Source organism: Vicia villosa, linkage group LG1, assembly GCF_029867415.1.
Source record: "Vicia villosa cultivar HV-30 ecotype Madison, WI linkage group LG1, Vvil1.0, whole genome shotgun sequence".
Classification (NCBI taxonomy): Eukaryota; Viridiplantae; Streptophyta; class Magnoliopsida; order Fabales; family Fabaceae; genus Vicia; species Vicia villosa.
This window is the reverse complement of record NC_081180.1, coordinates 243,561,304-243,633,392: the sequence shown is the minus strand read 5'-3', so window position 1 is coordinate 243,633,392 and position 72,089 is coordinate 243,561,304. Positions and strand designations below refer to the sequence as shown.

The 72,089-nt window shown below is 35.0% G+C and overlaps 5 protein-coding genes and 1 long non-coding RNA gene across 6 annotated transcripts; 2 read left to right on the top strand and 4 right to left on the bottom strand.

The window, feature by feature from the left end:
• Window positions 1-5,676: 5,676 nt before the first annotated feature.
• On the bottom strand, window positions 5,677-7,444 carry LOC131645053 (leucine-rich repeat extensin-like protein 2). The gene has a single exon (XM_058915709.1). The coding sequence runs from the start codon at window positions 7,226-7,228 to the stop codon at window positions 5,831-5,833; it is 1,398 nt and encodes a 465-aa protein (XP_058771692.1). The 5' UTR covers window positions 7,229-7,444; the 3' UTR covers window positions 5,677-5,830.
• Window positions 7,445-40,142: 32,698 nt separating this feature from the next.
• Window positions 40,143-50,517, top strand: LOC131645052 (fatty acid amide hydrolase). Its single transcript, XM_058915708.1, has 20 exons — window positions 40,143-40,510; window positions 40,616-40,725; window positions 41,086-41,146; window positions 41,379-41,566; window positions 41,662-41,791; window positions 41,919-41,996; window positions 42,071-42,218; window positions 43,112-43,224; window positions 43,307-43,382; window positions 43,687-43,758; window positions 45,625-45,676; window positions 46,326-46,406; window positions 46,497-46,580; window positions 46,685-46,788; window positions 46,978-47,070; window positions 47,185-47,253; window positions 47,744-47,808; window positions 48,768-48,829; window positions 49,605-49,700; window positions 49,963-50,517. The coding sequence occupies exons 1-20, from the start codon at window positions 40,432-40,434 to the stop codon at window positions 50,023-50,025; spliced, it is 1,824 nt and encodes a 607-aa protein (XP_058771691.1). The 5' UTR covers window positions 40,143-40,431; the 3' UTR covers window positions 50,026-50,517.
• Window positions 50,518-52,684: 2,167 nt separating this feature from the next.
• Window positions 52,685-53,419, top strand: LOC131645051 (uncharacterized). Its single transcript, XM_058915707.1, has one exon. The coding sequence runs from the start codon at window positions 52,807-52,809 to the stop codon at window positions 53,269-53,271; it is 465 nt and encodes a 154-aa protein (XP_058771690.1). The 5' UTR covers window positions 52,685-52,806; the 3' UTR covers window positions 53,272-53,419.
• Window positions 53,420-53,541: 122 nt separating this feature from the next.
• Window positions 53,542-56,769, bottom strand: LOC131645050 (protein RMD5 homolog). Its single transcript, XM_058915706.1, has 2 exons — window positions 56,638-56,769; window positions 53,542-54,873 (listed from the first exon to the last, which is right to left on the bottom strand). The coding sequence occupies exon 2, from the start codon at window positions 54,848-54,850 to the stop codon at window positions 53,693-53,695; it is 1,158 nt and encodes a 385-aa protein (XP_058771689.1). The 5' UTR covers window positions 54,851-54,873; window positions 56,638-56,769; the 3' UTR covers window positions 53,542-53,692.
• A 5,548-nt stretch (window positions 56,770-62,317) lies between these two features.
• LOC131598131 (DNA polymerase I A, chloroplastic/mitochondrial-like) lies at window positions 62,318-63,559 on the bottom strand. The gene is made up of 5 exons (XM_058870763.1): window positions 63,552-63,559; window positions 63,277-63,460; window positions 63,092-63,184; window positions 62,769-62,981; window positions 62,318-62,512 (listed from the first exon to the last, which is right to left on the bottom strand). Exons 1-5 carry the CDS (start codon window positions 63,557-63,559, stop codon window positions 62,318-62,320), a joined length of 693 nt encoding a protein of 230 aa, XP_058726746.1.
• Window positions 63,560-64,414: 855 nt separating this feature from the next.
• On the bottom strand, window positions 64,415-65,049 carry LOC131624833 (uncharacterized). The gene is made up of 3 exons (XR_009290669.1): window positions 64,995-65,049; window positions 64,763-64,856; window positions 64,415-64,565 (listed from the first exon to the last, which is right to left on the bottom strand). It is a non-coding gene; the product is annotated as an uncharacterized LOC131624833 (long non-coding RNA).
• Window positions 65,050-72,089: the final 7,040 nt, after the last annotated feature.

Sequence of the window (72,089 nt, the reverse complement as noted above, 5' to 3'; positions counted from 1 at the left end):
TGAGTCCAACAAGAGTCTCCTAGGAAAGCAGTATTGGAGGTTGTTGGAGTGCGAGGACTCTCTAGTGGGCAGGGTGATGAAAGGAAGATACTTTCCCAAGGCATCAGTGGACAAAAGTAGCAGTGGTTATGCTCCAAGTTATGCTTGGAGGAGTATCTTAAGCGCACAGGATCTAATTCACAATGGAGCGAGGTGGAGAATAGGTGATGGGCATCAGGTAAAAGTATATGAGGACAAATGGCTTCCATCCAATTCGGGCTTCAAATTTAAATCACAAAGAAGAATTCTTGCAGGGGACTGCAGGGTATCAGATCTAATTGATGAAGATTTGAAGTCTTGGAAAAGGGAATTAATTTTTCAGGCCTTTGATTTCGATGATGCTTGTCATATTGTTAGTATCCCTCTGCCTAGAGGTTCCATGCGTGACAAAATAATTTGGCATTTTGAAAAAAAATGGCGAATTCTCTGTTAGATCAGCTCACCACCTTTGTATGCAGGTTAGAGAGTCTAAGAGTCCATGCCCATCTTGTCCTCCTTGCAAAAAGCTTTGGCATCACATCTAGAAAGCTCCAGTGCACGCAAGAGTGAGAAACTTTTTGTGGAGATCTGGTAAGAATATATTGCCCACTAAGCACAACTTGATGAAGAAAGGTATCAGGTTAGACCCCGTCTGCTCTCTGTATAACAAGGATGTTGAAATTGTTAGACACCTATTTATGGACTGTTAATTTGCTAAGAGTGTCCTTTTCTCCTCTATTCTGAGCTATAGATTATCGATTGGCTGCAAAAGAGAAGATGTCTCAATAGAGGTTGCAATGGAAGAGGCTATGGCTATCCGGTGGGGTTTGTCCCTGGCTAAAGAGCTGCAGTTGGAGAAGATAATGATTAAATCTGATGCCAAGGTTGTTGTGGATTGTGTCAATGATGTGCAAAAGAATGTTGTCCAGCCTTTGATTTTTGACATTTGAACTTTGTTAAGTTGCTTTAATTTTTCTACTCTTTTGTTCTATAGTAGAGACTGTAATGCTCAAACTCACAACTTGGCTAGACTTACTTATGATGTAGGCTCAAGGACTTGGTGTGGAGTTTATCCATCTTGGGATATCTTTGCAGTTTCTTCTCTTTAATGAAATTATATTCCCATAAAAAAACATTCTGACCAAATCATTCTATGAAAATTTTAGTTATTGAAATTAGATTAATAAAGGGTAAAATGAAAGTTTTACCATAATTGAGCAATTTCATAAAGAGTAGTGTATTATCTAAATTATTTTATTAAATAATTTGGATTTTTGAAATGTTCTACTTCAATTATATTAAAATTAAAGCAAAGGGAAATATTTGGAATTTTAATAATTCAAGTGGAGATAAAATGGTCGTTTTACTATAAAGGATATTTTAATCATTTTTTAAAGATTATATAATATTTCAACTTAAATTAGATTAACGGAGGTTTATGGGAATCATTAAGTCACTAAATCATGAATTTAGAATAAATAACCCATTAAAATTTTATTATGTAATATCACATTTTGTTAATGAAGGACATAAAGATAATTTTGCAATGACATTTATAATTAAAGGGAATTGAGTTGGAAACTGAATTTTACTTCTTTTACTTCCCGTCTTTCTCATTAGAAAGAGAGAAAATGGGAGAGAGGGATTGCTTATGAGTTCCTCTTTCTTGCATGCAATCTCTTCCCCCCAATCATCATCAATGAAGAAATTGCTTATGAGTTCCTCTTTCTTGCAGCCAATAAAAAAAACAACGATTCCTCTTTGGTGAATTTTGACTAAAATAACTCTTTTAATTCTTACACGATGTGCAGGAGAAAATCTTCAAAAAAAAACACATATAAGTGAACACATAATATCACTTCTTAGAACATTGGATCAGAAGGACATCAGAACATACACAAATATTATATTAGAGATCATGCAAAGTGAAAGTAGAGATGACAACGGGTAGGGTCGGGTGCGGGTTTTACACCACCCAAACCCGCACCGAAAATCACCACCCGAATTTGAAGAACACTGAACCATTATATATCTCGGTGTACTCTATCTCTCTCTCTCTCTCTCACACACACACTTGCATTTAATTTTCGTAGGTTATTGCATGCTTAGGTTTTCAATTCTTAACGTAGTTTATCGTTTATTCAATTGGTAGCGATTTATTATGTAAGGTAGGTTTTATAAGAATCTGTGCCTAATTGAGCTTTGTTGGTGATTGAGTTCTGGAAAACTAGTGTTGTTAAAATTCAATCATAATTTAAATATCGTATAGAACACATATCGTGTATTATATAATCGTTTAATTATTCATTATTGAACAATCTGTGAGTTTTGTGAATTGTGTATTTGTAGACGTGATCAAAATCCAATAAAAGTATAATTCTCATATTTTCGGTTTAAACCTTTTATGTGCACAATTTTGAAAAACCTCTGATAATCCTTTTGTGAAAATTAGTCAAAGTTTTTTTAAAGATTCTATTCACCCCCCCTCTAGGCAGTTTTCCTACTCCATATTCTTACCCAACAATTGGTATTAGAGCCTGTTTTTTTTACTATGTCTAATCGACTGCAAATGTTTGAGAATATGGAAGACGATGACAATTCAAATGGGAGTGTATAATAGTACACCCATTTTTAAAGGAAAAAAATTTAAGGATCCAGTTATTGATCATCTCATTGGGCGACAATGATCCAACTTAAGGATCCAGCAATTTATCGCCTTATTGGGAGGCAGACGACGTGGGGATGTTGTGCCAGTGGATTACCTCGCGCCAGATTTGCTCTTAGTAAGTGTTCAAAGTGTGAAGTTCTCTATCACCTTACCTACCCTTTTGAATGTCATCTTGTCGTTTATTGGCGAGGTATATTTGCTCATCCTCTGGTGGTGTGAGCTCTCACCATTGGCAACGCTCCTTAACTTCGCGTTCCTTCTTTTTCGTGTTGCTTTCCTTGTAACACTCTTCTAAACCCACAAATATTTCGCATGCAATTTACGAAAATAATTCAAAGAAAATCACCACTCAAGGGTGTCACACTTCATAGAAAACATCACAATAACATTCCTGCTCCGTAACACAGGTTATATTATTATAAAACATCTGATAATAGTTCAACAAAGACATCACAGTGGATTCATAGTCATAACATCATAATTAACTTCTCAAAACTCATACGTTGGTCACCTCAATTATTAAAATCAATCAATCAAACCCGTCATAAATTATAACAACGTCAAGAGAACATAATCATTGGAATAGAAGGAATATACCTCATGTGATTCATATCTAGTAGAAATAATATTTGCACATGGACTCGTCACCCCTAAGGTCTACCTTCATAGCCATTTACTAAGCAGACCTAGGTTAACTAGGCTGAAATACCAAATCTCCAAACTACCTGTCCCTCTATGTTTACACACATCAGACCAACAAACCCAAGGAAACATAAATTTCCCTTTTATCCCATGTCCAAATAAATCTCCTTTAAATCCTAACAAACTTCTCCACACCTTAGTAGACATCTTAAGATCAGATGAGAAAAAATTTGAATGGCATTTAGAATTGAATTGAGCAAGATAACTCTCCATGTCGGGCTAACATACATATTTCTCAAGCATAGAAGCCACCTAGAGACAAGGTTTATTAGCGATTTTCAAGTAGCTTTAAGACAAGGGTTAGCCTCAACCGATAAACCTAGATACTTAAATAGTGGAGACTCAATTGTACAATGAAAAAACTTCTCTGCCAAATAAAAAAAAGGTCAACATTAATCCCAACCATGCCACTTTTACAAAAATTGACACGAAGACTTGATGCAAGCTCGAATCCCTGTAAAAATAGCCTTAATCAGTAAAACAAAATTAATCGAGGCATCAACCAAGAAAAAGTATCATCCACATATACTGAAAATGGGAGATCATCAGATCAAAGAAGGTCACTCTAATTCTAGAGTAAAAATTAAGCCTCGTACCTTCTTGAACAAACCACACAACCATTCTTCTGCTTCCAGAAAAACAAGAATGTGATTAAAGACTTGCCTTGTTTCAACCTTTTTAAATACTGATTTTTCTAATAGGACAATCATTAATCAACACTGCAAAATTACCCATAAACACACATTCTCATTCATGATTTCCATTTCTTAAAAAAAAAAACAAATATAATAAGTGTATATCATCTAAAAATATCATATCTAATAAGTATACCATCTAAAAAAATTCCAACTAAAAGTATAGTAAGTTTTCGCAAAATCCACTTTAACAATTAAGCTTGTATTTTATTCTTTTTATCATATCAAACATAAAGTTGTTAAAATGGGTTACTCGGCCTTAAATGGGTCGGTCCTGACGGATTTAGGGCTTTCTAGGGTTTGGTCAAAAAGGTCTTGTGTAATATGGGCTTGAGAATTACTATCTGAACTCGGACCTAGATGGACTTCGGGTTACCTGGCCCTAAATGGACTTTTTTATTTAAAAAATTAAAAAAAAAACCCATAATATTTATTATAAATAAAATTAGAAATTATATTATTTTAAACATAATACATTTTTTAGTACTATATCATCTCGTATAAATACTATAATGTGTTTCTAAATATAATATATGTCTAAATTGTATACAATAATACTTGAATATTTGACATAAAATAAAAATTAATATAATACGATGAAAGAATGTTGATTATAAATGTATAATATTTTAAAGAGAAAGATTGAATAGAATAGAGATAAATTTAGTGAAGATAGAAAAATCAATATGCCATTTTAGAATAAAACAATATAAATATTAATATATTTTTAAAAAAAAGTTATAATTATATGGACCTAATAGACTGCCCATGTGAGTTAGCCGTAATAGATAACGAGCTCTTTAGGACTGGGTTAAAAAAACTTCAAAAATATGAGCTCCAATTTTAAAACTCAAACTTTATAATTTTTTTAACCTAACATATTGATGCATATGAGTTAGCACATTTTAATAGCTCTAACCAAGTCATTGTTAGTAAGCCCATATATTGGCTTGTTAGAGCTTATAACAAAATAACAATAAAAAAAAGTATAAATAAGAGATATCATATAAAACAAAATAGTCAAAATAAAACAACAAGACCTACACTTTTCCAACGCAGAATGGAGCCACGCTACCTCAAAGTACGTCATAAAAATAACAGCATGTTTATATACTAGTGTGAAGCCATAATAAAAGCTTCAAACAAAATTGTGATGAAAGAGACTTCTACTTAAATTCAAAGCAAAATATGGTGGGGGCAATGATGGTTGTTTGATACTCCATAAATAATTGAGTAAACGCAAACTTCCTATTCGAAAATTCCACCTGTTAATCTTTGATGTCACTGTTTTTCTAACATAATCAAATCATTATGATCTTGAATGCAACAGTTAACTAAACCATGCGCACTTGTCACACGCTGGTACACTACATGGGAAACAAAAAGGTTAAACCCAAAACTATCTATTTTTAATGGCATGTCTCCGCAGTGAAAAACCAACAAATATGCGTCTGATTCAGAAACTACACTTCGGGTACGAATTGGAATTTGGACGTGTATCCAAACATATGTTAATTCTTTATTCGTCCTAAATTATAAGACGCTTCAACATGTAGAGATAAAAACAAAACATGCAAGATTAATTAAGCATAATTCTAAAAACAGAACAAACAAAACATGAATTAGTAGACATAAAGGTAAATTTAAACACAAACATAGTATAGCACAATCTACATGGTTTACAACAATGATAACATAACATGCAATAATAGTAATTAACTAATTATAATCTTAAGTTGGATTTTAATCACACTGAACCTTGAGAAATCTTGCTCATCACTTTAACGTCAGTGGTGACGGGTGCAGCAACTCCTTGATACGGCGGCGGGTGTACTACACCACCCGGCGTATTATAATAAACTTGTCTACCACTGGCACTATCATACGCCACCTGTGCGTACGAATTTGAACCTGGTGTATTATCCGGTAATCCAGTTGATCGAACCACACTAACACCTTCCGCATACGCCGGACCTTTAACCGGTTGCGCCGCTGCATATGTCGCCGACACTCCCGGTGGCGCTTTGGAGGGTGGAGCTCCGCCGTAAACCTGCGCTTCACGGTAACCCTCAGATGACATTCGTTGCACCGCGTAGTATCCTTGACTCACCGGCGGACGCATCACCGGCGCATGATAGTAATTCCCCGGCGCTGGTACCATATAAACCGGCTGAGGCTGGTCACCTCCTCCAGGAGCAACCGGTGGATAAGCCTCGCCGGAAACTGGCTTCTCCTGCCAGTAACCAGTGTGATGCTGCTGCTGCGGTGGTGGTGGTGGTGGTGTGAAGTTCGTCATCGGAAATTTCTCAGGCGTAGTTTTCTGAACGTAATAATCTCCGGGAGGATAATTTCCGACGAGGTGGTTCTCTTCACTTTTTCTCCGATACGCATTCTGTTCATTCTCCGCTATCTGCATCCGCTGTAACTGCCTCTGAATATCCAAACCCGGATCCGAACCAATAACCCGATCAGATGGATTCAAATTCAAACCGGGTCGAAGAACATACTCAGGCGGTGCAGAAACCGGTTCCGGCACCCGTGCCGGAACCGGAGCAACAACGGGTGGAGCAAGAGCGACCTTTTCAATTCCAAACAGATAATCAACATTAGAACCTTTAACCGGGTCGGGTGGGTTAGAATTAGAATTAGAACTATTTGAAACAGAATCAGAATCGTTAACAAAGAGGAATAATCGCATACGTGCGGGTCTAGCGGAAGCACGGTAGAGACGATCGTATTCATGCATCATGTGGTCGAGATCATCGTCGTTTGTAACAGAAATAAGAGCATCGAGATCCTCGCCAGGTAGTTGGTACTTGAAAGAAACATCAGGTGCTTCGATGAGAGAACAGAGTTTAGAGATCATTGATGAGAATTTGATGGTGCGATCAACGGCTAGGATTTTGGTTTCGCCACCGACGTAAGAGAGTTGGTTGTCGTGTGTTCGTGGTTGGATCTTGCCACCGTAGCTGCACATGAACTTGGCTTTGTAGTTGTTACTACTTTGTTGTTGGTGCTGTTGTTGTTGATGTTGTTGTTGTTCTTCCCATGGTATTGGTGTGGGTGGGTTTTCGAAGTCGATTTCTCTGGAACGAGGGGAAGATTCTCCTGAATCTGGGTATGATTGGTATGAATAGTTCTCCATTTGGATTTTGGAACACTTCAATTTTCCTACGTTGGTTTGTTTTTGGTTTGTCCCACTCAGGAGTATCGTGTGTGTATCTTTAAGTTGTTGTTGTTATTTGATATTTTTTTGTTCATTATGGGGTTGGGCCATAGCCATGTTCATGTATATGTGTGATCATGAATGTATGACTCGTGACTTAATGGAAAGATATGTATAAACAGGTATGTATATAAGGAAAACTATGACTTTTGCAAGGTGTCCTTTTATTATTGTTGTGGTATGTTATCTACTTATCTTCTAGAAGTTTGGATATGTGTAGTATGAACACAGATACGATACAATACAATAATATAAGTGATGAGTTATTATTTTTGATGTTTTAAATATGACAAGGTTTAGTTATGTTTATTGATTGAACTTTGGTAAGTGTATCATTGAGGTCAGAACAATCAGCGAATTCTTATATACTCAATTTAAAAGATTAAATAAATTATTTTGTAAAATATCTTGAAAACAATAAATAATTATATTATTTTATAATTATTTTAATGTGTTAAAATTTAATTGAATCTTGTAATTGGTTAAAGATATACTGTCCAATTTTTTGTGATGGTAGAGAAGTTATTTTCTATTATAATTTTAAATTTGCATCGTGCACAGGAGCAAATCTAAATATTATATATTGGTGTGGCTACACATGGATGTTAAGCTTCCAATACTTCTAGATTAGTCGAAGAAGTAGCTTTGTCTCTAAAAAGTATAGAAAATAATTTCTTCATCCTATAAAAAGAACAATTTATGAGAAATTAAAAAAATTGATTATAAAGAAAATAATTTATGAGAAATTAAAAAAATTGATATTTTTAATAAATTGAGGTTTTAGGGTTCAACTAACAAAAAAAAAAATGAGAGAAATTTGAAATACTCACTTTATCTTTGATTTTCAATCAACCACGTATGTAACCAAGTCAAGTGAAAATATTGAAGAAAAAAAGAGGGAATATTGGATTAGCAAATATGAGAGCAAGAGACAAATATGAGAGGTGGTCGAGTTTGAGAAAAAAATTTACTTTGAGATAAAAAAGTAAGAGGAAGAAAAATTGTAAGCGGGAGAAAAGTGACATGGTGTAGGTGGTAAATTTTTTTCTTTTATTAATTAATCTAATAATAATAAAACTATATATAGTGTATCCATATAAAAGATATATTTTTTTATGTGCTATAGTATCCATATCAAATTGATACAATATGTTTGAAAAAGATAAGTTGTTTAAAACTTTTGTCGCGATGTCGTAATTGGATTTTCAGCTTATGCAAAATTATATATTACATGAACTATATGAAATTGTTTTTGTGTTGAAAACTGCACATAAATTCCAAAAGTTTGCCTTTGAGATAATACTGTTTCAATTAATTAACTTACATCACCATATAAAAATCTGGGAATAGGTCCGCCAATTCAGTGCATGGATCTCATTTCTATTTAATAATTAATATTTTATTTAAATTGTGTAACAGTTAAAGTGATAAATTTTTATTTAATTATTATTATTTTATTTAAATTGTGTAACTGTTATAAGATATAATTTGACAGAGATCAAATTAAAAATTATTTTAATTCTACAATATTGATTAAAAACGATTAGATTTTTTTAATCTTATATGTATGTTGTTTTAGTAATTTTGTTTGATGACTAAAATGAATCTCTATTATTACAATGAATTAAATTAAAATAATGTTTAATTTTTTGGCGTGCAACTCGCTTCTTCTATCACAATTTTATAATGTTTTAGGTGAATTTGTAATAGAAGAAGATTTTATCATTCCTTTAAAAAATTGTTATAAATCAAATAACGTCTTATGTGTTGGTGATTTTAGTATCATCAATGTATTTTGGTAATAATGTGATTTACTGTAGACCGATGCAATTATGCGTTAAGCTTGAAACGAATTAGGGTAGTGCGGAGTGCACGCTCGTAGAGCCAAACGTGCAATTGAATACGAATAATAGAAACGGCGTTCCAAGGGGCAGGGCCCCTGGCGGGGTGCGGGGCAACGCCCTGCCGGGGTCCAAGGGGCAGCGCCCCTGGCTGGGGTCCCGCAGCCAGGTCAGCGGGTGGGGTGCGGGGCAGCGTCCCCGAACGAAATTTTCGTTTGAATAGTTGCACCCTTTCCCAACCGACATAACCGTTTTACCGAACAGGTGCGTCGTTTCCCAACCAACATAACTGTTTTTACCGAACATGTGTGTCATTTCGGTTTCTATTGTTGATCTCCTATATAAGGAGTCATTTGGCCTCGGTTTCGAAGACGAAAAACATACTTCCTCTACATTCTGATCTGTTCTCCATTGTCAGAAACAAATTGTTCTTCGAGAATTATCCCCGCAAAGATTTCGTGAACCCAGACAAGAATAGGGTCGAAATACTTTGTTCGGAAAGTGAACGAACACGATTCTTGAAGATATCCAGGATTATCATACCAATATCTAACATTATGTCTAGAAGTGTTATATGCGAAATAATAAATTTAAATTTAAAGCATTAAGAACAAAATATATTGAATAATAATAGGTATCAATTGCATGAAATTCAAGATATTCATCTACAAAGGTCTAATCTAAGGAAACTTAACTACTCGTGGTATAAAGATTCACATCAATTAGATATGAGAAGGAATACATGAATTACAAGAACACACATACATGATTTCTCAATGATTGATATAAGGTTAGTCATTAGTTGTTAGTCATTAACATGACATTGAGATTTACTACCATCACGGCATATGCGTATCCTAGAAGCAGCTAAAACTAGGATACTCGTGAAGCTAAGTAACTAATATGTCATAATTGCCGAAGCCATGTTCATGATGTTGGAACAAAATTGCTTTGTACCATTTCCTCAAAGTTTTGATGACAACAAAGTATTTAAAGAACAATTAAGTATGCTAATGTTTGTTCGACTATGCATAACCTTATATTAGAATTTGTGATACAAGTTCTGACATCCAGATTGAACATTTGAAGAGGAGCTTAAAGATATGAATCAGAAGGATCGGAACCTAAGACCAAACTCTGAAGAGGCCAACTTCTAAAGATCAGAGTCTAAAGAAAGTCAACCTCTATAGATCCAGAATCTCAAGACTCATACTCTGAAGAAAGTTAAACTTTGAAGATCAGACTCAGAATTTAGTCAAAGCGCTAGGATTAAGAAACTCTGATAGGTCACTATCACACTCTAAGTGTAATTTGTCTTTTCCTGATCACGTGAAGATTCAAGATCAAAGGCAAAAGGAATGCAACATCTAAGTCCTCTTGAAGCAAAGGAATTTTAAATGGCCTTTCAATGACATTAACCATATCAGGAAGCGTTCCAACGCCTCTAATGATGCTTCTCTAAAAGACTCCTTATGCACAAAGTCTTCTTCAACAGCTCTTTTATGTTCCTTTATTAAGGAGCTGAAGATTTAAAGAAAACTACAACAATGCGCCTTGAGAATAAAAGAGTTGTTACTTTGTCAAAACAATATCACAAATTTAACTTAGGATTTCTTAACACTCATATATTCTAGAAATTCCTAATTCTCATAGTTTTTCTATGTTGTATTTTGTTTACACCTCTGGATGTACATCAAGTGTAGAAGTATCTTGCTTGTGTGCTTGAGCATATGAAGTATCTTGCTTGTATGCTTGAGCATATGAAGTCTCTTGCTTGTGTGCTTGAGCATTTAAAGTCTCTTACTTACAGGTTTAAGAATTAAAAGCCTCTTACTTGAGAGTTTGAGCATTGGAAGTTGAAGGATAGAAAAACACTTAGAAAGGGGGGGGGTTGAATAAGTGTACTTTAAAAACTCTTAAGATAAAAAACAATTGCACGATGATTTTTATCCTGGTTCGTTGTTAACGAAACTACTCCAGTCCACCCCCTTAGAGTGATTTACCTCACCTGAGGATTTAATCCACTAATCACACAAGATTACAATGGTTTTCCACTTAGATACCCTCTAAGTCTTCTAGAGTATTCTGATCACAACCTGATCACTCTAGGAACACAATGCTTAGATACCCTATAAGACTTTCTAGAGAATCCGATCACAACTTGATCTCCTCTAGTTCTTTACAAATGAATGTAAACAAATTCTTACAAGAGTTATACAATACTTCTTAAAAAGCTATAATCACAACTGTGATATTTCTCTTAAAGTTTAAGCTTAATCTCACTAAGATATTACAACAATAATGAAGTGAGGTTGAAGATGAAGTTTGAGAGCTTTTGAATTTGACAGCGTTTCTGTATGTTTGCGCAAAGTGTTGTATTCAGCTTCTCATCAGAACTTCTATTTATAGGCATTTGAGAAGATGACCGTTTGGAGCATTTAATGTGTTGCGTGATCCGTACAACATTGCATTTAATGTTTCACTATTTTGTCAACTACCTCAAGCCTTGCTTTTCCTGCTTTAACTGACTTTGCCTTTAATAGCTTCTAACATTCCTTTTGTCAGTTAGCGTAGCCTGCCATCTTGTACTTGCTTCTGATCTGATCTTTGTAGATACAGCGTTTGAATATATCAGAGTCATAACAGCTTGGTGCAGATCATCTTCTTGTCTTCTAACCTTGAAGTGCTTCTCGCGTGATACCATGAGAACTTCAGTGCTTCTGCTTCTGATCTCAAGTTCTTCTGATGCTTCAATAGACCATGTTTTGATTCTGCTTGACCATCTTCTGATGTCTTGCGAGAGCATGTTCTGATGTTGCATACTTGAACCTTCTGAGTTAGTGCTTCTTGCGCTGATTTTGTGCATACTCTTTATATATTTCCTGAAATGGAAATTGCATAGGATTAGAGTACCACATTGTCTCAAGCAAAATTCATATACATTGTTATCATCAAAACTAAGAATATTGATTAGAACAAATCTTGTTCTAACAGAAGTCTCTTGCTCGTATGCTTGAGCATATAAAGTCTCTTGGTTGTGTGCTTAAGCATTTGTAATCAAATTTGGTAATAGTAAAAATCCCTTGGAAGTGCATGGGGACTAGACTACTCCTGATTTGTGGGAGTAACCAGGATAACTGCTTGTGTTTCTCTTTCTTTCTTCTCTACCTCTGAACTGTTTTCACCCGCTGCTAAACCCTTAACCATGATTCAAATTCTTGACCTTGTACTCAGAATCTGATAAGAGATTTTTGAAAATAAAGAAAAGGTTAACATGATTCAACCCCTTCTTGTTTTTTCTCACCTTCACATTAGTCACTGATTTTCCACTTATATAGTTGAGGCGTACCCTAGAAGCAATTGACAACGAGGGTACATGTGAAGCTAAGGGAAAATTATGTCTTATCTATGAATATTTATGTAGTATCATGATACCAATCATTACACAATAAGTCATACGTGTCCGATCTCCATGACATTGGAACTCCATGTGCTATAGTCAGTCATCAATGAAAAAACGAGGCACCTAACTGCGTCTTATTTTGAGTTATGAAACAAAAGATACGCTATGACCAATGCTACATAAATTATGCATTGGTTGTCTCAATTAGCAAGTGCCTGCGAGCTCCAAGCGAGGCCTGGAAGAAAGAATTTTTTAAAAAACTGCAGTCTTGCCTAGCGACGAGATAGCGAGCTCAAAGCGAGACCTCACTTAGAGAATCGTTCTCTCTCTTAGCGAGAAAACCCAACATTTTAGTTTTCCCTTGCATGGAGCTTCGCTTAGCGAGACCATTATTTTGTTTAGCGAGAAAACCCTGAAAATGATTTCTTCCATGCTTGAAGACTCGCCCAACAAAAATCAGGTTGGTTTAGCGAGCGTAGCAGAACAAAACACGTTTAAAGCCTAAAACCCCATAATTCTCAACAACCAATAGCACTAGTAAGAGATTAACAACATATAGATACATAGGCAACATGAAAAATCACATAATTAAACAAAACAAGTAACATGCGAAATTAAAACACATACACAATTCCAACCCCCCCCCCCCCCCCCATGCAAATTCCTTTTCTAAAGAATTCGCTACCCCAATCTATCGAACCCCACCTTGAGTTAAGACTTTAAATGAGAGTTGATGAGGATCAAGGTTGATGATTCTAGTTTTGGAAAAAATACTCTACTTCATGATTCTTCAAAAGTTGGGCATGCATCAAGAACAAAATGGTGGGAAATGCAATGATCCTCTTCTTCTCCTCTATTCTTCTTCCCTCATGTTTCCTCTCTTCTATCCTTGATCAACTCTGAATTTGGCAAGTCAACATGTGAAGAGGGAGAGCAAGGAGTGAGAGGTTTAATTAACAAGGGGAAAATACTAACATACCCTTACTCTTACTATTTCTCCAAAATGTCACTAAATCCCAACTAAACTTAGAAGACTAATTCCATGGCTCACACTCTAATTACTTAGAATTAAGGGTTTAAACGCTTCCAAATAGATTGGGGTATTACATCACCCCCCCTTAAATTAAATTTTTTCCTCGTATTTAGGATCACATCTAAAAAGATGAGGGTAGTTCTCTCGCATATCAGATTCTAGCTCCCGAGTAGCTTCATTTGGGTGTGATTCTGCCCACAATACTTTTATTAAAGGAATTTCCTTATTTCTTAATGCATTAACTTCAGAGTCAATGATACGAATAGGTCGAGGTTGAAAGGTAAGGTCTACTACCACCACGATCTAGTTAGGAAGGAATGGTTGAAGGGGATCTAGTACAAACTTTCTCAACTAAAACACATGGGACACATCATGAAGGTCGGATAGGGATAGATGTAAAGCTAACTGATAAGCCATTTACCCCAGGCTTATTTTCTTGGTCTTGGAAAACCCCTTAAGTCCGAATCTAGGAGTAACCTTTAGAAATACATGATCTCCCTCTTTGAATTTTGAAGATCTTCTTCATTGATTAATGTAACTCTTTTGTCGATCCTGAGCTTGCTTCATATTTTCTTGAATTACTCTAATCTTTTCCATAGTTTCTTGAATTATCTCGGGTCTAAGAATTCCTCTTTCACCCACTTTCGCCTAACACAAGGGAGTTCTACATTTCCTCCCGTTCAACGCTTCATACGGAGCCATTCCAATGTTGGAGTGATAGTTGTTGTTATATACAAATTCTATCAATGACAAGTGGTCCATCTAGCTACCTCCATTTTCCAAAACACAAGCTCGTAACAAATTTTCCATGGTCTGAATGGTTCTCTCTATTTGACCATCAGATTGAGGGTGGTTGGAGGTACTAAGATTCAATCGAGTTCCCATTTTATGGTGAAAAGCTTTCAAAAATCTTGAAGTAAACTTTGGTTCTCAATCGGATACAATACTAATAGGGATACCATGAAGTCGAAAGATTTATGTGATGAAAAGTGTTGTCAAGTGGATAACCTTGTAAGCGGTCTTACTAAGTAGGAAGTGAGTCGACTTGGTTAGTCTATCAGCAATTACCTATATTTAGTCATGGCCTCCAAGAGTGCGAGGTAATTCCACTATAAAGTTCATACATATGCTTTCCAACTTCCACTTAGGTATATCTAAATGTTGCAATATTCCTCCAGGTGTCTAATGCTCAATCTTCACTTGTTGACATACCATGCACCTAGCTACAAAATCTACAATGTCTCTTTTCATTATTGGTCACCAAAAGCTCTTCTTTTGATCCTGATACATCTTGGAAGAACCGAGATGAATGGTAAAGCTACTCTCACGTGCTTCTTCCAATATTATATTCTTCAACTTAAGATCTTCAAGCATATACTTCCTCTGGTTGTACAAGAGAATTTTATCCAGGCGTTGAGTGAAACCTGGATGTTCATCCCTCAACTGCAATCATTCATCATAATGATGAGCTTGACTTATTATGCCTCTCAAGTCACAAATGATATCTAGAATGCTAAGTAACATTCTAGCAGTCCATGTGCACTTGAGGTTAAGATTCCTGAATTTCTCAAGTAAGTCATACTCAAGTACCATTAATTTTGTCGCGTGCAATTCTTTCCTGCTCAGAGCATCCGCTACCTAGTTAGCTTTACTCGGGTGATACTTCAAATCAAAAATCATAATCCTTTTGGAATTTCATCCACCTCCGTGTTAGCTAAAGATTTCATTTAGAAAGAATACCCTTTGAAGAGTTAGAATTCGAAGGAAGATGGTTACTGATGACCATTTCTAAGTTTAAAAATGGCTGCTGATGGCCATGTTTCGAGAATGATTGTTTAAGTTGAAATGAAGATAGTTAGAAATGGAGCTAGTTCGAAGAGAATCATCTTTGAGACTTAAACGTTTTTTGCGAAATACGTAAAGTACTGAAGCTTAACGTGTTTTCGTGGCATTCTCGGTTCTGATCACGTTGCCACGCGTCGAAAGAGGATTCAGGCGGGAGGATTTGAATTTCGAAGTAGTCTGTGTAACCGCACAGGGACGGATGGCATCCTAGGGATTCTTGTGGGTAACGTGGCATCAGATTAGTGTAGGATCGTTAGGGTCGAAATTAGTATAAATAAGGGTCTTAATGTTAGGATTCCGTGTGTTCATTTTGTACAAATCACTCACAAACCACTCAAGTATCAAGTGTTTAGAGAACGAGTTCGCTGAGAAATGTACGTATGACACCAACACCAGTTTAATACATTTGTATCTTTCTTTATTCAAGTATCTTTTCATTATTACTGCTTTCGTTTACTTTCTGTTATTTACATTCCTGCACTTCTTTTATTTCGTCTAACTTTTATCTCGAAGCATTTTACATTCCTGCATTTAACATTCTTGCACGTTACATTCTTGCACTTTACATTTCTGCAGTTTATACGCTTTTATTTATATTTCTTTGTTGAAAGTCATACTTACGTGTATAACAAGTGTTGTTTTTAAGTAAACATTCACACGATTATATCACAAACAAGTTTTCTCGAAGCCAGAACAAACAAGCATGAATCAAATCATATCGAAAGACAATTGTTTGACTATGTCCTAGGATCAATCTAGTCGATCCTGCGAGTAACCAAAGTATATTTTATAGTTTGGAGGACTAGCGGTTGTTTACTGGAAATCACCGTAAACACTTCGCTGCCTCATGTTCAACTCTTTATGATCAAATAAGTACTTTAAACTATTATGATTAATAAACATCTCGAAGTGGACTCCATAAAGATAATGTTTCCACATCTTGAGTGCAAATACGATTGTTGCTAACTCTATATCATGTGTTAGAAAATTCTCCTCATAGGTCTTCAACTGACGGGATGCATAAGCCACCACTTGTCTATTATGAATCAACATACAATCTAGCTGTTTCTTGGATGCATCACTAAACACTTCAAATATTAAGGATGGATATGGAATTATTAGAACTGGAGCAGTGGTCAACTTCTCCTTCAGCTTCTGAAAATCCTTTCTCACTTTTCATCCCATTTGAAAGAAAATTATTTATGGGTAAGTCTGGCCATGGGTAAGGCAATTTGAGAAAAACCTGTGATAAACCTCTTGTACTACCCTACAACTCCTGGAAAAATTCTAACTTTGGACGCATTCTTTGGTCTCTCCCGGTTGAGTACCACTTTTACTTTATACGGATCCACTACAACTTCTCTATGAGATACAAGAACAATAGATTGATAAACAAGAAACACACAATCAACTTAATGAATCCAAAAGATACATGAGTGACACACAATCATTCAATGCTTAAAAGCTTATGAATGAATGACAGAACTTACAGCACAATAGAAACATTCATACTCTTATATGAAGATGATATTAGAGAAGCTCATAATTAACCCACATAAACCCTAATAAAAACACACGTAAGTTCCACACTAAAACTAGGTTAGTGACAATCTATTTAAAGCACACATATGTGTTAGAACAAGATTTGTTCTGATCAATTATCTTAGTTTTGATGATAACAATAATATGAATTTTGCTTAAGATTATATGGTACTCTAATCCATTGCAATTTCCTTTTCAGGAAATATATAAAGAGTACGCATAATTCAGCGCTCAGAAGCTTTGTCTCAAGGGTTCAACATGCAACATCAGAACATGGTCTGGCAAGACATCAGAAGATGGTCGAAGCAGAATCAGAACATGGGTCTATGGAAGCATCAGAAGAACAAGAGAACAGAAGCACTGAAGTTCTGATGGTATCACGCTCAGAAGCACTTCAAGGTCAGAAGATCAGAAGATGCTAGGCACCAAGCTGTTTGACTCTGATGATATTCAAACGTTGTATTCACAAACATCAGATCAGAAGAAAGTACAAGTGGCAAGCTACGCTGACTGACAAAAGGAACGTTAAAAGCTATTCTAGGCTACGTCAGTAGACACAGCGTGAACAAGGCTCGAGGTAGTTGACAAAAGCGTATAACATTAAATGCGATGCTGTACGGAACACGCAAAGCATTAAATGCATTCAACGGTCATCTTCTCCAACGCCTATAAATATGAAGTTCTTATGAGAAGCAAGGTTAACGATTCTGCACCAAAACAACTCAAATCAACTTGCTTAAACTCTGTTCAAATCAAAGCTCAGAATCTTCATCTTCATCAAAGCTCACTACATTGCTGTTGTAATATTTTAGTGAGATTAAGCTTAAACGTTAAGAGAAATATCACAGTTTGTGATTATCGCTTTTAAGAAGCATTTGTAATACTCTTAGAATTGATTACATTAAGTTGTAAGGAACTAGAGTGATCGTGTGGATCAGAATACTCTAGGAAGTCTTAGAGGTTATCTAAGCAGGTTGTAACTAGAGTGATCGTGTGGATCAGTAGACTCTAGAAAAGTCTTAGAGGGTATCTAAGCAGTTGTTCCTGGAGTGATCAGTGTGTGATCAGAAGACTCTGGAAGACTTAGTTGCTGACTAAGTGGAAAACCATTGTAATCCGTGCGATTAGTGGATTAAATCCTCAGTTAAGGTAAATCATCTCTGCGGGGGTGGACTGGAGTAGTTTAGTTAACAACGAACCAGGATAAAAATAACTGTGCAATTTATTTTTATCTGTCAAGTTTTTTTAAAGCTACACTTATTCAACCCCCCCCCCCCCCTTTCTAAGTGTTTTTCTATCCTTCAATTGGTATCAGAGCGCCGGTTCTAAGGTGCAAGCACTTAACCGTGTTTAGAAAAGATTCAGGAAGAGAAAAACGCTTCAGTAAAAGATGGTTGATGAAAGTGAAAAGTCTACACCTACACCTGCATCTACATCTGGCTCTGCTGAGCAATACAACGGTAACAATGGTTATACTAGACCGCCGGTATTTGATGGTGAAAACTTTGAATACTGGAAAGATAAACTGGAAAGTTACTTTCTTGGTCTAGATGGTGATCTATGGGATCTTCTGATGGATGGTTACAAACATCCAGTAAATGCCAGTGGCGTAAAGCTGACAAGGCAAGAGATGAATGATGATCAGAAAAAGCTATTCAGGAATCATCATAAATGCAGAACTGTTTTGCTGAATGCTATCTCTCATGCTGAGTATGAGAAGATATCTAACAGGGAAACGGCCTATGACATATATGAGTCCTTGAAAATGACTCATGAAGGAAATGCTCAAGTCAAGGAGACTAAAGCTCTATCTTTAATCCAGAAGTATGAAGCCTTCAAGATGGAGGATGATGAAGACATTGAAAAGATGTTTTCAAGATTTCAAACTCTTACTGCTAGATTGAGAGTTCTTGACAAGGGATACACCAAGGCTGATCACGTAAAGAAGATCATCAGAAGCTTACCCAGAAGATGGGGTCCTATGGTGACTGCATTCAAGATTGCAAAGAATCTGAATGAAGTTTCTCTGGAAGAGCTTATCAGTGCCTTGAGAAGTCATGAAATAGAGCTGGACGCAAATGAGCCTCAAAAGAAAGGTAAGTCTATTGCATTAAAATCAAATATCAAGAAATGCACTAACGCTTTTCAGGCTAGAGAAGAAGATCCTGAAGAATCAGAATCTGAAGAAGAAGATGAACTGTCTTTGATCTCCAGAAGGCTAAATCAACTCTGGAAGACCAAGCAAAGGAAGTTCAGAGGCTTCAGAAGTTCAAAGAAATTTGAACGTGGAGAATCTTCTGATGACAGAAGATTTGATAAGAAGAAGGTCATGTGCTATGAATGCAATGAGCCTGGACACTACAAGAATGAATGTCCAAATCTTCAGAAGGAAAATCCCAAGAAGAAGTTTCATAAGAAGAAAGGTCTTATGGCAACCTGGGATGAGTCAGAAGATGATTCAGACTCTGAAGATGAGCAGGCCAACTGTGCGCTGATGGCGACAGAAGATGACGGATCAGAATCTACATCAGAATCAGATTCTGAAGAGGTATTTTCTGAACTTACTAGAGATGAGTTAGTTTCCGGTCTAACTGAACTTCTAGAACTCAAGTCTCAGATTAGTCTCAAATACAAAAAGCTGAAAAAGCTATTTGAATGTGAAACAAAGAAACTTGAGTTGGAAAATTCTGAATTAAAAGAAAAACTTTTAAAATTATCCAATAATGTTGGATCTCCTTCTGATTCAGAAAAATCCACTCCTAGTCTAAACCATATTCTGAAAGAATATGATTTAAGTTTCAGGAAGTTCTTATCTAGAAGTATTGGCAGAAGTCAGCTAGCTTCTATGATATATGCTGTGTCTGGAAACAAAAGAGTTGGCATTGGTTTTGAGGGTGAAACCCCATACAAACTTGAACCTGTTGATGAAATGAAATTCACATACAAGCCATTGTATGATCAGTTCAAGTATGGCCACTCCCATGATATTAGGCACACTTCACATGCTCAAAGTTTTCACATAACACACACCAAAAAGCATGTGACACAACCTAGGAAATATCATGAAACTCACATTAAAAATTATCATGCTGTTCCTCCTATTGCTTACAATGTTAAACCCAAGTTCAATCAGAACTTGAGAAAATCTAACAAGAAAGGACCCAAGAAAATGTGGGTACCAAAGAAAAAGACTATTTCTTTTGCAGATTCTCTTGGTGACAAAGAAGATAGAAGTCAACATGACATGTCTCCTGGACTCGAGTTGGTCTCAACACTTGAAGGGAAGAAAGACTGTCTTCCAAGTTCTGGTACTTAAATCTGTTGAAGAAACTTTGTCTGAAGGAGATCAGAAAAGATAGTTTATCAGTCTTAAAATCATCTGTTTTGTTTGTTTCTCAAGCAATGGTGTTTTGTTCTTGAGTATTCTAAATGCTCTAAATGCTACAGAATATACAAAATTGAAACATTGATTGTGGACGAATCAGTAAACATCTGGTTTGATGATAAACTTGTTTCTGATGAATCAAAGAGCTTAAGAATTTCTGCAGATACAGTTTTGTCTTATCAGAAGCTGCAGAACAAAGAAGTGAACCTCCAGAAGCTGTGTATATCAGAAGTAATGGATCAGAAGATCATTCAGATTTATATCAGCACACTTCAGAAGGAGTGTTTCCAGAAGAGAAAGTTGATCAGATTAGAAGCAGTGATCAGAATCTGAAGGTGTAAAGTCTATTCTGAAATTTACAGCTGTCATCTATTATCTGATGGTGAACACGTGTCTGTACGGTTAGTACAAAGCGTGCAGTTGAAAAGACGCCGACCTAGGTAACTGTTTTAAATCATTTCATTTACCACGTTCTCTCTCCTCACGTCACTCATCATTTAATAAAATTGATTTCTTTTGATTCTGGAACTGTTCAGTTTATATTTCTTATTTTTTTTCCTTTTCAAATCCGTCTCTATATATTCTTTTCAAATCATTTCTTACATTTTTTTTCGCTCCCTTGTCTCTCTCTCTCCTTGCATTCTCTCGTTTGAAAAGTTCTTAGCCGTTTTCTAAAAACCCTAATCGAAAACCCAGTTCGCTCTTCTTGTTCGTTTTTGTTCATTCTGCATCCATGGCTGCCTTCTCATCCCAAAATGCTGAGTCATCTGTTCCTCATCATCTCCAAGAAGAAACTTTGCAACTCACTCCTGTTGTTGCATGCTCCATTCCTAAAGATGAATTGGAAGTTCTGTGTGAACTCATGGTTGACTTTGACAACATTGAAGAAAACCAATTTCACCTTAAAGAAGACATCATCTTTCAAGGATGGACCTCGTTGTTCGCTGAGTTCGTTGGTCCAGTTTATCCGGATCTTGTCAAGGAGTTCTGGGTACATGCTGTGGTTGCTCCAAAATCTATACTTTCTTTCGTCCATGGAAAGTTTGTCGTTATTACTGAAAACATCCTAAGAATGATGTTTGATCTGAAAAACCCTGAAGGGGTTTTTGAGCTTGATCAAAGGGCAGATATGGGAGATGTCCTATCCACTCTTTATCCAAATGTCAAGAAAACAAAATACGTCAAGGAATTGAGAGATGTCTACAGAATCTGGACAAAGATCCTTCTTGGGTGTTTCTACCATAGGAAATCAACACATGCTTCGGATTTCATCAGTAATGATCAAAGGTATATTCTTTATTGCATTGCCACTCAGAAAAAGGTTGATGCGATTTACATTATCTTCAACCATATGTGGAAAGCAGTAAAGGATTCCAGAAACGCTTTCAGAAAAGAAAATGGTGGAACAATCATTCCTTTTGGTAGAATTATTACAAACCTTCTGGTGCATTCCAAGATTGTTGAGAGTCTGGAGTCTGAAGGTATTATCAAAAACCTTGCTGTCACCTCTGGAGCCTGTCTGAATGCTTTTTCTTTGAAGAAGATGAAAATTATTGACACTATCCTCAAAGTTCCTAAACCTCTAGCTGGAACAAGAATCAGAAGAAAACCAGTACTAGTTGACTTTGAAACCTTCTTCAATAGTGAGGTACCTGAAGTCAGAACTAAGTATCTGAAGTCACAAAAAGAGGATAAGAGTCTTAAAGATCAAGACAAAGGTGCTCCTATTAAAGTGAATCGTAAGAAGGAAGAAAGGACCAAAAGAAAGTTTGATCATCCTGCTGCTACCACCAATAAAGAAATGGTCCCAGAAGAAGTCATTGCAAAGGTTGCTAAGGCTGTCTCTGCTGATTTTGAGAAGAAAAAGAAGGAAGCTGAGAAAAAGAAGAAGAAGTCTAATAACAATGCTGAGATTGTTGGAGTTGTTGTGAAGAAGAAAATCGGAAAAAGAAAGATGATTCTTCAAGAATCTGATGAAGAAAATATCTCTCAAGAGGCTGAGAATCAACCAGAAGTTCTGGCATATGTCAGAAGGAAAGAAATCGCTAGTGGCAAAACAAAGATTTTTGAAGAGCCGAAGAGTAAGAAGCAGAAGAAGACTGAGGATGTGGCCAAAGCTTTTCTGAGAGGTTCCAAAGGTATATGCATTTCTGAACCTAATTCTGTTCCTGCTGTTTGTTCAGAAGCTGCACCAATAGAGGTTGTCCCTACACCTGAACCAGAAAAAGCCACATCAGAATCACCAGTCTTTATCCATGTTCTTACACCTCCATCTTCTCCTATAACCATTCCTTCCTCTCCACCTACCATAAATCCTGTTCTGGATATACCACCCCTTCAAACTCTCTTTCCATCTCAACCTTCTCTCAATGCCACTCTTGAACATACTCCCCCCCCCTCTCAAAACAATCCTTGTGATTCTCCTTTTCCAACCTCTGCATCACATGAGCAGCTGCTCCGTGATTGCAACTACACTCCCAAGCCTCGTCCTGAAGCTGAAGTGGTAGTGTTAGATTCTGATACTGAAGCAGAATCTTCTTATAGGTTGGATAGAGAACCTCATCCGTACTTCACTTCCAACCCTGCCTTTTCAAAAACCCAAATAAAATCCCGCCCTGTATATCCTATTGGTGTAGTTTTTGAAAACATAAAGAGGACTCTCAGAAGTACCTTTGATACTCTCAGAATTGCTGAAAGTTCTGGATTGAATGATGTTGCTATGCGGAACTTCTGGAGGATCTTTCGCAGAGAATCAGATGCTCTGTTTTTAGAACTTCAGGAAGCCTGTGTAGCTGCTGCCCCACGGCCTCGTGGAATTCTGAGGAATTATGAAGACTTCTGGTTTGCTAGTCTCAAAGGAAGACATCTGTTGGAAGAGAAGCCCTTCTTGGATGAGATGGAACAATTAAGACTTGCTGCTGCATTGGAAGCCAATCCTTGCAGGGAGATTGTGGTCTGGATACCTCAATATCCTGTTCTGCTAGGAGACTTCAAGACTCTCTTTGACTATCTGAGGGAAAACCCGTCTGTGAAAGACCCAAGCTTGGTCATTCCAGAAGTTGTTGACCCACCAGTAGTTGAAGGTCCTTCTGCTCCCAGGAATCTAGCTGCCATTCTTCAGGCACTTGAGAATGGAGACTCGGAAATTCCTGCTGCAGAATATGGAGATGCTTCTATGCAAGAAGCAGATGCTGAAGATCATGTTGCTAAATCTGATCCTGTTGAGGAAATCCCTGCAAATGATCTATCTATGGAAGCTGCAGATCAACATGTTATTCCTGTGGTTGAAAGCGGTGAAGCTTCTTCTGATGAATCTTCTCATCTTGCAAGGACTCTAGAAGAAATTCATAAGAGACAGGATGAGCAAAGCTCACTCAATGCTGAGTATAGCGCTTTCATGGTGAGGCAAGAAGGACACAACAATATGGTTCAAGAGATGCTGACCAAGATCTTGTCAAGACTAGGGCCATCTTAGATTGAGTCTGTGTTGTTTCTTTCTTTTTGTTGCATCTGTCTTTGTGCATCTGATCTTTCTTATCTTCATGTACTTCTGTACCTGCTGTTTGAACTTCAATGAAATCAACTTCTTCCTCTGTGTGTTTCGTTTTGTGTGTCTCTGAATCTTTTGCTTTTTGATGATATGACAAAAAGGGGGAGAAGATAAATGATAAATGATTTGATTAATCTATCAGTTGCTGGGTAAAGCTCCCACACATTTACTAACAAGAACTGCAAGTTCTATATGGTTTAAGTGTTTTGCAGGTATAAAGAAGTGAAGAGAATCTTCAAAGCAAACACAAGAAGCAAAAACCATGGAAACTGAAGCAAGCTGAGTGCTGTCAAGCTTCAGAAATCAGAAGCAAGAAAGAAAATAGAATTTGATCTATATTTGTCTATTTACTCTGACAAAATTCTATTTGCTCTGATACATTATTTTAGCCTATATGGCTCTGATACATATCATGTGTTCAAATATACATTTTATGTTCTGACTCGTTCATGCTGACTTTTGTCGTTTAGTTTTTGTTCTGTAACATTTCAGGATGTAGAGATGCTCAGATAATGCTCTGGTACATTCAACAATGTTCTGATACAAATCTAGCATGAAGTGATGTTGGTAGAAATTCAAAGCTCTGAAGCTATCCGAGGGAAGCAGAAATCAGTAGCTGCGAATGTTCTAAAGATCCAGAAAACTCAAGTTCTGAAGCTGTCCTAAATGGAAGCAGAAATCAGAAGCTGTGAATGTTCAGAAGATCAAAGAAATTCAAGTTCTGAAGCTGTCCTAGATGGAAGCAGAAGTCAGAAGCTGTGAATGTTCAGAAGATCAAAGAAATTCAAGTTCTGAAGCTGTCCTAGATGGAAGCAGGAATCAGAAGCTGTGAGTGTTCTAGGAATCTAAAGAAATTCTAGTTCTGAAGCTGTCCAATGGAAGCAGAAGTCAGAAGCTATGAATTCTCTGAAGACAGAAGCTTATATGATCGTCTCTACCGAAATAATCAGGGAAGTCTTTTATTAAAGTTCTTCGAGTATTTATTTCAGGGGGAGATTATTTATCTCAGGGGGAGATTGTTAATCTCAGGGGGAGACATATTCATATGCTTATGCTATAGCTGTGTAATTTGTCTTTTGCCGACTGTTCTTTCTGATCGCAAATTCATATCATTTATATATGTTTTTGTCATCATCAAAAAGGGGGAGATTGTTAGAACAAGATTTGTTCTGATCAATTATCTTAGTTTTGATGATAACAATAATATGAATTTTGCTTAAGATTATATGGTACTCTAATCCATTGCAATTTCCTTTTCAGGAAATATATAAAGAGTACGCATAATTCAGCGCTCAGAAGCTTTGTCTCAAGGGTTCAGCATGCAACATCAGAACATGGTCTGGCAAGACATCAGAAGATGGTCGAAGCAGAATCAGAACATGGGTCTATGGAAGCATCAGAAGAACAAGAGAACAGAAGCACTGAAGTTCTGATGGTATCACGCTCAGAAGCACTTCAAGGTCAGAAGATCAGAAGATGCTAGGCACCAAGCTGTTTGACTCTGATGATATTCAAACGTTGTATTCACAAACATCAGATCAGAAGAAAGTACAAGTGGCAAGCTACGCTGACTGACAAAAGGAACGTTAAAAGCTATTCTAGGCTACGTCAGTAGACACAGCGTGAACAAGGCTCGAGGTAGTTGACAAAAGCGTATAACATTAAATGCGATGCTGTACGGAACACGCAAAGCATTAAATGCATTCAACGGTCATCTTCTCCAACGCCTATAAATATGAAGTTCTGATGAGAAGCAAGGTTAACGATTCTGCACCAAAACAACTCAAATCAACTTGCTTAAACTCTGTTCAAATCAAAGCTCAGAATCTTCATCTTCATCAAAGCTCACTACATTGCTGTTGTAATATTTTAGTGAGATTAAGCTTAAACGTTAAGAGAAATATCACAGTTTGTGATTATCGCTTTTAAGAAGCATTTGTAATACTCTTAGAATTGATTACATTAAGTTGTAAGGAACTAGAGTGATCGTGTGGATCAGAATACTCTAGGAAGTCTTAGAGGTTATCTAAGCAGGTTGTAACTAGAGTGATCGTGTGGATCAGTAGACTCTAGAAAAGTCTTAGAGGGTATCTAAGCAGTTGTTCCTGGAGTGATCAGTGTGTGATCAGAAGACTCTGGAAGACTTAGTTGCTGACTAAGTGGAAAACCATTGTAATCCGTGCGATTAGTGGATTAAATCCTCAGTTGAGGTAAATCATCTCTGCGGGGGTGGACTGGAGTAGTTTAGTTAACAACGAACCAGGATAAAAATAACTGTGCAATTTATTTTTATCTGTCAAGTTTTTTTAAAGCTACACTTATTCAAACCCCCCCTTTCTAAGTGTTTTTCTATCCTTCAATATGGACTGGATTTGGGCTTCAAAAATGCAACAAGGAGATTGCTAAAGATCTGCAAGAACTTCTCCATAAAAATAGGTCTTCAATCAAGAGTTTCCTAAAATGTCTTCAACATTCCTAAAATGTATCAACCTTTTGAAAACTGGATGCTTTTGAGTACCAACCTAATTTGTGATTCCTCAGTCTTGGATGCCACATAGGATTACTTAATATTCTCATAATATTCAGTAATTAAATCAAACCAACAAAATCTAAACTGTAAACTGTAACAGACACGATGTTGAATGATCAGGATATGACATCTTGTTTAACATGTTTTCCCTGCAAATTATAACATCCTATTTAACATGTTGCTGCCTAATTTGTTTTACTAAAATTAATGCCAATCATAAAATAGAGAATTATCAGATCTCCTGAAAATAGAAACACTTAGAGGAACCAAAGAGACACTCTCCACTATGAGGCCTCTTGTAGATCTTGCACGAGGGTGGCTGCACTGGTCACATACCCTGAACTTGTTTCCCTTTCGAAGACGACCCCTCCGACTTTGAGTATTGAGTAATCTTTTTTGTGGTCATTATGAATCTTCCTAGCTTGCTCTTTCTCTTACAGGATTTTCTTTAAACTTTGCTCGGTGATATAACAATGTTCAAAAAGTTATGCATAAGTGTTATAACACTGCTAACCCACACAGTAGCCAATCTCTCCCTTAAACCCTATCTTGAATTGATTATTTTTCTAACGTTCAATTGGAGCATAAAGGGCTTGGCTCGATTAGGCTGCCATGTCCTTAACTTTGCAATAAGCTCTTCCACAGTCATGGAGCCTTGGCGCAAGTGCTGAAACTTTAGCTCCACCCGAGCTCTCATACTGTCTGAAAATTATTTGTCCAACATGGATGCTTTAAAATAGTCCCAAGACTTGGCAGTTCCTAAAGTAGTCATCCCGTTAGACACACTTGTCCACCATCAGGCTGCAGGTCCCTTAAGCATCTGAGTGGCACACACCGCCTTATCCTCCTCTGAGCAATGGGTGACTTCGAAGATCCTATCAATGCTGCTAAGACAATCATGAGTCTTAAGGGGATCCATATCTCCATGAAACTTTGGTGGATTCGTCCCGTAGAATTCTCGAAAACCCTTACATCCCATATTTTGTTGGGGAAGTGGTTGAGCACCCTGCATTTGTTACATCATCTGGGCCATGAACTCTTATTGCTGCTGCATATGAAGTTGATTTTATTGTTGCATCTGCATTATTATCTGCACCCTTTGTGCACCACCTATTTCTTCTCCAGAGTTCTCATTTGCATTTTGGGCACGAGTGTTTCTTGGCATTCCTGATCTTCATGCTCGATCAACCATGATACTTACATGTTCATACATAGACATGAAGTTAATTAGGCTTAATGATAAGTAATACAATATAAAATACCCTAACAACATCACACACAAAAAGAAGAGATTTAATTATTGGTGTTTCTTGGCTGGGTCAATGATCGACCTGCTCTGATACCATTTGTAACACCCTAACACTAAGTGCGTATAGAATCACATAACATTAGATGTTAATCATGGTATGAAACATAATAAAATCATGAGATTACGTACGTACATGAGTTTTTATCCATACAAACCATGCCAAAATAGTACAACAATGTAATGGAAACTGGAAATATAACTTGAAAAAAACGGTACAACAGAAGAAATAACTATGCTAAAGTAAAGCCTTCATCGTGACATTTTCAAGTTGCCTTATCCTTATCTTTAGCATCTGACTAGGTACGTGTAATCATTATAATAAGATGGGGTGAGATACAACTATCTCAGTGGGATTTTCCTATCTTAGGAGTCCACTCGGTCCAAAAGGGTCTTATCAATCAATGTGGCTCTAACAGAACCTCCACTTTTAAGTCTAAGGTTCCTTACTTTAATTTTAAAACACACATAAATGATCTCCAATGATTAGTATAGCATTATTTATTAGTTAATAGTCATTAACATGAAATCGGGATTTACTACTATCTATCGTGGTCGTGGCGTATCCTAGAAGCAGCTAAAACTAGGATGTGAGGCTAAGTAATCCGTCATGATTTTCGAAGCCATGTTCATGATGTTGGAACAAAGTTGGTCTGTACCATATCCCTAAGATTTTAATGATAAAAAATATTTAAAGAACAATTGGGTATACTAATGTTTGTTCAAGTATGCAGGACGTTAGACTAGAATTTGCGATACAAGTTCTAACATCAATTTCCAAAGCCATGATCATGAGTCACTGGTTTTCAACTTATTTATCTGAGGCGTACCCTAAAAGAAGCTGACAACGAGGGTACATTTGAAGCTAAGGGAAAAATTTGTCTTATCCATGTGAAGCTCACTGATTTTCACACACTTGTTGCTTTCACCAAATAAATAACTATTTAAATCAAGGATGGAAATGGGTCTTGTGAAGATTTGATTCAGATCAAGAAGAAACTTCTATTCAAATCAATTTAAGCAAAGCCCAAATATAGCTTCATGGAGACTGTAGATTGAAATAAGGATTTTAACTTATTTCGGATCACATGAGGTTGTGATTCAAATCATGTTCATTTTGTGATTCGAATCAACTAGTCAAGAGGAAATTCCCAATTTCCACAAGGCTTTTGATTCGAATCATGTTTTACACTTAATTCAAATCAAATATCTCAATATCTAGATTTAAGAGTTCTCACTTGTGATTCAAGCCACGCCTGATGAAACGACAAAGTAGCAACTTTCTAGGCTAAAAAAGAAACAATATTATGGATTAAAAACTCTTATTTAATTGAGAAAGGAGAGTTCTTAGTAATACAACAATAAAATAGCCGAAGCGATTATAATACAATTGAGATACAAATAAAGTGCAAGCTCGCAAATATTTAAATGAAAAGCAAATTACAAATACGCAAGTACTAAAAACACCTTTATTCAAATTGGAAAAAATATCAAAACAAATAAAACGGTACGATACAATATCGTGAATGCACTTTCAAAGATTAATGTCCATAAAATTCCCTCCCTCTAAGAATTTATCTCAGGAAAAGGTAATGAAATTTGAAAGTATGATTAACTTCCATCATACCTTTAATATTGGTAAATATCTTAGATTTCCTTTACTTTCTGGTAGGGTCACAAATGTGAATTTCTCCTTTATTGTTGATAAAATTAATTATCATTTAACTGGATGGAAAGGTAAGATTCTTAGAAGGTTTGGAAGGGTGACTCTTGCTAAGTTTGTGCTTAGTTCTATGCCTATTTATACCATGTATAATTTGTGAATTCCATAAGGCATTTGTAGTAAGATTAATTCTTGTATAAGATAGTTCGTTTGGGAAGGAAAGTCTAGTCTCTAGGTTAAATGGGATACCATAACTCAACCTTCTACTAGAAATGGTCTTGACATCAGGAGAACTATATCTGTTAATATTGCCATGTTGGGTAAACATGTTTTGGAGCTTCTTCAAAATCTTGGCAAGTTATGGGTTCATTTATTATCAGCTAGATATAATTCTATAGTTTGCATCATAGAGAAAAATAATTACCATTGAGCATTGTACACATGCATTCTATTGCTAAAGCAGTTGAGACTCTCAAGTCAGATTTTATCACTAGAGTAGGGAGAGAGGAAATTTCTATGTGTTATGATAAATGGCTCTTAAATGGAAGAATTTGTGACAAAATTCCTTCAGTGGATGAGTAGGATACACACCTACATATCATGAATCTCTGCAGTTACAGTACTTGGAATTTTTACATCATCTCCACCCATCGTCCTCCAGACATAAAAATGGATATGACTAGTGTCTTTACTAATGACGACTTAGATGGTATTTTTATTTGGGAACCATTAGTATCAAATGCTTATTATACCAAATTAGCTTATTCTTGGTTAACTTTGGAGCTCAATCCACCTCATATTCCGACAATAACTTGATATTAGATTTGCAACCTCAAGTTACCTAAAATTATTCTTCATTTTGTTTGGGATCATCATGCATGGGAAGTTACCTACCAATTATATTCTTGGTTAACTTTGGAGCTCAATCCACCTCATATTCCGACAATAACTTGATATTAGATTTGGAACCTCAAGTTACCTAAAAATATTCTTCATTTTGTTTGGATCATCATGCATGGGAAGTTACCTACCAATTATACACAGGTCACTTATCATATGTCAACATTGTTAATTTGTAATTCCTTGTGTCGAGGCAGGTTGTTACTCGAACACAAGGTGTGTCGAAGTGTGTAACAGTTTGTTACACAAATAGTGTGTCACAGTTTGTTACACATAAGTTTGTTTTAAATCTAGATAGATTTGATTTAGATTTAAAATAGATTAGATTTGATTTAGTTCCAAAATAGGTATTTTGGGCTTTTATAGTTTTGGGCTTTGACTTAGGGAGAAAGCTAACCTAAATCTATAAATAGGGAGTAACTCTCATTATTTGTAATCAAGTCAATAATTTATATTCACAGAAGTTGCAGTTGCAAGTGAATAACAGAATTTCCACAGTTTGTGGGCAGAGAGAAACTCTGCGGAAAATACTCTCTTCTTCTCTTTTAATTTCCGCAAACCCTAATCCTACTTTTGTTCTTATTTTTCTTCATTGTCATCTTTAACGATAAGGAATTACTCAAAGGTTTGAGAGTCTAATTCCAACATCTGGTATCTAGAGCTCCGGTTAATCGATTCAAGGCAAGAAGAATGGCGATGGCAATGAATCATCCGAATGGGCATTTTCCAGCAACACTACCAATTCTGAAAGGAGATAACTATAAGAATTGGTGCAAGCAGATGAAGGTTGTATTCTGTTGTCAAGATCTTTGGGATCTTGTAAAAGAAGGGATAGAACCGCTTGCAGAAGGTGCGAAGGAGGAAGAAAAGGCCGCACATAAAGAATTGAAGAAGAAAGATTATAAAGCTCTCTTTATAATCCATCAATGTCTGAGTCCAGATAATTTTGAAAAGGTTAGTGATATAGAATCTTCAAAAGAAGCTTGGGAGATTCTTGAAAAATCTTTTGGAGGTGCAGAAAAGGTGAAAGAGGTGAGGTTACAAACTCACAAGAGAACGTATGAATTGCTTCAGATGGAAGATAGCGAAAGCGTAACTGATTTCTTCACTAGGGTTACGAAACTAGTTAATCAAATCAAGACATGTGGAGAAGTATTAACAACAAGAGCTGTTGTTTCAAAGATCTTGAGGTCGTTATCCCCTAAGTTCGACCACATCGTGGTAGCCATAGAAGAGTCGAAGGACTTGTCGAAGTTGACAAAAGAAGAGCTTCAAGGGACGCTTGAATCTCATGAACAAAGAATGGCTGAAAGAGCTGAAGGCAAGTCGAAGAGCGATGTGGCTCTGCAGGCTCAGTCAGCAAACGAAAAGAAAGGCAAAGGAAGCTGGACAGGAAATAAAGGTAGATGTGGCTACAACAATTCGACTGGTCGAAGTCAGCAAGAAGGAAATTGGTCGAATCAGAGAAAGCCCTCTTACCAAGGCAACCAAAGAGGTGGTGCTGCAGGTAGAGAAAGAGGTGGTGGTCGAAAGCCTGACAAGAGTCACATTCAATGTTTCAATTGTCAGAAGTATGGTCACTATTCGACAGCTTGTCCAGAAAAGAATAAAAGTCAAGAAAGTGATGCAAAGCTTGCAAAACAAGAAGAAGAAAAGATGTTGCTGATGGTCACAACAAAAGATGAAGATAGATTCAAGGACCAATGGTACTTGGATTCAGGATGCTCATCACATATGTCTGGAAGAAAAGATTGGTTTGTCAACATAAAACCCTCAATGAAGAATATGGTGAAATTTGCAAAAGATAATACTCTAGCAGCTGAAGGTATTGGTGATGTAATGATTACGAGGAAAGATGGAAAGAGGTCAGTAATTTCCAATGTGTTGTACATACCAGGCATGAAGAGCAACTTACTCAGCATTGGACAGTTGGTCGAAAAGAACTACAAGGTTTCAATTGAAGACAAGATGATGAGAGTTGTCGACGCAAGTGGGAGGTTAATCTTGAAGGCTCCTATGTCACAGAATAGAACCTTCAAGATTGAACTCAATAAGATGGAGCACGAGTGCCTTGCAACTGCAGCTAGCAGAGATGAATGGATATGGCACTATCGACTAGGCCATCTCAACTTCAATGACATCAGAGACTTGAAAAGAAAGAATATGGTTTCAGGACTGCCAGAAATTGACATTCCAAACGAGGTATGTGAGGAATGTGTGCAGGCGAAACAGCACAAGAATAGCTTCAGCAAGGATGCAGGAAGTAAGTCGAAGGCTATTCTCGAAATCATATACTCTGATGTATGTGGTCCTATCCAGGTGGATTCGAATGGAGGTAACAAATACTTTGTTACATTCATAGATGATGTCATACCCCAAAATTTGCCCATACCATTTCTCATATGCAATCTCAAAATCAAGACATAAAGCTCCAAAACACACTCTCCTGTACAAAGGCTCTGAATTAGGGTTTGGTTCATTCAAAGAAAATCATTGAATCAATGGCTCAAGGTGGTTCCATAGGGTCACCAACATCCCAAAGAATCTCCCTGTAAAGTTTCAAGTCAAACAGAGCAAATTTAGTCCCTCAAATCCTGATTAGGTCAACAGTCGACTCTCAAGGGCAAAACAGTCATTTCAAGTCAATATACAAGATATTTGGTCAACAACATCCTCATAACCCTAAAATCATCATTTGATCAAGGGTTGATCATGATGATGCAAGGAAAGATCAGAAAAGTCAAAAGTCAAAAGTTACTATTTTGGGCATGAATTGAAAAAGTCAACCAAACTTTGAAAATTCACCAAATATTCATACTTCATCAGAAAAATTCCCACCAAAGCTCATTTTGAAGGGAATTCATTCCTCTATCCAATGGTCCAAGAATCAAAGTTCATAGGTCAATGGTTTAAGAAATAGGGCTTCATACATTATAGGTCCTTTTCAAAAGTCAACAAGAAGACACTTTTTTTCAAAAGGGAATAAAATGAGAATGGAAAATAATTTTGATATGGAACCAAAGACATTGGTTAAAGGACTCTCTAAGGTTTCCAAAATATCTTAGAACACTTCCATACCTCAAAAATTGAGGGAGATAGGCCTTGTCAAAGTTAGGTTATTTTGGAGGGAAAATGTGAAGAAACTTGAAATTTTTTGCAAATGGGCCTAAGTAACTTTGATTCAATCTTGATCTATAATTCATTTAGAGCCCAAAATCTATTTGCCACGAAAATATGATAAATATTTGATTTTATTTGAATTTTTATTCATTTAAAATCATATATTTAATCAATTAAATGAAAAATTGGAAAGATTGGTTTTCTCTTCAAATTCAATCATCATTAATCACCAAGATATTCCAACTTTCATTTAAAATTCGTGCAAGGCAATTTGTGAAGAAAAATATTGAGTTTAGGCCAAAATTGGAAACTTTAAGAAAGAAGTTTTCAATCAAATTTTCTCTAATGGCAATCTTCGATTCAATTGGATTTTCTCCACAATTGTTAACCTAAAATCAACCCATATATATACATAAACCATTCAGATGCCAAGGGCACGAATTCTGCAGCCCTAAGAGAACCCTAAATTTTCCTTAAAAATTCAAGAGAAAGTCAAATTCGGATTCCTAGTTGCAGGCTAATTCAAGGTGATCTAAGTGCTCAATCACCTTCCTCAAGCATCTCTAAAGCTCTCCAGACATTCTTCAGGTTCGTACACGCCCAAAATCGTGCCCAATTCATCGCGGTTTGCACTCACTTTCTCAAGCTCCATCCCATAAATACATGTATCTTTATTGTGTTTTAATCATATATTTGTGATTGTATGAACATAGTGAATGTTTCTGGATAGTTTGGCTGAGTTTGGTTGCAGGTTCGAGGATCCGCCATTGATGAACCCTTAAGCTTCGAATTGGGGGTTTTTGTTTTAGGCAGAATTAGGGCGCGATAATGGTACCGTTGTGTTCAGAAGGTTGATCCCAGTCGATCTATGGTCTTAGTTTTCATTTATATGTCGTATACTATGATGTTTGATGCGCAGGTTGTGTAGCTACGGTAAAAAAACCGTAGGTATTGGTTCTAGCCACGGATTCGCTGTAGGTATAGCCTAAGGCCACGGTTGCTGCGAAGAAGACGAGAGGTGTCAACACCTCATTGGTCTAATTCAAACAAAAAAAGGCGCGCTGGTCTTTCTTGATGCAGAATGATTCGATGCTTCAGCTGCCCATGCATGTACGACGCGCCCCTGTTCTCTAGCCATCAGATCAAGCTGGCCCCTGATCCAACGTCCTTCAGGCAGCGGGTGCATGATACACCTTCAGGGATGCGCAGCATAGGATAAAAGCTAAGAAAATTCCAATTTTTTTCTTTTTTATTATATAATGTTTTATTTATCCTTATATTTATATATGTTTTATTTATTTGTTTTCTATTTTTACTTATACAAAACTATATATGTACTTTCTAAAAAACCTTTTTTTTCACATAATAATACTTTATATTTTGTTTTATTTTATAATATTTATTTTATAATACTAATTTGTTTTTTTTAATATTTATTTAATCACCTTATTTATTTTAAATTTACATTTAAATCTTTAAAATCATAATTATTTTATTTAAACTCCAAAAAATTTTAAAAAAAAAATTTATTTTTGCATTCGATTTTATTTTCTTATCCTGATTTAATTAATTAGGTCGCGAGACCAATAATTAATTAAATCATTTACATTTTTTCATTTAAATCATGCCTTAATCAGGGTTTGCGTAGATCAGGCCTACACTAAAAGTATTGTCTTTTTGTGCCTTTTCAGGGTTATTGACATGGTTCACTCCGAATACGCGCCTGATTCAAAACCCAAAGTTAAGTATTTTACTTAATTTAATTTAACTTTCTGTTTGGTTTATTTTATATAAGGGTTTGTTTCGCCTTCATCTCTTTCTGCCTTGCCTTTTCAGGGTCAACCCTAAAGGCGCCCAAGCAACCCTATCAGATCAAATACAAAGCTAAGTACCCTCACTTTTTTAACTATTATTTTTATATTTATTTATTTTTTATTTTTAGGGTTAATCCCTTTGCCCTCGAATCTGATAATACACTCACGCCTTATTTGTTTCTTTGCTCATTCCTAATGGTCAGAGTCGATGCTTCTGGCAAACCCTTGCCCTCAACCCTGTCAGAGTAAATGCCAAGCTAAGTGTCCTTTCTCTATTTTACTTTTAATTTCATTAGTCTATTTTTTATGATTAATAAAGTTCGCCTTCGAACCTGATAATGCACTCACCCTCCTTTGTTTGCTATTTTTCCTTTTCAGGGTTTGTCGAATGCCAAAGCCACGTCGTTGGTAACCCTAAACCCTATTTTTATTTCATGATTTATTATTATTACTTATGTCAAACCCCATTGGGGATCCGCTGGTTTCATTGTCCCCTTCCCCTTTATTGCTTTATATTATTGCGTGGTTAGTAATCTTAGGGAGTGCAAGCCTTAAACTGAATTAGAATAACTAATTAAAAGATAAATATCTGAACATAATCACGTGATTGTTGCACACACGCACCCTTTTGGGGTAACCTCTCTGTTGCCTTGTTGCCTGCTGCCTTCGTGTTTTTTTTTGCAGAATAAGCCATGTCCCTCGAATACGAGGATACCTCAGCCTGTTGCCTCGATAATTAAAAGGTCATACGACCCTAAATGATGCTGCCTTCGATACACAAAAATGACCTCGACCCTCGGAAGTTGCCTACGGAAAAAGGCTGAGGTATCTTCTGGCTGCCTACGAAATGGCTTATTCTGATCCTTGCCTTAGACTACCTGCCCTTCTATGGCATGGGACAGTCTTATGGCAAAGGATGCTTCGACGACCCTTCAACCTCCAAACGAAAGGCTTCCTGCCCTCTTATGGCAAGGATTGACCCTTTCATTCTGAAAGGCTAAAAAGAGACCTATCATCTGAGTTTAAGGTAATTGCCCCTAATTGCCTTGCAATGCTCATCTTTAATATTCTTTCTCACAATTCTTCGAAAACTGGCTACGCTCATTTACGAGCTAAAGTCCACTTTTTTCTTTCATCTACCTTTTTAAAAAAACAAACGAGCAAGCAAAGCAATTAAGAGCCCATGGAAAACCATGGATGCAAAGGGTGCCTTACACCTTCCCTTTGCATAAATTACCCCCCGAACTTAGATTTCTTTAAAAGGTTTTTTTCTGTTTCTTTTTGCCTTTCCGAATTTGTTTGGATAAAATAAAAGTCGGTGGCGACTCTTGCTTACCGCGACATTTCGATAAAAAGTCAATTCACCGTATTACAGATGATTTCAGTCGAAAACTATGGACTTACCTGATCAAGAAGAAAAGTGAAGTGATCGAGGTATTTGTCAAGTTCAAATCTATGGTCGAAAGACAAAGTGGTCGAAAGCTCAAGGTTTTGAGAACTGATGGTGGTGGAGAATATGTGTCGAAATACTTTGACATGTTATGTGAGAAAGAAGGGATTATGCATGAGATGGTGCCACCCTACACTCCACAGTAGAATGGATCTGCAGAAAGGAAGAATCGAACCATCATGAATATGGTGAGAATTATGTTGAAAGGTAAGCATTTACCTAAAGAATTTTGGGGAGAAGCAGTGTCGACTGCAACATACATTCTAAACAGATGTCCGACGAAGAAGCTAGAAGGAATTACTCCAGAAGAATGTTGGTCTGGTGTGAAGCCTAGCTTGAGTCATCTGAAGGTATTTGGATCTATAGCACATAGACATGTGCCAGATCAGTTAAGAAGAAAACTTGTTGACAAGTCGAGTCAAATGATTCTTATAGGATATCATTCGACTGGAGGATACAAGTTGTTCGACCCAGTGAACAAGCAAGTAGTGATCAGCAGGGACGTGGTCATAGATGAGCTTAAAGAGTGGGATTGGACTGAAAATGTCAAGAAGGATTCAGTGAGAATTCTTTATGACGAACCAGCTACTGAAGTCGTAAGAGAAGAAGTTCGACAAGAAGAAGTCAGAGGTGATGCAGGCCCAAACAGACCTCAAAGAACAAGACACATGCCTGCAAGGTTACAAGAATGTGTGATTACATCAGATGATGTAGTCAATGATGAAGGTGAGCTGGTACATTACGCTTTCTACGCAGATGTCGAACCTGTCAATGCAACTGAGGCATTGAAGGACTCGAAGTGGGTAAAAGCTATGAATGAAGAATTGAAGTCCATCGAAGACAACAATACTTGGTCACTTGTCGAATTGCCTCAAGGCAAGAAGGCAATTGATGTGAAGTGGGTATACAAGGTAAAATGTAATCCCAAAGGTGAAGTGACTCGACACAAGGCAAGGCTTGTGGCAAAAGGATTTCTTCAGAAGGAAGGAAATGACTTCGATGAGGTCTTTGCACCTGTTGCTAGGATCGAAACGATCAGGTTGATTGTTGGTCTGGCAAACATGAACAATTGGCACATGTGTCAGATGGACGTTAAATGTGCATTCCTGAATGGACCCTTAGACAAAGAAGTCTATGTTGCACAACCAGTTGGGTTTGTGAAACATGGTGAAGAGAGAAAAATGTATAGAATGCATAAAGCCCTATATGGACTGAAGCAAGCTCCAAGAGCTTGGAATAAGAAGATCGACAGTTTCCTAAGGGAGAAAGAATTTGTGAAGTGCACAACTAAACATGGTGTATATGTAAGAAGAAGCAATAGTGAATTGCTTATACTCTGTCTCTATGTAGATGACTTGTTGATAACAGGTAGTTGCAAGAAAGAGATCGAAGACTTTAAAGGTGATCTTAGAAAGGAATTAGAAATGTCAGATTTGGGCGAAATTTCATACTTCCTTGGCATCGAATTCTACAAGAGTAGTAGAGGCTTGATGATGCATCAAAGAAGATATGCTAGTGAAATTCTTAAGAGATTTGAGATGGAAGAATGCAATTCGACTTCGACACCTGCTGAAACAAGATTGCAACTGTCGAAGAACCCAGATGAAGAGGATGTCGACCCAACCCAATACAAAAGACTTATTGGGTCATTGAGATACCTTTGTCACACAAGGCCTGACTTAGCATACATTGTAGGTATGATAAGTAGATTCATGCAGAAGCCAAAGGTATCACACCTACCAGCGGTGAAGAGGATACTGAGGTATCTGAAAGGAACTCTCGACTATGGCATTTTGTTTCCTGCAGCTGATAAGGGAAAAGAATGCAAATTAGTGGGTTACACCGACTCGAGTTGGTGTAATGATGCTGAGGATCGAAAATCCACAGCAGGATATGTGTTTATGCTAGGTGGTGCACCAGTTGCTTGGAGTTCGAGAAAGGAATCAGTAGTGGCACTATCATCGTGCGAAGCAGAGTACATAACTGCTTCTCTTTGTGCATGTCAAGCAACATGGATGGTGAACTTGGTCGAAGAGATAACAGGTAAAGATCATGGAGCAATTACCATGAAGATCGACAGCAGTAAGCTATTAATCTGGCGAAGAACTCGATAGCACATGGTCGAAGCAAGCACATCGAATTGAGGTTCCATTATCTTCGAGAGCAGGTAGCTAAAGGGAAGATGAATTTGGAACACTGCAGAACTGAGAATCAGATTGCAGACATCATGACGAAGGGAGTGCTGGTCGAAATATTCAGAAGACTAAGAGCTATGATGAATGTGGATAGCTTAGACACAATGAATTAGGTGGTGTGTTAATTTGTAATTCCTTGTGTCGAGGCAGGTTGTTACTCGAACACAAGGTGTGTCGAAGTGTGTAACAGTTTGTTACACAAATAGTATGTAACAATTTGTTACACATAAGATTGTTTTAAATCTAGATAGATTTTATTTAGATTTAAAATAGATTAGATTTGATTTAGTTCCGAAATAGATATTTTGGGCTTTTATAGTTTTGGGCTTTGACTTAGGGAGAAAGCTAACCTAAATCTATAAATAGGGAGTAACCCTCATTATTTGTAATCAAGTCAATAATTTGTATTCACAGAAGTTGCAGTTGCAAGTGAATAACAGAATTTCCACAGTTTATGGGCAGAGAGAAACTCTGCAGAAAATACTCTCTTCTTCTCTTTTAATTTCCGCAAACCCTAATCCTACTTTTGTTCTTATTTTTCTTCATTATCATCTTTAACGATAAGGAATTACTCAAAGGTTTGAGAGTCTAATTTCAACAAACATATGCTTCTTGTTATAGATGTGATGCAGTTAATGAAACCATCTTACACACTCTTAGAGATTGCCTTAAGGCCATGCAAGTTTGGAACAATTTGAGTTTTCCATCTCACATTCATTTTAATGACGATGATATGTATAATTGGATGAAAATTAATGCGGCCACCATTCATGACTCTTTGTTTCTCATTTGTTGTTGGATGATTTGGAAATCTGGTATCGAAGAATCCTTCAAATACAACAATCGCTCTCTATGGAATATTCTTAGTCAAATAACTACTCTTTTACACTCTGCCAAATAGACTTTTGATGGTTCTAATAAGATATTCGTCCCTAGACTTGTGTCTTGGCACCCTCCTCCAAAGAATGTGATAAAGGTCAACATAGATGGTAATTCCATTGATAATTTAGGATCATCTGACTTTGTTGAGAAACTCTTCTAAAGGTTGGATAACAAATTTTGCAGGAAGTTTTGGTTTCACATCTAATATTAATGTCAAACTTCAAGCCATTTCTCACGATCATTGTATTACTTGAAACCATAATTTCATAAATGAGATTTACGAGTTTGACTTTGAAACGATAAAAAAATGAATAAAGATGATTGATTTAATCGTAAAGAGGAGGCAAATAATGGAGAGTTAGTTAGTTTACCAACCAACAGAAGCGTCTTCGAAATGGGTACGACTTAGCAACGCGTGCATTTATAAAATACGGCCCCACCGTTTCATATATACTGACAGTACCGGACGTCACCGTATACTGTTTCCTCCGTTCACATAACTGCCCGCAACTGAAACGGTCAGCAGCATTTACTTCCATTTCCATAATCATCATCATATTAATCGCTACTGCTAGGTTTCTCTCCACTCTCTGCAATTTCATCTTCGTTTTCGTTTTCGTTTTCGCTCATTACAGAAACTCGAATCGCGCGTGTTTTTGATCGATGGGGAAAAAACGTGTTCTGGTGCCGGCGAAGGACGTTGATTTGAGTTTGGTTCAATACGTACCTGAAACTGTTCAAGGTTATTGATTCCGCTAACTAGGTTGCTTTCAATCGAGTTTGATTTTTCGGTTTTTGTATGATTATAGTTTGATGATTCGTTTTTTTGTTTGATTTTGTTTTGCAGCTCCACATTTGACTGGCTTTGGGTTTAGATTGCTTGTGAGGCTAATTGAAGCTCCGTTGATAGGTCCTATCCTCATGAATTATTTGAAGAAGGAAAATAAAATTGATGAGGTTTGTGTGAGTGAGTGAGTGAGTGAATGTGTGTGTCCTTGATTGTTTACTTGTTTTTCTGTTGATGAAATTGATATTGTTACTCAATGTTTGCGCGTTTTTATGTTGAAGTTTTATTTGTATTGTTATAATATTTGAGTTGGTTAAATACTGCACTGACATTGCCAGATTGAATTGAAAGTATGCTGGAGTATCCAACAATAGTGGTGGTTGCATACAATCGCTTTTACGTTTTCAAATTATTTTTAGGTGTTCATGTTTGTGTGTGTCTGTGTGTGTGTCAATGCACGTTGTTAACTGACTTTACGTTGTGTCTACGAGTTTTACTATTGATTTTTTTTTATTTTATGATGTGAACAGTTATTGCGGAACACTGTGATACCCGAGGAACCCATGTTTAAACCTGAATATCCGCCTCAAGGTGATTTCTCCTCATATTTTATATTTTTGTATTGGAGGTGTTTTTATCCGTGAAACTTACGTTGAAGCTTGATTAGTAATGATTATTTGGGATTGAAAAGGGAGGAAATAAATAAAGTAACCTTAGAAAAAGATAAAGAAAACTAGCAATTGTATCAAGTTATTTGCATTGAATTTGAAGAAACATGTTTGGCCATATAATAATCTAGCCTGATGTTGTAACATATATCCAGAAAAGGAACATGGTGTTGTTGAGCTTGACGAAGATGGGAGACCTGAAGACCGAGTTGAGTCTGCCTTGAACTGTCTTCCACATTATGATCCTGCTGAATTATGGGAAAGTTCATCCGCATCCTTTCGGTACTGGAAAATACGTGATTATGCTTATGCTTATAGGTCTAGAAAAGTAACCCCATCTATGGTATGTGACATTCAGTTGATAGCAACTTCAAATACAGAAATGTATTTATTCTAAATTAATTTGCTAAATGAAACAATTCCACTTTGAATTCATAGGTTGCTGAGCGCATGATCTCAATTATAGAGGAGAATGGAATTGATAAACCTCCGACGCCACTATTGATAACTTTTGATGCTGCAGAAGTCCGCAAGCAGGCAGCAGAATCTACTCTGAGGTTTGAAGCAGGTAATCCTGTATGATTCGAATCCTCATATATACGTTAAAGTGTAAATCTTTAACACAGGATTATGTTGAGATATGGTGGGACTAAGCATGGATAATGACTGTAGTCACACTCTTGGAATTTATGCAGGAAATCCATTATCAATATTGGATGGAATTTTCATAGCTATTAAAGATGATATAGACTGCCTTCCTCATTCGTCTAAGGGTAAGCAATTTTAGGATCTGACTTATCGTGAATAATTAAAGAAACACACTTAGATTATCTTTTGGTGACGTCAGGTGGATCTACATGGTTGCATGAGGTACGTGCTGTAAAGAAGGATGCTGTCTCTGTTTCAAGACTGCGTAGCTGTGGTGTCATATTTATAGGGAAGGCAAATATGCACGAGTTTGGCATGGGTACGACAGGAAATAATCCTAATTACGGGTAAGCTTATCTATATTTTACTATTTAATGATGTCGTTGGAAACATAAAAAGGCATTTGGTGTGTTAGAAAGGTGATATCTGCTTGGTTTATCTGATACATTAGGAGTTTAATGCTTCTCAATGTTCCTTCTTCCCAATCAGGGGATGTAAGTAAGATGTCAAGAAGTGTGTTCTTATTTACATTCCTTCTGTATTCGTTTCACTTTGTTTTCCATCACAAGCTTAAGAACCATTGAAAGATAAAAAAAAATTTATACTAACAGCAAACTAATGGGGGACACTTGAAGAAATAGAAAAGTAATGGAAAATTGCACACTCATATGCACAAGAAGATCATGATTTGTTGACACAAGATATCATGATTTAGGTAATCTGCCAACACGGCAGTTGGGGGAAGTGATAGGAATCTTTGAGAGTAACATGATAAAAAGGAAGGGAAGGAGTGGGGAAGGGGTGAGGAAGAAATGAGTCTTCTACTAGATGTGAGGTTACTGATCTCTCAAATTACCCGTGTCTGTGTGTAACAGGATAAGGAAATAAGTGAAAAGAGTGAGTAAGCAAGAATTGAGTGTTTGACCGGATGTAAGGTTACAGTGTTACAGGTCTCTCAAATCACCTGTGTTATCGTTTCTTGTTTGTTTTCTTTAAATTCTACTCCAGACTCTCGGTTCTCTGTAATTATTATGTGTGATTCCCAGTTTCTATAATTTGAGAAGTTTCTACCACACGTCATGCCAAAAGCTTTCAGGAAATTAAAGGAAAATTTCCCATAATTTTATTGGCCTGAATCTAATATATCCTTGAAAAATATTTTAGTTTGCTCATAATTTTCTTCTGTTCTTCATCAAAATATACATACATGACTGTTCAACTGAATTTTCTTGAGTTGCAGAACTGCAAGAAATCCTCATGCACCTGATAGGTACACTGGTGGATCTTCTTCAGGTCCAGCTGCAATTGTTGCTTCTGGACTATGTTCTGCTGCACTTGGAACTGATGGTGGAGGTTGTGCAAATCTGATATGTCAAACCATTTGTTTGCACCAATTCTATATATTGATTCTCATTTTTAAACATTGTGAAGGCAGGTTCGGTCCGTATTCCTTCTTCCCTATGTGGTGTGGTAGGATTGAAGATAAATTATGGGAGATCAAGCATGGAAGGGTAATTTCTCATTATGTGATAGATCAATCATAACCAGCTCTGTGTATACTATTTGTTTCTCAGAAAATTATTTTTACCTCGTTTTTGGCTGCAGGAGCAATTATATTGTGATATTATTCTATATCATTTGGGATCATGATCGCCCATTTTGTATTAGGAGCTCCTCAAATTTAGGAACTGTTCCCTTGATTTAGCAAAACACCTTATGAATAATATATTTAGTTGCATTAAAAACAATTAGTGTTTGACCAGCTAAATTTATTTTATTTGGAATTTACTATTCTTTTTTTTTTTTCATTTACAGGTCCTTATGTGATTCTGGGACAGTGGAAGTTATTGGACCCATTGCGTCTTCTGTAGAGGATGCGATGCTAGTGTATGCGACACATTTTTTTCCTTTTTCCTTCAGTTTTCCTTTTTTATTAATTCTTAATGCAAGTCTGATATCTACTTTGCATTCCTCAAAAGACTAATTACTTTACATCATTCCTCCATTGACATGTGGCTTTGTTCTAGTAACCCAGTTATGTTTTTTACCCTGCAATCAGCATCTATTTGGTAGTACATCATTGTTAGATAATGCTTGATTTTTGTGGGTTCTGATAACGGTGGGACTTAGGTGCCCCATAATACTCAATTTTCTATTAAGGTGCAAACTTCTCATTATGCAGTTTGATACTAATGTAGATTTAAAAATTTTATCTGGGACTTTCAGTAGAAGTAAAAAGTTTGTTTGGTAAACTGGTTTTAAAATCTAATAGACAGTTTCAACCAAAATAAATTAGTTCTCAACTTTAATTATTGTCAAATGCAATGCCTAAAATAAATGAAAACTTCTTTACTAGCATTTTTATGGTTTACAAACTAGGCTATCTTTTGCGTATTTGCTTTATTGCAACTTTTTCAAATTCTTTCGCTTTTTATGGAAAGCTTCCCTTGATGACCCTATTGAAATTTCAGAATTTATTATTATGATTTCATTGTTACTGAATACAATAGATTCAACTATATTAATAGAGTTTGTTGTTAGGCTAAACTAACTTCTAACTAACTCCCTAAAATCAAGGGGACAATTCCTGAATTCAAGGGCAGCTTTGGTGTTGTTAGGCTAAACTCGGATCATATTTACTTGCACTAAAACCATGTTGGATAAGGGCAGCTTTGAGTCTTTCAAACCAAGCTCTTGGAGCTTGTTTGAGCCCATAAAGAGCCTTATTCAGCTTGCATACTAAGGCCTTATTAGTTATTACTGCTCTCAAAGCCAGTAGGCTGCTGCATATACACTTCTTTCTCTAGATGGCCATTCAAGAAAGCATTATTGACATCAATTTGCTTAATTGTCCAGCTGTTGGTGACAGCAATAGTGAGAATAGTACCAACAGTCACAGGTTTCTCAACTAGAAAAAATGTCTATGTGTAGTCTGAACCAACTTTTTGATGGAAACCCATAGCTACAAGTCTATCTTTTATTTGTCAATACTACCATCTGGCTTCTCCTTAACCCTAAACACCCATTTGCACCAATAGGTTTCCTGCGTCTGGGAGGCTAACTAAAGTCCAAGTGCCATTATTTTCAAGAGCTGCATATTCAGCTTTCATTGCAGCAAGCTAATTCTGAACATTAAGTGCCTGGGAAACAGTGGAAGGTTCTATGTGGGTAAGTAACTGGGTGGGATGTGTAGTTTAAGTTGTCTAATGCCATTTTTGGCTCTGGTTTGCATGGGATGGAAATTATGAATAAGAGGAGGTAGGCTAAACTAACTTCTAACTATATAATAGGATCAAATTTATTTATGGAGTAGTAGTTAGGCTAAACTAACTTATAACTAACTCCCTTAAATCAAGGGAACAGTTTCTGAATTCGAGGAGCTGTTATAACAGAAACTGCATACTTTTATAACATAAACTAACAGCATGTCAGCTGGCACGGGCAGCAGCTGTCATTCCTTCACTGAAAGTATCGCTAACAATGTGATGCAATAATAATTTTCTTATAACTTTAATGACTTCTGGTTGCTAGCCAGACATTTTTCTTCATCGCTTCAGATAAAAATAAGAGCTTCCTAAACTTAAATGCTTTTTAGTTTCCCTTCAATTGAACTCATACTTGATTTCAAGACTACATGTTTGCAGTTCTAATTGTTTGAGATAACAATTAATAGTTGATGTTAAATATAAAGCCCAGATAAAAATAGCCTCTTGAGGATATATATTTTGAATATTTTGTGTGCTCATCATTTAGGTATGCGGCAATGCTGGGCTCATCGTCTGCCACTAGAATCAGTATGAAGCCGGTAATCTTTAATCCTTTAATTAATATTGTTGCAGTGATAGGAAAACCTGAGATTGGAAACTAAAATGTTGAAAATTATATGTTATGCACTAATTATGCATCGAACAAAGCAGGCAACCCTGCTGTTTACTCAAGTTAATTGTGGCGGATAGGTACTATCATTAAGAAAATATTGAGGTATAGGGGAAAAACAGATAACATTTCAAATGCCACTGTTAGATTGAGCTTATGAGAGACTTAAAAGTTATGAATCTTATGATTGATCACCTGAGATTTCTTAGAATGTTCATTTGGTAAGAATCCTGTGATTTTGGAATCTGCTTTGCTAAATATGGAAATAGTGAACCATATGTAGAGGAAATAATAGAACAGATAATCATGAATGAGGTAAAAAAAAAGGTAATTATATAATATAATTTTAACATGAGTATAATTTATGGAGAAACGTTTTGTACTCTTCAATCCTACTCTTTTGGATTTAAATCTCTTTTGAAGTTCATTAAGGCATACTTGTCATTTCTAGCTTTGTTACCTTTCTGTTAATTACCATTTTACCAGCTCTTACTCTACCATTACATACTATGTTCATTATTTAAAACATTCTATTCTTGATAATTATGATGTTTACATTTCTCTGTTTTTTTTTGTAGTCAACACCTTGTTTGCCAACTCTGTCGTTCGATGATGATACAAATGCTTTGGGATCATTAAGAATAGGGAAGTACACCCCGGTAATCACGCTTTCCTACGCTATCCTTTGAAGATGAATTTTATATGCTAATCTGAAACTTTTTCTAAACAATTTATTTATTCCCGTGAAGTGGTTTAATAATGTCCATTCAACTGAAGTCTCTGATAAATGTGAGGATGCTCTTAATCTTCTGTCAAAAGCGCATGGTTGTGAAGTAAGTTCATTGTAATATCATGTAATGCACTTTGCACTTTATTTCTAGTTTAGCATGATGGATTCAATCAAGTCTAATTATTACACAAAATCATACATTTGAAGGTGATAGAAGTTGTTATCCCAGAGATTATGGAGATGCGAACTGCCCATGTTGTTTCCATTGGCTCTGAATGCCTATGTTCATTGAATCCTGATTGTGAAGAGGGGTAGGTTCGAGTATATTTCTTTTTTGTTTGTTTGAGAATGTATGTTTGAGTAGATTGAAGCTTTAGTGTTAGTAATTTTGTTTTGTAGTCTGATTCTAACAAGGCAAATTAGTTTTATGTTAAAAGGCATCCTTCTCATCAGGAAGTTTAATGAAAATTTATGGTGGTCTCCTTACTTTTCTTTCATAGGAAAGACGCAAAATTGACATATGATACTCGCACAAGTTTGGCACTTTTCCGGTCGTTTACAGCTGCAGATTATGTTGCAGCCCAATGTATTAGGTAACTCAAGAGTTTATTATAAAGATACCAAATTTACATCTTTTTCATTCATATATAAACTGTACTTAAAATTTCTGTGAATGTAGCTTCTCAACTTCATCTTATATGTTTCAGGAGAAGGAATATGCATTACTTCATGGAGATTTTCAAGAAAGTTGATGTCATAGTGACTCCAACAACTGGGTATGCATGTATAATGAACAATTATAGTAGAAATTCACTTCATTGTAATGAACCATTGTACTCTCTTCAATTTCTGTTCAATTGATAATATGGTTGGGGTTCATGTATAATTCTTTGGTAGGATTAAAAGTTGACTTTTTAAAACTGGATAACAATACATATGACATTTGTTAAATAGTTTATTGGTATTAGGACAGTCATAGTATCATTATAATATCAAATATCTACTTTTTTCATGTGTCATTGAACCAAGAGATTGAAACTTACTTGAAAGACCTAACCGATCTTAACAGATCTGATGATTTGTCTTTGATCAGTTCTAATCGCAACACATATTGTATGTTATGTGTATAATTTTGGGGAGGGTGGGACAGAAAAATACATGTATGTTATATGTGTATAATTATAGAAACAGATGTTTACAAAATTGAACCGCAACTTATTTTGGAAAGGTTGGTTATTGTTTCTGAACTGCTTTTATTTGTAACAGTATGACCGCGCCCATCATACCTCCAAGTGCCCTTAAAAGTGGTGAAACAGATATGCAGACAACAGGTGATTATATAAACAACAGAATACAACTTACTACCTTCGTCCCTAAATATAAAACCCTTTTGAGAATCTTTTTGTCCCTTTTTATAAGGCTTTCTTTGAATTTTTCAACTGCATTAATTATTTCTTTACCTACATATCCCTATTTATTTTACATTATTTTTTATCAATCAACAATAAGTAATATCATGAAAAATCTTAATTAACTCTCTCTCTTTAAGGACAAACTTGTAAAAACAATATCAATTACCAACATATTTAATATTACTTTTAACTTTCTTAATTCCTATAATTTTGCTAAAAGGGTCATATATTTAGGGACGGAGGTAGTATAAGGTTTATAATCTTGCAATAAGATGACTTGTTTGTTGGTATAACTTGCGTAAATGGTCTTTAGAGTCATAGGTCAGCAAAAGAGCCGAACTAAAATTTTTCCCCAAAAATATAGCCGTAAGATTCTGAATCCATAATCTATATATCATGACTGAATCCCTATAAAATTTTTTCCCTGTGTGACATATATAGCTCTAGGTATTTTAGTAGCTTCTATCCTTTATCTTCTTATAGAAGCTCCCTCTCCCTTATTGACAGGCCAGCATAACTGACCAAACGTTAGTTATGAGTGAGTGTACTACGTTAAGGAAACTAAGGGTACAGGTTAGGCAAAGCTATATAAGATTCTAATTTTTCTTGTACCAGATTTTAGTTTTCACAATAACAGTAGTCACCAACCGCACTCCTTTTTCTCATCTTACACCTTGCAATTTGTTTTCCCTTGTTGTCTTGAAAATTTATGGATTGGATGTGTAGAATTGGACACCGTTATCTTGACCCATCATATATTTTGAAGTTAAAACCCAATACAGAACTTAAATTAAAATACCATGGTTGCAACAACTCACAAACTAGTACACAGCAACTTTGTTACATATATATCTTTTAATTAAAAGTGTTTTTCTCAGGTTACCTTATGCGATTCGTTGTTCCAGCAAATCTTTTGGGATTCCCTGCCATTTCTGTCCCGGTAAGTGCGAGTGATATCAATCACTCGAGAGTATTTTTTTTATATTATGTATACTTTGAATAAGAATCCATAATAATTGCTAATAGACTGATTTTGAAAGCTAGCAAATATTTTTGAACAAAAGCTAATATTTGGCACAGGAGATGCCAAACCATGTCACAGAATTACAAACCAATCTGAGAGGGAGCATCGTGCTTACTCACCAACCCTAACAAATGGCCCAGGGATACACCTAACAACCAACGAAATGGATAACATATTAAACCACAGAGCATAATTTTCAGAAACACCCAAACACGCAGCAGGATTAGTCAACCAAAATGAACCAGGGTATCTAAAACCAGATAATCTCGCAGTTAGCCAAGTCTAAGCTTTCAGCTCTGCCACTTCTACAATCTTTTCCACATGCATCCATTTTGATAGTGACAACATATTTCGATTCACCAGATTTGCTTTTGTAGACACTCTTTTCAATGCTAATCTTCAAACTAAACTTCACAGCTTCAGTGGCACAAGTTTGTTCCATATTTTAGCAAAAAATAAATCTGGATTGCGGGTTCTCCCATTTGAAATCTCCTTATATGCTGTCTTAATGTATACTTCCTACCCTAATCTCATTTCCATCGCCAACAGTTAGAGGCCCCCATGTTTTAAAAGTTCCTTTAACAATTGAAGTTCTCATGAATATAATGTTTATTCTCTTTTTATTTAAATGCATATACTATTTATATCTTTTATACTGTTTATTCTTTTAACTGAAATGTTCCATCTATAGGTGGGTTACGATAAAAAAGGACTGCCAATAGGTCTGCAAATAATTGGCCGACCATGGGCAGAAGCTACTGTTTTGCGTGTAGCATTTGCAGTCGAGGTACGTGTATTTTCATGCATAACTGTAGTAAGTATTGATACTTAAGGCCTCATTACAGTATGCGTAATTTATAAATGATTTCCTTTCTATATACAAGTATTATAGTTTAATTTATGTACGTTTTAAGTGTAAAAATATTTTTTTTAAATAAAACAGTGTTAAAACATCGTTAACATGGATCCAATGTACTGTCTAAAGCATTTATATGCCGACTATGTATATATTTATTGTTGATGTTTTTTATACTTCCTAATTTATTCAGAAACTCTGCGGTGAGTCAAAGAAACGGCCTGTGTCATTCTATGATGTTCTGAGGGCTAACTGAAGCTTAGATACTCTTGCTGGTTATTAATCTGTGGCTGAAATCTTCTTGCGTTATTTGGAGATCGCTGTCCTGCTAACACGATTTTACGGTATGGCAAAGTTCTCTACAAATAGCTTTTTCAGACAAGATTGTAACAATCCCTACAGACACAACTATTGTTTAGAAAATAAACGAAGGTAACATGCACACTATCAAGATGTAGAAATTGTAGAAAGGGAGCTTCTTCGCTAAGAATTTCAACAGAATTGTGCTTACTACGGTTCTACATTATTTGTTATCCCCTGCAATATATTTCATTTCGTATTTGATGTGTTTGCACTTACTACAGTTCTACATTACTTGTTTGTCTTCTAGTAAACAGTTGTAATAGGTAAAGAAGAAATCCTCAATAATGACCAATACTGTCTCCAAATTTTGTATAAACATTACTTGTTGGAGTGGTTCATTCGGTTCTTACTAATACCAAAATGACAATGTTCATCTTTCATGAAACATCAATTTCTATTCCATTTAGAATAAGGAATTAGACGCATCAACATTACTTTTGATTCTATCCACCAACATCTTACACCACTTAACACAAGATCCTGTTCTTTAAAGAACCGCTCCCTGCTACTCAGCAATATTGTTCAAGAATTTGTTGTTTCGTTGCTTCCAAAAACTTAAGATTGCTTCTAGATAATATTAAAGAGCATGGCATATATTAATCCAAATGTTCTTACTTCTACCACCAATTTAATGGAGCCAGATCCTCTAACTTTTTTTGCGGGAAGTGCACATGACTTTTCCTCTATCTCTCTCTAATTATACAATCTATCTCATTTGGTTTTTCCTCCCTTTATTTTTTTTTCACCTCTCTCTTAACAAAAATGCCTAAAGTTAAAGAAAGTTAGTGAATACAAAGTTAGAGGATCCGTTTTCCAATCTAAGAGAGGAAGTAAGTCGGTAAAAAAACTTAGTTTTTTGAAAGTCACTTCATAAGTTTTAAGAACGTTTTTTATGATGCCGTTTCGTGTTTAGTTGTCTTAAAAATAAGAACCAACCATATACAAATAAGAGTGAGAAATGATAGATTTATTAGGACAAATCTTGACACCATCTATGTCTCCCTTCTAGTGCAAATCTTAACATCATGCATGGTGAAAGTGGATATCTTTGTCATAAGCTTCTATAAGGTGATATGAGACCCACAGTAGTATAGTTAAAAATGACTGAATAATCAACCCATTCAACACACAATATAATTCAAAAACTCCATTGGAATAAGAAATTCATATAATTCATATAATTCCATCCATTCGGTCTCAATATTTCTAATGAATGGTTGCTTGTTAATTGCTTGTTTATGTTGCTTATTTTAATTTATCACTAGAATTTGCTTAATTGACACTCTATATTGCTTGAAAATAAGAAATATTAACCAAATAAGTAATCACATGAATACATTTTTTATCATTAAAATATTATTTCTGAAGAAAAAGTGAATTCTTTTTTACACATAAAAAATTATTTTTCTATTAATACAAATAAAATAATATAAATGAGTAGAATCAATTTAAATTACTTATTTATAATCACCATTAAAATAAAATTGAAAAAATTATTTACAAATTTCTTAAATACAACGTGACACTTTAAATTTGCAAAATATGACAAACAATATTTGTTTCATTAGAAATGCTCTAAGAATCTTGCTGATCTCTCTCCCTTTCGAGCATTGACTCTCCCTCAAACATATATACTTCAGGCATCTAGTTTTCTCCATGAAAAGATGTATTTTGAAATTGTAAAATATTTAAAATCATTAACTATTTAATTATAATAATAATGTATCTATAAAATGCAATATATATATATATATATATATATATATATATATATATATATATATATATATATATATATATATATATATATATATATATATATATATATATATATATATATATATATATATATATATATATATGTGTGTGTATGTGTGTGTGTGTGAGCCAATAAATGGCGTTAAATTTTATTTTCATTCAACATTTAACAATTTCATTTTAAATATTGCACACACAGCATTAAAATAATTTTTATAAAAAAATAATTGATAAACATTTCGTTATCTTTAAATTTAAATTGAGTATAAAACAATATTATTCAATGTTATGTTATATTTTAATATTGTTTTATTTTAAAATAAATTAAAATTTTAAATTTATTTATACTAAATTTACCGATACCAAAACTATAGTAATTTACTAAATTAAAATCTTAGCTTAAAATTTATAATCTAACAAATAAAAAAAATTGAAAACATGCAAATTTATCATCTCTCTTCCTTGTGGTTATCAACAGAACACCATTCCCAAAAAAACACCAGGAAATAACTCAACCCCATAAAGTTCATCTCACTCACTCCTTTATCAATCAAAAAATTGAAATCCAGCAAATTCATCATCCTCATTACCTTCATCATCAACCCAAAAATTTAAAACCTAACAAATTTATCACTTTCTTCATTATCAAACTAAATATTCATTCAAGTCTCACATTAATGGTAGGATAAAAAAATATATAATATTTTATAAATATAGAATTAATTTGAGTTTTTGTCAAATTAGTTAGGTTAATTAGACTCTAATAGGTTAAAAAACACACCGTTCAAAATATCAGCCGTCCAATCCTATTTCACAATTATCTAGTTTGTGATATAAACCGTTTGATGTCACATTAACATCACCAATTTTCTGTATTCACAACCACTCCTCTTTTGCTTCGATTCAAGATTCATCAATGGCTCTTCTGAGAATTCAACACATTCCCATGTTCTTCACTGTCTCACCCATCACCAACAACACCAAACTCAAAACTCAAATCTCATGCTCCAACAAAAACAACAACGAGGTATCACTGGCATCAGAGTTTGCGGAGAAAGTATCAATTATGAACGCACGTGCGGCCCAAGCAGAACAAGTCATGACAAAGAGCAGAAAGATTCTCTTCAAAGAATTCTGCCACTACCTTCACCTCAATGAACAAGAAGCTAAACAAAAATGGAACAACATAGATGAAGATGAGAAACGGGTTTTGATTCATGGCTTTGTTGGAGAATTGAGTGAATTTTTTCAACCTTTGTCTGCAAAATATACCAAAGAATTGGTTGAAGAATATTTGCTCAAAGAGAATCTTCCACTTAAATCTCCTCCTCCTCCTCCTCCTCCTTTGTTTCCCTTTGATAGCATAATTGGTTTTCCATAGTTTTATTTTCTTTCTGTAACAATTTGTTTGAGGAGACATGTTTTGTTTTGGTTAATTAGTTCTTTTTTCTTTTCTGTTGTAACAGTACTATTTAAATTTAAATGGAACTAAAGAAAATAATGTGTTACCAAACACAATTGAATTGTTATACACATTATACTACTACTACTTCTACTACACTACTACATCTATAGTGCAACCATTAATTTAAGCACATTTAGAAGTGATTCAGACAAGCCAAGGTGATGGAGATGAAATCAGAGCTCCGGGTTATCAACAAGTTCTTTCGATTTTTATTCACGCATTGGTCTTGTCGAATGCAAAAGATAATTTAGAATATCTATATATACAACCAGAAAGTTATAGGTGTTGTACTTTGCGAATGTAATAAATATGAGAGAAGTGTGCAGACATTGTATTGTCAGAAATACACTTGTCTGCAGTTTGAAACTGTAGTTTCGGATGGACAATACGGACACTTGAATGTGCGGGTGCTGTTTTTTGATAACTTCATAATTGATTGCTTGCAAAGGACGTGTAAACATGGCAGGAGCATTGGAGGATTCTCTTCGCTGCCTTGATCTCTACTCACGGGGCAAACGAAAATCGAATGGAACTGAAATTCTTTACCTAATTCTACAGGTACTGGCAACTGTTTCATTTCCAGCCATTCTTGCTTCTTTGCAGCCATTACATTTGCCAGCTTTAACAGTGTGGGTAACCCTTCAACTCCAGCTGCAAATACCATACTCAGAGGGTTCTCATAGGACAGCCCCATATGAGAGCAGAACTGTCGTGCGAGCTCTTCAGTTGTCGTCTCCCAATGAATTGGGGACAGCAGTTCAGAATAAGGGGAGTTCTGAAGCCTTTTTATATAAATGAGGCAACCCATGAGCTTTTGGAAGTCATCCTTGTGGGTCTCAGCAAAACGAGCAAGATAAGTTCGGGAATATTTTAGGGCATCAGCTTGGGTTCCGTTTTGGACAAGCTCTACATACTGCAGTGTGTGAACCTTAAGTTCAAGATTGGAACCAATCTGGGCAAGTTTTTCACTATTGGCAGAGACCCATGTGAGAGCAGGCTGAAGGTTTCTACCCCTCATGGCTTCAATAACCTGGTGCATTTCCAAAAATTGAGATCTAAGTGCAGTCACATTAGGCTCCCCAGCCTCGTTTATGATGTTATCTCCAATCTCAAATAAACCTTGACGGTAAAAGTGGCTTGCAATGATCTGATTGATGATATGAGTATCAAAGTCCACGTTTCGGTATGCCTTTGAGATGTCAGTGTTTAACGATTTTTCAAGAAGTTTTTGATACTTGGCAAGACTTGAGTTCAATTCCTTATGCGGTCCTTCTAACTGTTGAAGTGACCCAATAGCATTGAGCTTTGACTTAAGTTCTGTAAGAACGGATTTCTGGTCAGCTGGAATTGAAGGATCCTGAGGTGACTGAAGTGTTGCCAATGCCTGCTCAATTTCATTCCCTACCTGGTCAACAGTTTCTTGAGACTTGGAAGAACATAACTTTTGCTTCTTAGCCACACGGTCAAAGGCATCTTTGATGCTATTAAGCTCCATCTTTGTGTTCAGATTACAAGCTCCTGAAAAATAAAAAAGTTAGAAAGAACAACTACTTATGAATGTTCATAAAGATGTGAGATACTGTTCTTTTATAAAAACTAGGTATGTGGATAACACAAAAGGAAGCTATATAGCAACTGCTTATAGTTCACCACTACCAACAATAGTCAATAGTTACAAGCAATAAAAAATGATGAAACCATTTTCTTCTCATTTGGTTTCTCCATCTTTCAGAGAGCTTAAAATACGTTTCTACTGCCTAATAATAGTGCTTGATTTATATTTAATTTTAAAGCTACGTCAGCTCCATTTATGTGTCTGACCAAAATAGTGCTAATTTGCTCCAACTAATTTACCTATTTCCTTACTAATGATAGATAGTTTCCTCAATTTCCTATTTCACAAACTAATGAGTGGTTGCTCTTTGATGTTTATAAGAATTATAGATTATACAAAATTATCCAGAAACCCAAACTATACCAAGGTCTATTTGTAAATGATAATTAATCTATACAAAGACAACAAAACCTTTTCACACTAGATGGAATCAGCTACATGAACCAATCAACTCCAAAATATTGTGGCACAAATTAAATCCACTGGCCGACCATTTACTACACTTAATCTCTCTTAAGATCTGGTCAATAGTTATACCTCTTTTCCACTAGATGGCATCAACTATACATATTAATCAACCCTTTAATATAGTGTCATATATAAGGTCCACAAATAGAGCATTTACCACTTAACATCCCTTAAAAGTTTGGCTTAGAGTTTTCGGTTGATCCCCCACCCTCTATCTATAGTTTGGCTTAGAGTTTTCCTTTGATCCTCCACCCTCTATCTGAATATATATCTGTTAAGAATTGTGGTTGAGCCTAACCCATCCCTATAAAACCAACTTGTAAGGTTGAGGATTGCCCACAATTATAATCACATGTTCAGACCATATATTGTCTGATGTGGGACTCTTAACAATTACTATCACCTGATGGATCAATTCTCCTTGTCTTGTATGTGCTTTAGTGAATCTTCTCCCCCACATGCCCAAATTATCTAAAGATGAAACTTTACCATATTTTTCACAATGAGGGCCACTCTAACAACTGCATTCCTAATCTTGTCTATCTAGTCTTTCATAACCAACTTATCTAAGATAACATTCACATGTCTGAAATACTTGCATCAAAATTCATATATGATGAACAGCCATAGTATAAACATAAAACGAATCACAATCCTTATTAAAATTAACCAACGAATTCGAAACATCAAACAGATAATCTCAGATCTTCAATTATCTAGTAATTGAAAGAATGGTAAGTATTTGTTACAATCTTTAAAATAACTTGCTTTCCAAAGCTACACTTCACAACAACAAAAAATCATATATATTAAATAAAAAACATTAAATAAAATCAAAACCATGGATGCAGATTACAATGTCTAAAGAATTGAATCAACCGATTTCAATAGAATGCAATCAAAAGGAGTAAGTAATCAGTAATTGATGCAGAATCCCTAATTTCCAACAAATGTTCAACAAAATTAATCAGGGAAAAATTATATCAAAATTTCACTCTAAGAACTGTGAATTCAAACTAATAACGAAAAATGGAATCAAACTAAAAACAAATCAAAATTGGTATAAAAATCAATAAAATGAAAGTAAGCGTGTAATTCAGTTATGTGTGATCGATTATCTAGAGAGAGAAAATGAAATCGTGGAAATAAAGGAATGAAAAAACTAGAGAGAGAGAATGAAATTGAAACGGTGGCGATACCTGAAAGAGTGAGAGAGAACGGAGGAGAGTGCGGTTTGAGGATGAAGAGACGACGAGAACGGAGGAAGAGGCTTTGCAAGCGTGCGAGTTCGACTAAATCGGGTGGTTACCGGTCACACGTGCCAAAATTAATTAATTATAATGTCATATAATGAAAAAAGTTTGATTTTAATTATAATTATAAAATCACCTATAAATAATGCTAATTAAATTAATGATGGTAATAAATTGACAAAAAGAAACATTTTATATTGACATAAATAGTAATTAATCTCTTTTAATTTGTTAATTTTTCATAAAGTATATGACATGTTCATTTGCTTTAAATACATTCTTCTGTAGATGCATTTACGGAAGTGTCTGATATAGTTTGAACTAGCATGATCACTCCCTCCATTGTTTCATTTCTCCAAATACCACATACTCCAGACCCTAAAAACCCTACTTCATCAATACCTTATATCACTCCAAGAATCAAACTTTTTGGTGCAACAAATCAAAGGAAGTTAGAAGAGTTTGAATTTCAGGTAAATAATCACTTTCAATCACTACATTATTCACATTATCAATCATTTTCTGTGCAGAAATGTAACGTAGCTTTCGTAGATGGATTTACGGAACGTGTTGAGGAAGAACACTTCCGTAGATGGATCTACGGAATAGTCCCTGCACGTTTTTTTTTTAGCATTTTGTAATTCTGTGTGATTTTTGGCAAAATAGGTATGGTGCACCCAGATAATATTTCAAGTAAATTAGCTTCTTTAGTCGATGTTAGTACGAGTATCGATGGGGTGGTCGCAAATATGGTAGATGTCGGAGATGACTTTATTAGCAAGCACGACTTTGATGATCGTGAAAGCGTGCTAACATGGATTCGTTGGAAAGCAGTTAACCTTGGATTTGGTGTGGTAATCAGAAGATAAGATAATGGTACCGCAAGAAGAACTCCGTTTGTTACAATGTTGTGCGAAATAAGCGGGAAATATAATCCTCCTCTAAAGAAGTTTAAAAAAGACGACACGGGTACTAGAAAATGCGAGTGTCCATATAAAATCCGTTGTTATATGTTGGCTAGCAAGAAGTGGAGAAGCTCTGTTATTTGTGGTTTGCATAACCATGAATTGGCGCAAAATTACAAGGCCACCCTATAGCATGTCGGCTCAATTCGGTTGAGAAGGCATCTATTAAAGACATTGCTTTGAATTTTGTCCAACCGAAAAATATACTTGCCACATTGAAAAGGAAGAAACCCGACAACATATCAAACATAAGGCAAATGTATAATCAACGGTACCGCAATAATAAGGAGAGTAGGGGTGAAAGGAACGAGATGCAACAATTGTTGAAAATGTTGGATGATAACAAATACGTGTCGCGGTACAAAAATTGCAATGATGAGGTTACGGTCCGAGATATTTTTTGGACTCATCCGAATTCGATAAAGTTTTTCAAAACTTTCTCGACGGTGCTCCTTCTTGATTCTACATACAAGACCAACAAGTATTGACTTCCATTATTTGAGATGGTCGGTGTAACATCTACCAAGAAGACTTTTGCCATTGGGTTTGCTTTTTTGGAGTGTGAAAAAGAAGATAATTTTAGGTGGGCATTGGAGGTGTGTCGTTCACTTTTGAAGAAACAAGTCGAGATGCCTAAGGTGATTGTTACGGACCGCGACCCCACTTTGATGAATACGGTCACAACGGTATTTCCTTCTTCCAATGCATTACTTTGTCGATATCACATATCATGTAATGTGAGAGGTAAGGTTAAAGTCGCTGTGGGACGAAACAAGTAGCAACCGAAGGTGGGAGACCGGTGAAGCCCGGAGTGATTGTTGACCAAATAATGGATGCATGAGCTTGTATTGCAAATTCTTCGACAAAAGAATTGTACGCTGATACTGTATTGCAATTTCGGAAAATATGTGAAAAATATCCCAATTTATTGAAATACGTTGAAGGGTTGAAGTGAAATGGGACATCGATTGCATTTAAATGATGCATGGGTTAGATGAAATTGTTTTAACCATTGTAATTTCTTATATCTATTAGCTTTCTTAATTTTCTGTTTGAAATTTTGTTGTAATATCTATTAATCAATGAATCAATGCATGGGTCTTTTATGGTTTAAAATGCTTCTGTTGTTGTCTGCTTCCGTAGATGGGTCCACGGAATGTTTCCGTAGGTGCATCTATGAAATAAAGTAAACGTAAATAAAAAAAGGATGCTTCCGGAGATCCATCTACGAAAACTAGAAGGCAAATGAGTCAATTCGGTGGTGCGCCTAAATGCTATGGGGTGGGGTGAGAAATTTTCTTAAAGAAATTGTGTGATCGTTGTAGAAACATTTATCCTAAAAATATTTTAAAGCACAATTAAATAAAAAATTAATCATTTTAAATATAGTTCACAAACCTAAAAAATATCATATAATAAAAAAAATTTAATCATTAATTTTCCCTATACTAGATCATATATGAAAAAATTAATATAAAATATAGATTCCCCTAACCTTTTAACATTTCTTTCTCACCACCATTATCCGGCCTATTGAATAGTCTAATCTGATTAAAAGATTAGTTATGATATCAAGTGGTTTTAACACTCTCCCAATTTTAATTGCGGAGAATCAAACTCTGATTTTCCCTACCAAATTCAACGTCAATTACCATTTTTTTTTGGTTTATCACTACTAGTTTAGTCCAGTTCGGAGGTCAGTTCTGGCATCAAGTAGTTTCGGCCTCTTCCCGATCGTAGTTGCGGGAAATAGAACTGTGATCCTCCCTACCAAGTTCAGCGCCAATCACCACCGAACCAACTAACGATTGGTGTCAAACACCATATTTAGTACTATTGATTTCTCATAAAACTATAACTCATTTTTTTATGTAGCATTGAATGCAAGTTATTTTTTTCTCATTTAAATTAAATACTTGTTGTCAAATTTATTTTATATGTTATAATTTATTTTATTTCTTAATTAAATTCTAATAATATTTAATTAGTTTAAAATTAGAAAAAAAATCATTTACCAAGCATCTTCGATATAGTGCGACATTCTAATCCTATATCTTTAATTTTTCACTATTTTAGCGGGACTTTAAAACCTCGACTATCTTATTCTTTAATGTGTTTGTATTGATGTATTTGTAAAAGACTCATAAGAAATGGTGTATGAAGTTCTTTAAAGAGAGGCGATGTAGTATATCGCCCTTGCTAGCTTCATAGTTGCCCATTTTTTAAATGAGCATTTGTCATTTAGTTATGGCACTCATTTCTATATCACTTTTCTTTTAAGAAAACTAGTAACAAACCCGTGCGTTCGCACGGGTTCTGGTACGGGACGCGCATTTGTTTCAAATGTATATTTTTTATTAGAAAAATATTTTGTACATGTGAAAAATAATAATTAAATGTATAGAAAAACATTTTGTACATGTGAAAATAATAATTAAATGTATAGAAAAATATATGGTATCCGTGAAAAATAATAATTGAATGTATAGAAAAATGTCTTATATCTGTGAAAAAAATAATATTGAATGCATAGAAAAAATTTCGGTATCTGTGAAAAAATAATAATTGATTGTTTAAAAAAATGTCTGGTACCCGTAAAAAAATAATAATTGAATGTTTAAAAAAAATGTGGTACCCGTGAAAAAATAATAACTGAATGTATAAAAAAAATGTCTGGTACCCGTGAAAATAATAATAATTGAATTTTTAGAAAAATGTATGGTATTGAATTTTTAGAAAAATGTATGGTACCCGTGAAAAAATAATAATTATACACATAGAAAATGTTCGGTACCCGTGAAAAAATAATAATTGAATATTTAGAAAAATGTCGGGTACCCGTGAAAAAATAATAATCTAAATATATAGAAAAATGTTCGATACCCATAAAAAAATAATTAAATATATAGAAAACTGTCTAGTACCCGTGAAAAAAATAATAATTGAATGTATAGAAAAGAGTCTGGTACATGTGAACAAAATAATAATTGAATGCATATAAAACATTTCAGTACCTGTGAAAAAATAATAATTGATTGTTTAGAAAAATATTTGGTACCCGTAAAAAAATAATAATTGAATGTTTAAAAAAATGTCTGGTACCCATGAAAAAATAATAACTGAATGTATAGAAAAATGTCTGGTGCCCGTGAAAAAAATAATATTTGAATGTTTAGAAAAATGTCTAGTACCTATGAAAAAATAATAATTAAATATATAGAAAAATGTTCGGTACTCGTGAAAAAATAATAATTAAATGTTTAGAAAAATATCTGATACGCGTGAAAAAATAATAATCTAAATATATAGAAAAATGTACGATAACCTTACAAAAGAAATAGTTAAATGTATAAAAAAAACATCTAGTACCCATAAAACTGAAATAAATTGGATAACTGTTGAGTCCTATGTGCTAATGATTTTTATACAGATGTTTTTAAAAATCTAAAAAATAAAAAAATGAAATTTAAAAATAACTTTAGTAGGGGAAGAAAAAGTAGCCTTTTGAAATTTGGATTTTTTTTTTGAAAAGTAGCATGCATTGGAACATTGGGAAGTAGGAAGAGTTGCATGCATCTAATAGAAGTGTCAAAATTTTGAAAAGGCAAAAATTATTCTCTCTCCAACATGATTTTCGGTACACTCTCTTTCAATAAAAAAAATTATATAATAGTAAATTAATAGGATAAATGGACATTGAAAGGAGATCAAATAAGAATATGGAAAAAAATCTCTTTCCTCTCATAATAAATTAATGGGATAATAGCTCGTGTAATGATGTTATATAATATGTTAAATATGTAAAAAATATGGTGCAGAAAAGTTTTGTCTTCCCAAGAAATTTTGTGCAAAAAATCTAGTGTAAATCATGAAGTAGGTGAAGAAAATAGGAATGAACAATGGAGAAATGAAAAAAATAGTTAGTCATGATACATAATTTTTTCCATCTCTTTCTATAAAATGAACATACTTTTTGTAGTGTAATTATCTAAACACTTGGCATTGGTAAAAATATATCTATTTAAAATTTGAAAGCTAATTGTTTAAGTTTTTAAAAATAATTATTGTTAAGAAAAATATTTAAACACATACTTTGTAAAAAATAATCGTCACCATTTTTCATAAAAAATAACTATGGTTTAAAATATATAAAAAAAAAAGTCAGTAGTACAAGTGGCATAAGTTTTATTTTTATTTTCTTTAATTGTAAAAAAAATATAAAAATCTGAGAATTTTGCACGGATTTTAATATGATTATTCGTGCGTTCACATCGTACTGATGTGTTACCCGTGCGATCGAAATTCAAAATTATTTTACATCAATAATATATATTTTAACTTTCTATATATTATATCAGTGCGTTCACGCGGATTTTAATATGGTTACACGTGCATTTACACGTTACTGGTGTGTTACCCGTCCGTCCTCTCGAATGGCCACTGGTGTGATCTCATTAATATATATAAATAATAATAACTTTGTTAGAGGTAATTGAATATTTTTATATTATTTAACAGTATATATACTAATTAAATTATATTCTAGTATAATATATTAATTATAGGTAAAGTATATATTATTTTCAATTAAAAAAATATGCTTAGTATAATAGTAGTTTAGTCCCTAGTAGTTTAATCTAAGAGATGCTGCTTCACCAATATCAAAATATAGCATACACTCCAAGTCTCTTTACTTTTGAATTACACTCCAAGTGCAAAGAAATAAATATAAGAGAGAATAGGACAAAGTGTTGCATTATCAGAACAGATAAAAGTAACTTCCATCCAAGCTCCTTCAACTTTTTATTATTGGAAATTTGTATCATGGCACACATGGCAACATCAGCAGCACTACCCTGTTGCATTTTACAAATCAGAAATCCATAGAGAAAGATCTGTATGTATGAATGAATGCGATATTGTGACGTTAAATACAATTAAACCATGATATTTTATTTAAAACACTATTTTCACTATCACCTTGATAGAAACTTTAGAATATGATGATGCATTTATAAGTGAGTTTTGAAAACGTTATTTCACTATTCCTTGTTCTCTATGTTAGATTAACCTTAATGTGATTCTCAAGTGTTATCCGAAAGAATTACGAACCTGCACTGGAGTATTAATAGCAGCACGCTCAATGTGACTTTTCAGATAGGTATTAGCTTGGGCCATCAAAGAGAATTTCCGGGCTCGCCCTAGCAATGTGTAGACACAATGAAACTTACGAGCTTCTTGTTTACGTTCCTCTTGCCATTGCAAAACTTCTTTTCTGTCATTGTACCAAAGGTCAACTGTTTTCTTAGCTTCTTTCACAGAAACCTAAAAGAAAGAAAAAAAACATGTGAATTTTTCTCGACAATGAAATAATAAATCATGGACACTCGTCAGCATAATAAATCTCTCATAATACGTAATAGAACTCAGTGTACCCTCCAATCCTTAGATAGCCCCACTGGAGTTTTCCCATATGCAATTGAGAAGTTAAGCATTTTAGCTTTTCTTCTTTCAGAACCAAACGCATCCTAAAATGGAAGGGGGAAAACACAAATAGAGTCATGAACAAATTATGAAAAAGGTGTTTGCAATGCTAAACCAACAAATCATGCTTCTATACCTTTAATAGAGGAACTGGGGGCTTATCTTCACCAGGCTGAGGATCCCACTCGAGAAGCACTTCCTTTTTCCCAACTGCTACACGAATATATGGATACATATTCATAGCAGTCTTTGAATGGAAATCTCCACCGGCTTTAAAAGCATCCATCATGCTCTTACAGTTGGCAAGATGTGCGAGAATCCTAAGTTCCAGGTGCAACAATACATAACATTGTTAACCGATTAAAAGTTCTAGAGAATATTCCAAATAGATACAAAATATGAACTACTAACCTGTCCATAATCAGCAACTATAAGAGAATTCCCTGGTGCAGCGATGAATGCTTGACGGATTTTGTATCGGTATTTTTCCAAAGCAGGTTGATTTTAATTCATGCACATAGATAAAGGTCAATGATCAAATGAATAGTGCTTTAAGAAATTTCAGGTTCACAACTACCACCATTAAAAGGAAATATCCTAATAGAGAAAATTTCTTATAAATCAAACAAATTAGAATACCTGCAGATTTGGCCTTCTAGCTGACAAGCGTCATGTCTCTGTGTTGATATTTAAGGAGCAATGAACACGGTTATCCTTTCCTGATATATTATGTCCCTGACATAAAGAAACTATGAAGCTGACATAGAGCATGGTATAAAGAACTTCAAAGTTAAAAAAAAGAAGCAATGGCATGGCAAGCTTCTTTCCCTTCTTTCTCTGTTGGAAAAGCAGCAAAGGCTGTTCCATATGCAGAATTATCATCTTTTGGAACCTCAATATGATTCTGAGAAGGATTTCCATGCTTGTCGTTAAGATCCAAGTTACAAACCTCATCGGTAAAATCAAAATTAGAAAAAATGTTTCCAGCCAGTTGAAAAGAGACAAAAGGATATAGAATTTAAAATTTTAATAATCAGCCGTAGAAAACACTCCAAACCGATAGCAAAAACCAGAAAATACAAAACAGCAACAACCATACTCAAGCCACTAAACCACACTCAAGCCAAAATACCATTCAACCACTTACTATGCATATTCGTACATGAAAAAAACAAACCATATCAGAACTGCAGCCCTGCATAAAGCTCAACCGAAACGAATAACAAACTGGTTCCCATAAAAACCGAGCTAGCTCATACTTGCAAAATGCCATGACGGTTTATCATTGATATACAATATGCAGGATAAACCGATATGTTAATTAGAACTACATACACTGTACAGAGTCAACTCCCTTTGGCCTCCTTCTTCCTTTGTTTCCTTCAATATCGAACACTCTGTTTTTCTTCAAATCATTAATCAAACCTGCATGAGTGAAACCAAATTGCCATCAATGACTCACCCATAACACCTCAATATCCTACTTGAAACCCAATCCAGAATTCAATCAACCATATTTACATTCAGATCAATATTCAAAATAGTTTACATTATCATTCAAGCCATACAATAACTCTGCATTAGTTCAGAAGATAAGAGAGAAAAATTAAGAGTCTACGCACCTTCACCTTGTTATAACAGGTTACATCACCGACTCGAACCGCCACTTCCCACAAAATTCTGCTAACCATTCCGCATAACTACCACAAAAAGTTCCTGCAGAAAACAAAACCAAAAAGAAACCAAAAGCCGGTTCAGCGAAACTAAAGAGTCTTTGTACCAAGATTCATAACCCAACAATCTAACAATGAATATTATAGAACAACAAAACATTGGTTGGAACTTTAAACATACCATATTGAAAAAGAACTTGCGACCGAGATCTCTGAAACCCTAATCCCATGGAAGGTCGGATCTGGAAAAAAAGTTATGTTAATGAGAATTGACAATGGATAAGGAAGAGAGATCAAGAATCCGACCACCACCACACTCGTTGCCGGAAACCCGTTTCCACCACCACCAAACTAATCGCCGGTAACCCGTAGAAAGATGGATGAAGATGGAAGCTGGCGCAGATTTCAAATCGCCCGTGAGTTGGAGAAAGAGGAAAAAGATTGAGGTAGATAGAAAGAGAGTAACAAAACCTAATGAAAAAACTTTGAGAAAGACTTTGAGTATGGCAGAGGTTATAATTGTGTTTACCAAGAAACCTAGCAATATAAAATGATTATTATTATATTCAAAAATTTTGAAAAGGTTTTCTTTGGCTTTGGCTTGTTTTGAAATCAGACTCGGTGGTATAGAAAAGGAGAGCAAGTAAGGTGTCCATGTGGCAGCTTGGGAAAGCAAAGGGGCAGAAACGTACTTTCCAGATCAGTTAACTTTTTTATATTGTAGATGTGGAGGTGATTTATCCATATTGTTATACCCCAAAATTTGCCCGCATCTTTTTTCAAGAAAACTCCAATCTAAAAATTAAGAGTCTCATATAATCATGGATTTTTATTTCAATAAATATCCTGACATGTGAAATACTTAGTTTTTAGAATTTTTCTTATACAGTATTTTGGCTTGCAGTTGAATTTATTCTTACGCAAACGCCAAATACTGTTTATTACTTCACACATGCTATTTATTTATTTACAGATAAATAGTACTGACACAATTGGTACAGAGTTAAATCTTTTGCAGGCGCAGAATCAGGAAACTCAGACTGTACTGGTAACAAATAGATTATTATTATCTTTTGTTTCCCATTAATTTTTGTACTATATTCCATTATTTTCAAAAATCTTTTCAAAATCTCTTTTTCAAAAAATCAAATCCTAACTTTATTCTATACATCTCTCTTTTTCCCAACACTATCATACACTTTCTTTCAAATCTTACTTCCACTCAAATTTTCCTTTTGTACGGAATCACTTCATTCCCCAACGTCTCTATCCTTCTTTCCATTCTATAAATACCTCTCATTTTCCATAAAAATCTCACATCAAATTCTAACTCATCTCTCAAATTTCTACTTCATATCCATCCTTTCTTCTTCCCCGACAAAATGGCGAAGTGGTGGGAAACGTGTTTTCTTATGGTCATCACCATTGCTACGGTGATCATGTCTTTTTTCTGTCTACATAGCCCGGAACACTGTGGACCTGGGATGCTTGCACTCCCAATCATCTACATGTTATTATTTGTAGCATGGGTTATTAATCGTCATTCTTAAAATTTGTCGTATTTCTTATCTCTTAAATGTACCGTTTATTCGTCGTACTGTTCAATATAGTATGTAATATTTGTACTGTCAGTATTAAATGTTGTACTATTTGTCATAATGTTGCTTAATTATTCAGATAATATTTTGTGTGTTTTCTGCCAGTCAAATATTCATTTTTCTGTGCATTAAATGATTTTCAGGGTTATTATCGGTAATTTTGCTCGCGTACAGTAAATATTAGTTATTTATTATGTCTATGTTTTTAACAAGTCATGTAAATAAACTTTAATTTTTTACATAAAACAAAAAACAACAAAAAGAAAATTAACTTTGACTGTTGATTTTTCACTCTAACTGCTACATTAATACCGGAACAGTCAGTTGACAGTCAAACTGCTGGCAGTACAATTCTCAGTGTTTTGTACCATCAATCAAATCAATCTTTTACAATTCAAAATTCCAAGATTTTTGTCCTAGAAGTCTTCTGAATATCACATGATTAGCAGAGACTCAACACTGCACAAAAATCAAGTACGCTTAACTGTCTCCTACACAAACAGTCCCTGACTAGGGTTTTCTTGTTTTTACAGGAGAAACAAGTTTTTGAGACCTCAAATGGATTTCATGGACATCCATATATCTCAAAGTACCATCACAAAAATTTTCAGACTTCAATTCGCTCAGACGCACCGTCAGCAGCTCAAACAGTCAACAGACGACCCGTTTGACCAAAAAAGTCAACAGACAGTCAAAAATGAAATTTTTTGTCAACATCCATATTTTGTCAAAAGATTCATCATTTGATCATTGGATGATCATAATTCATCAAGGAAAGATCAAAAATCAACAAAACCCTAAGATTCAAAATTAGGGTTTTCTCCTAAAAAGTCAACTGAACTTTGACTGGCCATAACTCTCTCATCCTTCATCCAAAAAATTCAAACCAAAGTTCATTTTGAAGGAAATTCAATTATCTTTCAAATTCAATTGATCCCATGGTCATTACATTCACCATTTGAAAAATATGAACAAAGACATTACAGGTCATTTTCAAAGTCAACAAAAAGACACTTTTTTCAAAAGGACACACAAGGAGAATCAAAAATCATTTTGACATGAGACCAAAGACATTGGTTAGAGGACTCTTTGAGGTTTTCAAAAAGTGAAAGATCTCCTTCATATGACAAAAATTGAGGGATTTACACCTTGTTGAAGTTGGCTAAATTTTGGGAAAATGCATAAAACCAACATTGCTCAAAAATGTATTTTTTCCAAATGGGGCCAAGTTTTCATGGTTCAAACATGTTTGCCATGATATTATGGGCCTCCCACGACAAAGACAAAGCCCGCACCATTTTTATCCATTTTTGGCTTAATTTTATCTTATTTTAAGATTAAATGAAAAAAGAAAATGGAAGGATAATGGATAACTTAGTTTCTAAGCATGAGTCATCCAAGAATCTTCAATTTTCTGCAGAAGATTGAGGTACAAGGCAAGAGCATTGAAGAGAAGCAAGACTTGGTCAACAATTCAAAGGTTTTAATATAAAAAAAATCAAGAATTCAACAAAGGCAACTAAAGGCTTCTTGGCTTCAATTCTAAGCACAACATAGCCTATATAAAGGCTATAACACTTCACAAACAAAAAGAGCACGAAATCAGAGCCAAACTTCTGCTTGTAACACACTTGTAATCTCTTAAATTTTTCAAAGAAATTTCAAATTCGAATTTTGAATTCAAGTCAGTTTCCATACAAACTAAACATTCAAATACCTTCCTCAAGCATCACTGAACATATTCCAATCATTTCCAAGCCTTGAAACTCACTGAACTAAGCACTACAGGTCACGATTTGTTCGAACTAAAATCGACTTGTATCTCATAATCCATGCATGTTTGACAAGATGTAGACATATATTTGAACTTAGTTTGATGTCCTGATCGTTTCTGGACATTTAATTAAGGTTTGGTTGAGTAATCACGAAGTAACCATTTTAGGGTTCATAATCTCAAAATTAGGGCTTTCTGAAATAGGCAAAATTACAGGTTCTAAGTGGTACAATTGAATTCGTATGGACTAGACGAATCAAACGGGCATGTCGCGCCAAATTTATATTCATGTTTGACCCTATTCGCTATTTTGCAGGTTTAGGAGGTATCTATTACAGCGCTTTTATCACAAAAACATTATTAAAGGTGCTGGCTGGAGGTTGAAGACGATGAGGTGTCTCCACCTCATTGGATAGAACGTGCGCGCGTTTTTTTTAAAATAACCTCTGATTCTGTGCTTTGCAGTCTATGCTTTTGCCATACGCCTCACTTTAATCACCTTCTGATCCACTTGCCAGCTCATCCTACGTCCCTGACACGCCAGTCCATACCATGGACTCTCCAATCAACCACATCTGATTACTATCCTTTTATTTTCTATTTTTATTTTAATTTCTTTGTTAAATTAATTAAAAATAGTTTTAAATATCCAAAAAATACACAAAAAATATTTCTAAGTTGCTAAAATAATATATTATTTTCTGATATAAAAATATTTTATTTTTCTTCATAATTTAAATATTTTGCATAATTAATTAGTATATATTTATATATTTGCTTTTTAATTATTTCAACCAATCAAAAAATCATAAAAAAAAAATTGTTCTTTATATTAAATATTGTTTATATATTATAAACTAATTTTTTACATATTTTGAATAATTTTCTCTTCAAATTTTAATTATTTGTATAATTATGTATTAATTAACTTAATAAATTTCAAATCAATTTCAAAAATTCCAAAAAAATTATTTTTGTTTTAAAATTAATTAAAAAGCATTTTGAACATATTTTGAACTTAAATTTTAGGTTTAAATTTTGTTTCCATCTTTTTCTCATTTTTATTTAATTAATCATGCATTAATTATAATTAAAATAAATCATAAAAAATCCAAAAAAAACATGTCTTTATTTTCTTGCAATTTAAATTCCTAGATAAATGTATAGGTTGCCAAACTCATGTAAATAGGCATAGTTTACATTTCCTGCACAATCGATGTAATAGCGTAGACTTATTTTCCGCATTTTACATTTCCGCATTTTAAATTCCAGCACATATAAACTGCGTGTATGTCAAAGATAAAATTGAACCGTTAGATCACTAACTCCAAAAGATAAAATATCTGAATTCAAACACAATCACACTTGCACCTCCTAAGGTAATCCCTTCTCATTCTTTTCAAAATCAAAGTCAAAATTCTACTGTTTCGAGTACAAAGTCGAACCTTTTGTTTGTATCCGGTGAAAGGATAGATTTTTAAAGGAAATAGGATAAAGACCTTACAACTCAGGGTAGACCTCCTAATTTGCTTGCTCAAATCAAAACAAACAAAATTCTCATACACTGTTGTTTTTCAAAATAAAACTTTCCAAAAAGACAATACTTTGTATATATCCAAACAAGGATCATTACGAAGTTAACGTTCTTTTCTTTCAAAAAAACATCTTTTGAAAGATAAAAAACACTTTGTATACATCCGCACAAGGATCATTACAAATTCAATTTACAAAGGTATTTGAAACCACATATGAGCATTTTAAAGCAATTGAAAAGTGATCGAAAACAAGTGAGCTAAGCAAACTTAAGAGCCCATGGATAACCATGGATACAAAGGGTGCTAACACCTTCCCTTTGTATAACCTACCCCTTTACCCAGAATTTCTTAAAGGTCTTTTTTCTGTTTCTTTTATAAACCTTTCCTTAATTGGATAAAATAAAAGGTCGGTGGCGACTCTCTGAATTTTCAAAAATGCGAAAGCAGAAACAATAAAAAGAGTCAGTTCACGTATCTCTCCGCGAGAGGTATGGCCGAAAACGGAGGTCCACACATATCCATAATGGTACAAGAAAGTAAGTCAAAAAGGGGAAACCATATTTCCCCGAATAAGAGGGGAGTTGATCATCCACGTCTCATGCTCTTGAGAGTGGATATTACTTTCTTGTGTCCTGAGTTACAGGCCTAAGGCTTTCCTATAAATATCTCAATCCTAATATTTAGGGGACATTCAATTTCATTGGTAAACATCAATATACATAGCTTATCACCTCCTTTCGCGAGCTTGTGTTAACACTACAATCCTAAAAACCTCCAACAGACCTACAACAAACACAATGGGTTGTCACTTATTATACTTTTAGCAAGTACAATTGGCGCCCACAGTGTACCCCCTAATAAAACTGACTTGAAAGTCCTTGGGGTTTATGCTTTTATGCTTTCAATATGAGTTTGCTTGGATGAATGCCTAAGTTGATCTTAATGTTTGCATAATTGCTGGGTGTGAGTTGTTTCCCTCATTCTTTCTTTTTTCTTCCCCATTTGAAGATGTGTGATAGGTGTGATTCATGATTGAGTTTGTATTGTCTTAGAATTTTGACATATTTTTTGTATTTAGGATTTGTTTCATTTTCATGTTGTCGTTATAGTATAGTGGTAAGCGTTGCTTTGTTTGTGCTTTTTCTTTTGAACCATTTATTTGTCTTTGTTTTCAAAACTCGTTGATTCACGATTTCTTGAATGTTGTTTTTTGTTTATTTAGGTTGGATAGACTTTTGTTTGAGGAAAAACAATGTTGTAAATATGGGAGAGTTGATAAGTGTCAAAATGTTGTTATTTTGAGTAAATATTTTGTGGCACTTATTCGCTTTGTTCTTTTGGTTTTTTATGAAAAAACCCCGACTTTAATGTAAATAATAGGTAATAGTTATTCGTTCAAATATTGTATCGGTTGATTGTTGTATCTCATTTTTGTAGGATTCATTGCATTATTGAAGCATGGAACATCAAAGGGAAAATAAAGCTTCAAAATGTTATTTTTGGAAGAAAATAAAGTGTTCCAAGTCGAGCTTAGCGAGCCAAAGCGCGCTTAGAGGGGCTCAGGCAGAGGCTAGCATGCTAAGCGCCCTTTTTCTATGCTTAGCTCGATTTATGTCAATTTAATGTATAATAAGTGGATCTATGCGAAGCGAGCTTTGATTGGGCTTAGCACGGTCTGCAGTTTCTATTTTGTATAAGTACCATTCTTTCATATTTTTAGGTAAGGTTTTGGGGATTTTTTGCTCCTAGCTCCATCACAAACATTCTTTAGTAGAGAGGCTTAGAAAATAACATTGGAGGTTGTATCTTGAAAATTCAAAGGTGGATTCGTAAAAATCGTGTTGACACCGCGAGAGTTGTTGGTTCATTTCTCTCTCTTATCTTTGTATTCTCCATTGTTGGGGTTTGTATGTAAGTTTATTATGATTTTATGTATATGTATTGGTCATGGCATTGTATAATATATATTTTACAAATCTTTATCGATGTTGTTCTTGTTCACTTGCTTTATGTTTGGATTTGATTTTCTATAGACATATACTCTTCAAATCTGGATCTAGGATGAACAACTATTAGGTTCTAAACTCAAGACATAGATTTAAATTTAATGTTCACATTGGATATTGATTCTTAATGCTCATTGTTGTTTAATGGGTTGAGACATCGTCGATTAAGTAATAAGGTAGAATTCTCATTGGTGTTGCAGCGTGAGCACTAATGTGAGGGGTACGTGATGATGTTGATGACTATGTTATGTTGCTTACAATTGATCGATAGATTTAAGTCTTGGACAGGTAGATGAAATCAAAGGCTTGATAAGTTCTCTATTCTCTCAAAGATGCATTTATTTTCTTGTTCATAATTTTACT

Excerpts from the sequence above, each read along its gene's own strand:
- LOC131645051 (XM_058915707.1), top strand. The coding sequence starts at position 52,807 with ATGGCTCTTCTGAGAATTCAACACATTCCCATGTTCTTCACTGTCTCA.
- LOC131645053 (XM_058915709.1), bottom strand. The coding sequence starts at position 7,228 with ATGGAGAACTATTCATACCAATCATACCCAGATTCAGGAGAATCTTCC.
- LOC131598131 (XM_058870763.1), bottom strand. Across the intron at positions 62,982-63,091 it reads GGCTATCTAAGGATTGGAGG|GTTTCTGTGAAAGAAGCTAA; the intron begins GTACACTGAGTT and ends TCTTTCTTTTAG. Across the intron at positions 62,513-62,768 it reads CTATTAATACTCCAGTGCAG|GGTAGTGCTGCTGATGTTGC; the intron begins GTTCGTAATTCT and ends AAAATGCAACAG.
- LOC131645050 (XM_058915706.1), bottom strand. The coding sequence starts at position 54,850 with ATGGAGCTTAATAGCATCAAAGATGCCTTTGACCGTGTGGCTAAGAAG.
- LOC131645052 (XM_058915708.1), top strand. The coding sequence starts at position 40,432 with ATGGGGAAAAAACGTGTTCTGGTGCCGGCGAAGGACGTTGATTTGAGT. Across the intron at positions 41,997-42,070 it reads CCTTCCTCATTCGTCTAAGG|GTGGATCTACATGGTTGCAT; the intron begins GTAAGCAATTTT and ends TGGTGACGTCAG. Across the intron at positions 48,830-49,604 it reads TCCCTGCCATTTCTGTCCCG|GTGGGTTACGATAAAAAAGG; the intron begins GTAAGTGCGAGT and ends TTCCATCTATAG.